At 38.5% G+C, this 72,089-nt stretch overlaps 1 protein-coding gene across 3 annotated transcripts; it reads right to left on the bottom strand.

Annotated features, from left to right (window-relative positions):
• Positions 1-15,788: 15,788 nt before the first annotated feature.
• On the bottom strand, positions 15,789-39,125 carry TMEM33 (transmembrane protein 33). Of its 3 annotated transcripts, none has more exons than XM_057727531.1 (8): positions 39,028-39,125; positions 38,796-38,867; positions 35,730-35,824; positions 34,998-35,185; positions 31,775-31,842; positions 30,689-30,822; positions 26,388-26,471; positions 15,789-21,261 (listed from the first exon to the last, which is right to left on the bottom strand). In XM_057727531.1, the coding sequence occupies exons 2-8, from the start codon at positions 38,838-38,840 to the stop codon at positions 21,132-21,134; spliced, it is 744 nt and encodes a 247-aa protein (XP_057583514.1). In that variant the 5' UTR covers positions 38,841-38,867; positions 39,028-39,125; the 3' UTR covers positions 15,789-21,131. The 3 variants fall into 3 exon arrangements, with proteins under 3 accessions (XP_057583514.1, XP_057583515.1, XP_057583516.1); XM_057727532.1 differs by adding an exon at positions 27,441-27,546 and having other exon boundaries at positions 21,208-21,261; positions 38,796-39,117; XM_057727533.1 differs by lacking the exon at positions 15,789-21,261 and adding an exon at positions 24,185-25,391 and having other exon boundaries at positions 38,796-39,117.
• Positions 39,126-72,089: the final 32,964 nt, after the last annotated feature.

Here is a 72,089-nt window from a genome sequence, read left to right as displayed (position 1 = left end):
TGTGCCCATTAACTCTGAAGCCCCTCTTGCATGGTTCCTGCATAAATCTGTTGCTATGTCACTCCTGCCTAACTCTGTAACTTAGCAACGGCCCAGAGGCCATAGAAGGGAAGTACCCAATCAGTTTATATGCTCCTTTGCTTGTTACCTTATTTGGGAGACAAAAAATTCCAATGTATAGGAGTGTAACAAAAGTATATAAGGGGGAGCCCCGCTGTGTTTGGGGCTCACCCTTTGGATATGAATCCACTGAGCCTGTGCCAGTACAATAAACATTGCTTCCTGCTTATAGCCTCAGTGTCCTGTCTGTCGCTGCCAATTCCTACTACAGTCTGACCCCCAGATAAAATATCTAATGCAACTAGAGCTTTCCTCGTTGCACTGATACTTCTCCTAATTCACTGCCTTAGGTAACATTTTAAAAACACTCTTCTATAGAAGAAAAAAAAATGATGAATTTTATTTGGGAAAATAAACTAACAAAACAAAACCCTAACCATTCTATTAAGGTAGCCTTTAGAATTCAACATTCTAGAAAATGGAAGGAAGTGGTCGGGAAGAAAACCCTGTCCTGTCATACATACATTAGTGATCTGGATCCTCTCTACTCTTCAAAAGAAGAACGTATGTGAAGAGTGGTTAAGTGGATTAGCCAAGGTCCCAGAGCTGTAGGACGTAGTATGGACACCTGGGTTCTGAGCTTTATTCTATTCCCGTATGATTATATCACAATATCATGTAATCTCCAAAATTTAAACTTTCTTTGACAATTCAAAATTTTACAGTACCTGGGTAGGTGAGAAAATGGGAGGTGGTCACTGTTACAAACATCAGTTATTACTAAACAGTACCTGGAAAATAATTATAGTTATTTTCTGACTGTTTGGGATATAAATAAGTGGGAAATCATGTTAACAACTACTCAATTTACTCAATGTAGCACTCCACAGAACTGCCCTAAATTACAGACGATGACAATGATAACAGCCAGAATGTCTTGAGCCCATTATGTGAAGCACTGTGCTAAGCACTCTATATTCTTGAGCTCATTTTATTATTTCATGGTGGGCAGGGTATTATCATCCCCATTTTACAGCAGAAACAGAGATCACACAGCTAAGAAGTGACTGAAACCAGGTCTGTCTGACCTCAGAGCCTGGCTGTGCTCTACTGCTTTCCAATGATCTTATCTCTGCCATTTCTTATATGTCTCAGGTCATATACATATCTAAAGAAGATAGAATTGTGTGGTGACCCAAATGGGAAGGAAATCCAAAAAAGAGGGGATATATGTATACGTGTAGCTGATTCACTTTGCTGTACAACAGAAACTAACACAACATTGTAAAGCAACTATATTCCAATAAAACTTTAAAAAAAAAAAAAGAATTGTAATTCTGGGCATCATTCTCTGCACATTATAGATAAATTTAGTTTTGAGCATTTCTTTGACTATTTTTGAATCCTTCTTATGAATTCATTTGGGGTAGTTTAGAAAGAGCATGTTTTGGAGAGGATGTTCAATCATTTACTGATTTTGAAGAAGTACTTCTGGAGAGAGCTCTTACAATTACAGAGGCTGATCTGATTTTGCCAAGTAACAGCACTTTTGCTTTATGTCCCTTTTATGTCCCTAGAATTGTAAGAGTTAAAAAAAAAAATCCACCTGCCAACATAACGCTTCGTACTTTAATAAGGGAAAAAGAACAGCTTTCTCTTAAAGGGTCCAAACTTTCTTTTTTGCTCTGAAAGGTGCTGACTTAAAACATGGTAACATAAGTTTTTGGTTTTTTAAACTTTTGGCTGCATTGGGTCTTTGCTGCACATGGGCTTTCTCTAATTGTGGAGAGCAGGGGCTACTCTTCGTTGCAGTGTGTGGGCTCCTCATTGTCGTGGCTTCTGTTGTTGCAGAGCATGGGCTCTATGCACATGGGCTTCAGTAGTTGCAGCACACGGGCTCAGTAGTTATGGCACATGGGCTTAGTTGCTCCGTGGCATGTGGGATCTTCCTGGACCAGGAATTGAACCTCCTTCCCCTGCATTGGCAGGCAGATTCTTAACCACTGTACCACCAGGGAAGTCCCTGTGGACTTTTTGACATTACTCCTGATGTTTTATGTATTTGTAACTCCTTGATCATGTTTCAACATATCAGCTAGTATGTCAGCTGAATCCATAACCAAAAAGAAAACCAGAGACATCCTGAATAAAAAAGAGCCCAGACTATGTGGCAAAACATTTATTTACTTTTCCCATGGAGTCTTTTATCTTATTATATCACAGATTCTACCTCTCCACTATCTCCTTTCCTATTTATTCATCCCTTCTCCCGAATCTTTCCCTATCTCCTGCCTCCCATTATCTTGAACTGGCAATAAAGGACCCTTTAGTGCCCATCTATCTGGGGGGGAGGCTTTCGGTCCTTCAGATTTTTTCAAAATGAAACACCACCAAGCGAACCTTTCTCTTGTTAATGCTGACTAGTTCTCAAATCAACCTAAAAAATATCATTTTAAACAGGAAAAAAAAAAATCCCCCCCCCACACACCTTAAAAGCACCCCCCAAATGGCAAAATATAAGGAATTTTCAGGGACTTCCTTAGTGGCACAATGGTTAAGAATCTGCCTGCCAATGCAGGGGGACAAGTGTTTGATCCTTGGTCCAGGAAGGTCCCACATGCCGCAGAGCAACAAAGCCCGTGTGCCACAACTCCTAAGCCTGTGCTCTAGAGCCCGCAAGCCACAACTATTGAGGCCATATGCCACAGCTACTGAAGCCTGTGTGCCTAGAGCCTGTGCTCCACCATAAGAGAAGCCAGCACCCTGAGAAGCCCATACATCGCAATGAATAGTAGCCCCTGTTTGCTGCAACTAGAGAAAGCCCATGTGCAGCAACAAAGACCCAACACAGCCAAAAAGTAAGTAAGAAAGAAAGAAAGAAAGAAAGAAAGAAAGAAAGAAAGAAAGAAAGAAGGAAGGAAGGAAGGAAGGAAGGAAGGAAGGAAGGAAAGAAAGAAAGAAAGAAAGAAAGAGAAAGAAAGAAAGAAAGAAAGAAAGAAAGAAAGAAAGAAAGAAAGAAAGAAAGAAAGAAAGAAAGAAAAAAAAAGAAGAAAGAATTTTCAGAATGAATAAATACACACAGGTAATCTATTCTAGCTCCTGGTAAACTTAGGGTAAGGGGTGGAAGCCAGAACAGAATACTGAAGGCAGGAGATAAAGAAGCCCCACCCAAGGAGGGGAATCTAACAGGAGAAGTGTGCATAACAAAACACTGCATTTGAAGTCTAAAGAGAAACAGCTCAGAAAGTTGCCTAGCTTGGTGCCAGGTGGAGGGAAGAAAAATCTCCCCTAAGAATTCATAACTACAAGCCAGTATTCATATTTGTGCCCTAAATTTACACTTCCTATGTGGGGGAAAAAATCTAGAGCTAAGAACTGAGTTTAAAGTGATACCTCCCTGTCGACTTAAAAAATATTCACAACCTAAAAGTTGAGAGTTATGTTTTATTCTGTGGGAATTTTTAGGACTTCAAGCCCAGGAGGCAGCATCTCAAGTAACCCTGAGAGAACTGCTCCAAGGAGGGGAGGGGAGGGGCAGGAGTAGGGGGTGGGGTGAGCCAGGCTACATAGAAGTTTTGTAACAAAGGGCAGGTAGTCAGTCAGGAACATCAAAAGATTACTGTAAATTAAAGACAACCAGATATCCCAAGTTAAGGAATTTAGCGCTTCTCTATGTATGGGAAGGTGTGAGAGTCTGGCTCACTGAAATCATTCCTTTGATATGCATCTCAGCTATCGATGGCCAGTATCTTGCTGTATTTTCACACCCTGAGTTTCCTCAGGGCTCACCATAGGGAGTGGCTGTAGTCTGATGGCTGCTAGATAGCAGGTATTCTTTCCTTCCTGAGTTCCCTCAGGGCTCACCAGCTCACATTGGAGGGCTGCAAGTGCTAATGACTATGACATCCTTTGTGTACTGATATGGCAGGAAATATTCCATTTCTCATCCCAGTTTGGTAGTGCCCCAAGGCACCTGGCAGAAGCAAATTTAAATCCTTGTAACCCCAAACTCTGTTAAGCATGTTCGAATTTCTAAAGTTTAATGGGGAAAAAAAAGGCAGCAATCGTGTATAAATTCCAAAATGGTAGAGTGGCAAAAATGGGTTGGAAAAAAAAATCCAATGGAAAAAAACACATAGACAACAAAAGACACAAGCAAGAAAGGAGGAAAAAAGAAACAGAAATGGCAGTGATGAGGAAAATTTGGAGTTCATAGCTTTATGCCTGCTCGCCTTTGTTTGAAAACCCTTTGCATGTAACCCCTAGCAACTCCTGTACTCTGTAATCACCTGTAACCTATGGAAATTGAGTAGCCAATCAAATAATCCAATCAATTAATGCCAACTGTAGCCAATCAATTAATGCCAATTGTAGCTATGTGTTTTAACCTATATAAGGAGAGAATTCACCTAGAACAGGGCCCAGAATTTTGGAGCATTAGCTCATCTGGGTCCGCCGGCTCAATAAACCTGAGTTCTCCAGTCCTCCAAGTGTGGTGCTTGGTTTCTTGTAGGATCGATTTCTGCAACATTTTTGGAGGCCCCAGCAAAATTCCAACCACGCCGGCCCCTTGAGCCACTGGACTGGTGGCTTGGCTGGGTCAGGGCGAAGGAGCTCCGAGATGAAAGAGGAGGCATGCCACCTGATGGTTTTCCGGGTTCTCTTTTGGACCGGTGCTCCAACTCTCCTGACGGCCAGGCCCCAACCAGACTCATTGGAGGGATGGACCAACTCACCAGGAGCGGTCACAGGATAAGGTAAGGCCCCGGGGCACTGAACCCAGTCAGGTCCCGTCTCCAGACGGAAGAGGAGCTTGATCACCTCCTAAGGTCTTCAGTAAGAAGACCACCAGTTAGAGACCTTCCCAGAGGGGGGAGGCACCCACCAGTTAGGGACCTGCCCAGAAGGGGGAGGCACCCACCAGTTAGAGACTTGCCCAGAGTGGGGAAGTGCTGTGACAAGTTCTGGTCTGAATGTGTGTGTGAGTGAGCACCCTGGTTCATCCTCACTCCAGGATGATTGTGTGGCTCCACAGCCTTCGTGGCCACGGAGTCCAAGTGGGCCCAAACCTGCAGTTCCGTGGTGCCCTCATACAGCTTAGGGCGGTATCTGCCTCTGGGGGACCCAGTCCCTCCCTGCGAGTCACATTCAAGTTGGGATCCTATACTACCCGCCAAAGCTAAAAGGCACCTAAATTCCCCACGGGGACATGGCCAGGTGGGCACCTAAGTGGTCTCCTCTTCGGAGGGGGCACCCATCCTTGTTTGTCTTTATGCCATCAACACAGGGTGGGATACACAGAGAGGAAAAGAATAATTGCCCTTTGCTTTAGAGGCCCTACAACTTTGGATTTTCCTCCCCTTTCCTCAGCTAACCTTCAGAGCCAGTATATTGGGTTTTTCCTTCTCCCTCCTGTTTAAGGAAGCAGGTTGCACTTGTTAAGAAGGGAGGAAATTCCTCAAAGTCAACTGTTAAAAACTTGTTTTTCCGGAGACTGTGGGGTTAAGATGACCGCAGGAAAGCTCCGCACGCTGTGTGAGCTGGAGTGGCCCACCTTCAGGGTAGGATAGCCTACGGAGGGTACCCTGGATCTCCCTACAGTTAGAGCAGTGTACCGAGTGGTGACAGGGACCCCTGGCACCCAGACCAGTTTCCATACATAGATTTCTGGTTACAAATTGCTGTTCAGCTGCCTCCTGGGTTTGGTTCTGCACCAATAAACAGGGACAGCGTAGGCTCTTTGTAGCCCAACTGGCTCCGAGAAAAAGTAAAGAAAAACCAGACAAGGTTATCCACCAAGAGGACCCTGAAGAAGAGCCCCCTTTGCCTCCGCCCTGTATACCAACAGCTCCACCAGCTCCCATTCAGCCTCTTCATCCTCTACCAGACAGCCCTCTGCCTTCTGTATCTCCATTGCCTCCAAATCCAGAGCCCCCTCCAAGCCCGCGGTGGCTTTGCTCGGCCAGCCAACCAGCACAGCAACCCACAGCCCTGCAGATGCCTTTGCAAGAGGCCTGAGGCCCTCCTCAGGTCAATGAGGATGGCTCCATCCAGCCAGGATGCCCAGTCCTTTATTATCAGCCTTTCAGTACTACCAAACTCCTCAACTGGAAACAACATACCCCATCCTATTCGGAGAAGCCACAAGCAATGATTGACCTCCTTGAGTCCATTTTTCACACCCACCAACCTACCTGGGATGACTGTTGCCATCTCCTCCTGACTCTCTTCAACACCGAGGAATGCTGCCAGATTTTATCAGAGGCTCAGAGATGGCTCCAAGAACAGGCACCAGCTGGTACAATAGATCCAGCAGCCTGGGCCCTGGGGGCCGCACCAGATGTCTGACCCAACTGGGACTTCAACACTTCAACACCCCGGATAGGAAGAACTCTCTTGACAAGTACCAACAAGCCCTGCTGCTGGGGTTGAGAGCAGGGGCTAGGAAACCAATCAACATGTCCAAGACAATGGAAGTGCATCAAAAGCCAGATAAATCGCCTATGGAGTTCTACGAGAGATTATGTGAAGCATTCTGGGTATATACCCCTTTGGACCCTGAGGCGCAAGAGAATCACTGCATGGTTAATGCAGCATTCATGTCCCAGTCTTATGCTGACATCAGCTGTAAGCTTCAGAAACTTGAGGGCTTCGCTGGGATGAATGCCACTCAACTGCTGGAAGTTGCGAACAAGGTATTTGTGAATTGCGACCGTGAAGTCCAAAAGATGGCTGACAAGTGCATGAAGCAAAAAGTGTCCCTGTTGGCTGCCACAATGGGGAACCCAGGTCCAGTGAAGCAGGCTGCTCCCCCGCGGAAAGGGGAAGCCAAGAAAAGACCACCGCTACGTTGTGACCAGTGCACCATTGCAAAGAAACTGGGCACTGGAAAAATGAATGCCCCCACCGCAGAGAGGCAACTGAAGGGTCAAAGAAGTTCAATCAACCCAGCAGAACTAGCTTGAGTCAGTCGTCCAAGACCTTATTGGCCTGGCTGGAACAGAGTTAGAACAGGGGAGACCAGGCTCGCTGACCTTGGGCCCCTGGGAGCCAACGGTTGTGATGAAAATTGGGGGCCAATCAATGACTTTCATGGTGGACACTGGAGCTGAACACTCTGTGATGACCACATCTGTGGCTCCCCTTACAGGTTGGACAGCGATTATCTTTAGGGACACAGGAGACAAGACTGCTTGCTCAATCTGTAAAGCCTGCTCGTGTCAACTTGGGGGCCACTTGGTGACACACGAATTCTTGTATTTAAGCAGTTTCGTCCAGGAAGTACAAGGCAAAGCAGGCTATGCCATAACAACAACAGATGAAATAATAAAAGCTGAACCCTTGTCCCAGGGGTGGTCAGCACAACGGGCTGAACTATGGGCACTCATCCAGGCATTAAGGCATGCCAGAGGGAAGCGAGTTAACATCTATACACACTCAAGATATGCCTTTGCTACTTTACATGTACATGGAGCCATCTACAAAGAAAGGGGACTACTAACAGCAGGGGGAAAAGAAATCAAAAACAAAGAAGAACTCCTTCAGTTGTTAGAGGCAATTTGGAAGCCCTCCCAGGTGGCAGTCATCCATTGCAAAGGCCACCAAAGAGGAACTGACCCAGTCAGCAGAGGGAATCAGGTGGCTGGCCAGGCGGCCAAGGAGGCAGCAACCCAACCGAATCCTACAGTGAGCCTTGAACCAAACTCTGAAATCCTCTTGGTGCCAGAATTGCCTTCGTCTCCGAGGTATACCATAGAAGAAGACCAGTGGGCTTTAAATGAGGGAGGAACTAAGGGGAAGGAAGGCTGGTGGAAGCTTCCAGACCAAAGGCTCTTTGTTCCTAGTACTATAGCCGTTCAGCTAGTAAAGCAACACCACGAACCTTGCCAGGGCTATAGGTATTTGCTCGTGATAGTCTGCACCTACTCGGGATGGGCTGAGGCCTATCCCACACACACTGAGCAAGTATGAGAGGGTCCGCAGATATGGGCTACCTCTCTCCATAGGGTCTGACAACGGGCCAGCCTTTGTGTCTGAAATAGTCCAGACCTTGTCCAAGGCCCTGGGAATCAAATGGAAGCTTCATGCTGCTTACAGGCCACAAAGCTCAGGGAAAGTTGAGCGTATGAATCAGACCCTTAAGACTATGTTAGCTAAACTCTTTCAGGAGACCCAATTACCCTGGATAGACATGCTGCCCCTAACCTTGCTCTAAGCCCGGTACACCACAAGGTCCTCAGGCTATTCTCCCTTTGAAATCTTATACGGGAGACCCTCCCAGTGGTAGGGAGATTCAAGGGAGACCCCCAACAGCTAGCTGACCTGGAGATGTCTCGACACCTCCAGGCCCTGGGAAGGGTCTTTCGCCATATTACCTGAGAAGCCCTAGAAAGGACTCCCATTCCTTTGGGCAATTGGGTTCATCCCTATCAGCCAGGAGATGAGGTATGGATAAAAGATTGGAGAAAGAAACCATTTCAGCCAGTTTGGACGGGCCCTCATAGGGTTGTCCTGGCAACCCCTACTGCTGTTAAAGTTACAGGGATTACACCGTGGATCCACCACACCCAGGTGAAGAAAGCAGCACCTCTAGAAGAGCGAGAGACCTGGACTGCAAAAACTCATCCAAACCAGCTACTTTGGGTCTTCCTACGGAGACAACCAAGTCCAGCCTAAGAGCTTCAGCCCTGCTCCAGTAACTCCAGGGCTGACTGGTCTATGGACGGCAGAAGCTTGAGGAATTTGACAAGGGACATCTGAAAATTAGGGTGATGATGACATCCTGCCTCGTACAGACTGGTTACACCTTCTAGCCCTGAGAGGTTATCAACCCATGGGTCTAAATGATCAAGAAGTTGACGCCTTATAAAGATTTTTAGGGGCGTCAAGAGGGGGTAATGATGAGGAAAATTTGGAGTCCAAAGCTTTGTGCCTGCTCGCCTTTGTTTGAAAACCCTTTGCACATAACCCCTAGCAACTCCCATGCTCTGTAATCACCTGTAACCCATGGAAATTGAGTAGCCAATCAAATAATCCAATCAATTAATGCCAACTGTAGCCAATCAATTAATGCCAATTGTAGCTATGTGTTTTAACCTATATAAGGAGAGAATTCACCTAGAACGGGGCCCAGAATTTTGGAGCATTAGCTCATCTGGGTCCGCCGGCTCAATAAACCTGAGTTCTCCAACCCTCTGAGTGTGGTGCTTGGTTTCTCATGGGATTGATTTCTGCAACAGCAGAACAAATAGTACAAATGAAGACACTAGAAATAAACCCACATGTATCAGTAATAACAATAAGTGGGCTAAACTATGCAGTTAAAAAACAAAGTTATCAAACCATTTTAAAAAATTAGGCTATGTATTATTGCTAGTCAAGTTTCAGTCAAGGAAGCAGAACTTTGTGTTATGAGACAAGGAATTTATATTGAAAGTAGATTTTATACAATTGTGGGAGGAGGTGGAGACCTGAACATCCGGAAAGGGGAGGTAGATAATCAAAGAGGCTGACTAGTCTCCTAAGCACTGCCATGAGTGTTGAAGACAAATGAGAAACAAAGCATATCCTAATCCATTTGTGAAGTGGAAATGGAATAGGAATTTGTGGAGAGTTCTAGGGGAAGGTATTGCCTGTGAGTCTACCATCTCTGTGGATCCACAGCCAAGCAATGGAGGCCGATCTGGAGCAGCCTTCAGGAGGAAGAGTTGTAAGAAGCACAAAGAGGAAAACATGTTGGACCCTGCTGGGCATCTATTGCAGTTATTCATCACCCTGTCTACAAACCTTCAAAGTAAAGGCCACGCCTTCACATCTACCTGTCAATTCTCACATAAATTCCTTTTCGGACCCAACTCTAACCCAGCAAGGGAAATTCTGGGAAAATCCCAGCTTGATTGAGCTGATAACAGAACAATCCAGAATAACTGTTTATAAGAGACACATCTAAAGCATAAAGGACAAGAGTGGGAAAAGACACATTAAGCAAAAGAAACCTGGTGTACTTGATTAAAATCAAACAAAGCAGATTTTAAAGCAAAAGCTGTTTTCTAGAGTTAGTGTAGCAGGAATTGGCAGCGGCAGACAGGACACCGAGGCTATAAGCAGGAAGCAATGTTTATTGTACTGGCACAGGCTCAGCGGATTCATATCCAAAGGCTGAGCCCCGAAAACAGCGAGATACCCCCTTATGTACTTTTGTTACACTCCTATACGTTGGAATTTTTTTGTCTCCCAAATAAGGTAACAAGCAAAGGAAGTGTATAACCTGATTGGGTACTTCCCCTTCTATGGCCTCTGGGCCGTTGCTAAGTTACAGAGTTAGGCAGGAGTGACATAGCAACAGATTTATGCAGGAACCATGCGAGAGGGGCTTCAGAGTTAATGGGCACATAAAGATAACGGCAGGATCCAACTGCATTCCTGAGTTATGGCCTCTGGACCCTAGTGTTACTTTGTTCTGGGGGAGCTCCCACCACATTAGAGGGCCATTATATAAAATATTCAACTGGAAGATAAAATTCAAAAGTTGCCTACACCTAATAATACAGCCTTAAAATACATAAGGCAAAAATTGAGAGGATTACCAGGAGAAATTGACAAATCTGTTATTACAGTGAGAGACTCTGACATACCTTTCTGAGTACTTAATAAACTAGATGAGAAATAAGAAAAGATATACGAGATTTGAACCACACTAAGAAAAAGTGTAAAGGAAAAATAGCATGCTGTGAAAGAGAAGCTAGGGAGCTATCAGTTATTACTCTATATTAGGGGTTGAGGTTTTGCCAGGTGAATGCAGCAGGACCATGAGGCAAGTGTTGAGGACACTGCCAAAAGACAGGTTCAAATGATGTCGAGGTACTAGAGAAAAAGGAAAAAAAGACAAGCATAATGTGAGGAAGAGGGAAAAAGTAGGAGTGTCTGTGGAATGATGGTTCACCCACTGGCCTTCCAAGTGTGCTGGTGAGCTTTTCGCTTATGCTGAGCTCCAGGCTTAGGGAGAAGTTCTTCTGGATTTGACTTTCTGTACCTCAGAGTAGAGGGGAAAGGTGTCATGGAGTCACTCAACTAAGCCTTAGGCCACAGGGGCCTGAGAATCTCTTCTTAAGAGGTGCCCACTCTCCCTTCCCCTCCCCTCCTCTCTGGTCAGAACTGAGGATTACTGGCAAGAGAGTATGAATAAGATTGAAGTTTTATTATAGGGCTCAAACTTAGGTATTTTCTCCCCCAAAAAGGCATCTGAGTCAGGACAACACCTGCGACAAGGAGGGAGCACAGAGGAAAGAGACAGAGATCTTTAAGCCTGTTTTTATCAGCAAAAGGAATGGATTCTTGTGGTTAACATAATCCGACCCAACTCACCAGGACAAGGAGTCAGAAGGGTCTAGGACAGAACTCGTCACTATTAACAGTGTGTGCTGGCCCAGGAAGGGATCACAATCTGGTGGCCCATAGCTAAACGGGGTCCACAGTGTGAGACCGGCAGTGTTCAAAACATTTTCTTAACTTGAATTTGAATGTTCCCTAAGGGAACCATGTTCTTTGACTCAGTCCAGTCTTCCCATTGCTCCTGACAGTCCTGTCACTGGCCAATTCACCTATTCTTGTTAGGAAACCTAAACACATTGGTGTTTGTGGCATTATCCTTTCAATTTATTCTCCTTGGGTAACAGTAAATACCGAGATGAAAATCTGGGATCTTGGCCATCTGTTTCTTTTTAAGAGCCCTGATCAACATCAAAAGCAACAATAAAAACCAAAACTAAACAAAAAATCCTCAAAATATTCTGTGACTTTGCACTGTGATTTACAACCAGATTTAAATGGTGAATTACAACCCAAATTAATTTTGCATTTTTCAAAGGGCTTTTGCATATTCCACTTAATGGTAAGAATAAACTGAAAATATAGGGGATGGGCCACACAGTCTATAACTAAAAGATTATACAGAAATGACACTAAAATAATTAACCAGTGTTGAGTTCTACTGATATCTGTGGGTGACAATATATTATTTCAGGGTTAAAAAAAATGAATATTTGGTGTAAATAATATGCAGTACTTTTTTTTCTTGGCATGGTAGTTAGGAGATCCATTTATAAGAGAATCCTATGACAACCAAAAAAGGTCACTTACAGGAGCAGAGTGCCTATCTTCTCTCATCCTTGCTCAAAACTTTGAAGACACGTAAGAGTCTCCAAGATGACCTCCTCAAGCTAGACAAACAGCACATGTATGGAGGTATCTCCTAAGTACTGACTCACTTATTCTACAAATTTTTATTTATTTAAAAATATTTATTTATTTTGGCTGCACCGGGTCTAAGTTGCAGCATGTGGGATCTACTTCCCTGACCAGAGATGGAACCCAGGCCCCCTCCATTGGGAGTGCAGAATCTTACCCAATGGACCACCAGGGAAGTCCCTATTCCAGAAATTTTTGAAAAAGAACTAATTTTACGAATTCCCAAATTATGATGGTATCCCAAAGAACATCCATGGACTGCTGTCATAAGACTATTAGACTATAAAAATGTGCACTCACTCAGTGAACGTGGGCTGAATGAGGGCTGTACGCTAATGATTTCCTTCACAAATTATCAGTCAGGATTCCCGCTGACCTGTCTGTGGAAATTTGGTTTCTCAGTCTTAGAATAGAGATAAAAAGTCTACTTGTTTCATAAATATAATGGAAAAATTCATTAGCTCACAGGCACCTTGAAAACTAATAGTAATTATTAACCAATGAAAATGGTCTAAAAAGTCTTTTTAACATTAAAAGGTTGAAATCATTAGTAAGAAGGCCTTTATATCCTTGATCAGGTGTTTAATGTAAAAACCAACTGGAAATAAAATCAAGAGTCAAGCTATATTTCTTTCCCTCCACCCCCTGCCCGTGGCTTTTTATTACAAGCAAATCAGAGCCAATAGAATTATTTTTCCAAACACTTGCCACCAAGGGGTGCTTTGCTTGTACTGTAATTAAAATAAGATCCTAACATTTTAAAATTTGAGAATCTGATAACTACCAGTATACAGAAAATAGACTAGGAATGATTTTATAAACTAACTTCAAAGTTACTTTTGCATTTTGTTATCAAAAGATTAAAAGATACTGATGTTATTAAAAGCATATCAGGGACTTCCCTAGTGGTCCAGTGGTTAAGACTCCATGCTCCCAATGCAGGGGGCCCAGGTTCGATCCCTGGTCAGGAAACTAGATCCCACATGCCACAACTAAGAGCCTGCATGCTGCAACAAAGATCTTGCACACCACAACTAAGACCCAGTGCAGCCAAATAAATAAATAAATATTTTTAAAAAGCGTATCAGTACTATATAAATATGTATAGTTAATTATGGCTGCCACAAAACCATTTTAGAGCAAGTATAATGAACATAAAAAGCTCAAATTAAGTTGTAATAAACCTTATAAATTCTTTGATTTTTACCACAATATGTTAATATTCTTTCCATTAAGGAAGAAAAGGAAAAAAGTCCTTTGGTAGGTTCTAATTATAAGGGTAAATATTTAATTACTCACTTTGAAAGAATATTTTATTACCAGCAATATATCCATATAACTAAAAATATCAGAGCCCAAATTAAAATATTTTTCCAGAAATTGTTCCAATATTTTTGTCAGAAATGTTTTATTTTGAAATTGAGGATTATCACCAGGAAAGGAAAATATAAAGTTCATATTAAAAACTTCAGTTCAAACTAAGCCCAGTCATACAGTAGGCCCTAAAAGGAAGCTGAGCATTTCAAAGGGGTAAAAAGGTAATTTCTAAACACCTCAAAAGATGAACTATATACTCTGGATATTACTAAATGGAACTGTAAAACATGAACCTGATAATTCATAGTATCAAAATTTCAGATCAGAAAAACCTGCATACAACTGTATTTTTTATAAGTTAATGACAAAAAAAGATATCCATTTTATCCTGAATCAACGCAGGTTTCATTTGTCTTGAGGGTTTGTGCTTTGTTACTTAAATGAAGTGGCCTATTACTCTTGGAAGTCTAGGCATAAAAAATTGTAGAGCTCCAAATTTAAATAATTTAATTAAAAAATACTATAAACCGGTTTTTTTTAAAGGCTGTAATTTTTTTTAAATTGGGAATAAATTGATCTAAATTCCACAGTTTAATTATTTGGAAATGTCTATAGTTGTTCGATTTTTTTTTTTTTTTTGGTCTATAGTTTTAAAGGCAATTTAATGAGAACATTGGGTTTTAATGTTATTTGCCTCCATCGTTGGTTAACAAAATTCCCTTCCTTTGAAGCACTGACCTAACCCCTCTTTGTTTCTGATAAGACAGCCTAAGTCCACACTCTCCATGTTTTCAAGGAAAAGAATCTTTGGATACACTATCTCCTTTAGGAGGGAGAAAGTGAAGTGGGAAGGCAAAATCTTCTTTATCACTTCCCCTAAAGGGTGGTGGTCTCTGAGGGCAGCAACACAGCAGAAAAAGCCTTCTTTTTATTGAAAAACACTAGAATTTTCCCTTCCCTTCATGTTATACTTAGTGTTATAAAATCGTCTTTAAGCCTTTTTCATGTTAGAGCGTTACTTACTGTTAGTCAGTCACCTCTAGTCACCCAGTTTAAAAGATCTATGTTAATTATTGCTAATTTTTAGGATCCTTATCTTTTAGAAACTTCAAGTGGTATAGAATAATGTGAATTATTTAAACTAGGAGAAGTAGTAGTAAATAGAGATGAAAATAGACAGGGGTGGCCACAGTGGAGGATTTAATGAGGGCTGGGGGATAATAATACAGAGGTTCATCACATTTTCTATTTTTATGTCTGTTCAAAACTCACCACAAGAAGTTAAAAAAAAAAAAAACCTTTGTTGACAAATCGCCTGTTTAAACTGATAACTCTCAAGGATCTTGGCTGACCACTTTTTTGAGAGGTCTCTCCATTCAACCAGGCTTGGGGAATGAGATGACCTTTCCCTTCCCAAAGCTCAGAATTATTTCCTAAACAGCTTCAAATATTCCCATATGCTCAGGGAAAGAGCATTATGAATTAACAATGTATATGTTCCTATGACCCTATACCACTGAATCTTTAGGAAATCAATTCTCCTAATACTCATAATTTATTGAGCTACCAAACACTTTTCCCCTTACACAATTCATTTACTAATTCAATATTTATTCACCTATCAAAACTGCCTTTATACAACTGATTTCCATATTGCCTCTTAGACTACAGTCTCTAAGTGGACAAAGATTTAATTCGCTTGTACAGTGTTTTACTTAGTGCCAGTTATTGAAATTGCCACACAAAAATATTTCCCAACTCTAAACATCCTTCTGGAAGGGAAATATATTCCTCTATGTTATTATGTATTGATTTATCACTCTGAATATACTGTATATTGTAAATCATTTTAGGGTTACAAATAACTCATCCACTAGGCTGTAAATTTCACTAGACAAAAAAGTACAGGAGAGCAAGCAAGCAAACAGCTGAGAGATGCACTATAATTTTTCTTTTTTTTTTCTTCCGGTTTTACCTTAGACCACGTTTTTTTCCAGTTTCACACTAGGTCACAAAATAACACCAGTTCTATTATTTGTGATGAACTGAAGACAACAGAAGATTTCAAATTCACCTTATTCTAACAAGGCAATGAAGAGCAATGGAAAGCTAAATTCTAATTGTAAATGTTTTTTTGCAACATAACATTTTCAAAGCAGCTTAAATCCAGAGAGATTTTTTTATTACACAATTTGATTTTTACATCAATAAAATCTTAGGTATAACAATCAGATGAAGGAACAACAATTTAATTTGTATTGAAATAAATATTAAATATACAAAGCACATATAGTGAAAAAGGGTCACAATAAATTACAAATGGAGACATTATTTTGCTCAATCACCAAAGAAAGCCCTTGACACTTTCAATTTCACACCATCAAATTTATCATTCTTGCTGATTTAAGCAGAACACAAAACAAATATGGATCCCAGGGCTTACTTTCACAGGTACCAGCATAGATAATTTATTACAGTGATCCAATTTGGAAATCAGTAGGGACCAGTAAATCGCTGCATAAAAGAAAGAGTGAATGAGGTCCTTTTTCCTTAGTGTCAGCAGCCTAGGATTATTATGTTTATTAGATTTTCCTGAAAGGACTTCACATTTTCTCAAATATTCAGGAGCAATATTATGTCCCTCTGAGCCCTACATTAGCATATATGTGCTTTGGTCTTGAATACAGGGGAATGATGAATTTTTCAATTTATTTCATAAATTTATACAGTCTGGATAGTATTGGCCTGAAGAGTATATAACTCGCCAATCTGTATAATATTAGATATTAAAAATGGATTCAAAAGAAGTTACTAAGAAATGCTGACATACTGTGTATACAAATTTTTTAGTTCAATATATCCCATTATAGAGCACCAGAAGTAATGCATTTATATATCAAGCAGTTTTTTATGACTCTCTAATCTTTGTGACCCTTTTACATTTGTTCCAATATATACACATCACAAATGTTACCTGCTCAAGACTTTGCCCATTTGGTCTCAACTTACAAATACATATGTAAGCAAAAATTCATATCAAAAGTATTTGTCTTATTTTTAAGTTACAAAAGAAAATAGTCCAAGTTTGGAATTAAACTGTCATAAACCAAGAAAAAAAAAAAAAAGGTTAGTTTAAAAGTACTGAGCATATAAAAAAAGTAGCTTCAGAAAACTATGATGGAAAAAGTAAAATGATTCTTGGGCCTTTCCTTCTTCTGGAATATGAACTAATTTTTAGATCCCAGCAAAGATACCCAACAATAATTTTTTTCTATCATTCTCTAAAAAAAAGAATCTGTTTTAGACTAAAACAATATTGTACTTTATCTCATCACATCAACTCAAATTTGATACAGATCAGTTTTCCTATTTGCACTGCACAAGAGGAGAAAGACTACCCTAGAGTTAATCCCTCACACAGGAATGTGTTCCTTCTAAGAACTCTCCTGAATATCACCTCTGAAGACAAACATGTCATAGAATAATTTCGACCAGGAAACCTCCCAAACTTTTAGCAGCTCCTTTCTTATCCTTAATACCAGACCCAATCACAACTTTCCACCCAGAATATTATATGAGGACTGCTCATTAAAACAATCTCTGGAAACAACTCCTGGATATATAAAACATATATGCCTTTGGTATATTATCTGCTGAGCTATACTATCATGTAGCCTCTGTAGGATTCTCTTAACTCTACAGAAATTCCAATGAGGTGAATGTTTCTCTAGAGTTAAGTGAAACTATCAATAGTTGTCCCTGCAACTCAAACTGAATTTACAAATCTAGGCACCATTCCTAATATCCAAAAACTTCAACATGCTTTTGTGTTATTGTGAAAAGTCTAAATTTTAAGAGATGGAACTGGCTATACCTTGTACACTTACAAAATGACCACGAAAAAACGTTAAGTACCATTTTTCTACATACCTGAAAATGAAGGAGAAAGAACAATTTTATAATTTATGTGTTTAGGTAATTTAGGCACTTATGAAAACAAAAACAGCAGAGAGACCATGATCTGAATACTACTACTAATTGTGGCCTATTCTACTATTTACCTAGAAAGCTGATACTTCTTTCAGCTTTTGAACATTTCAATATTTTAAAAATGTACTTATAGCAGATGCTTACTAAGTACTGAATATTGAATGACTACATATTAAACAGAGTCATGGAAATCAGGTCCTTAGTTTTATGCTAACTCAGGATTTAGTGGCATTTAACCTTCCAACATGGCATGTAAAACAGCTGAGGACTACTTGAGGAAAGAGTGCCACCTACTGCTCATAAACATAACTGTGGTTACTTTCTCCCTTGAGGTTTTCATTACAGAATAAAAATCAGTCTCAATTTGGGTGACAGCATTGAGGCTAGCAGATCAAAAGGGGATTTGGGTCGGTGGGTGGATGGGAGCTTCAGAACTATATTAATTAAAACATTCCTTAGCATTAGATAAGGATCTTTACCACAATCCCTCAAAATTAATTTCATTCATTCTGATCTCAAACTTAAAAAAAAACAAAACCCAAAAAACAATCAGTTCTGCTCGTGGCATTATATATACTTATTTTCCTTTTTAGGATGAATAATATTCATGTCCTTAACTTACAAACCTAATCTGAATTTTTGATGCTGATTTTTAGGAAGAAAGGAAGTATTCTGATAGCTTTACAATTCTTAGTTATGCAACAGACCATAGATCTTTCACAACTTCTGGTTTAATATTAGCATGCCTTGATTTTCCCTGTAAGGGAGGTTCCTAAATAAATTTTATTTTCTTAAAAAGGCTAGCTTTTTTTCTTGCTTACTTCTTCCAGGAGCATCTACCTTCGTGAATTTTACTCCAAGAGAATTTAAATACAAATTGTTATTTAAGAAATTTCTCTTTAGACTGATTTAAATAGAGTTAAAATTCATGAGAAATCAAGTATACAAAAGGAATACAGAATCTTTGTAGAAATAAAGTAGATTTTGTATGAGGCCTCCACCTGTCCAAGAACGTTTCATATCTTAAAGTGCTAGAAGAGCAGCACTATACCACGTCCTAAAGAATTAGATATTCTGGATGTTAAATCAACTTTTTTTTAAATCTGTAAGTAAAAATAAATTCAGCTATGCAGCTATATCTACTCCTAGTACATTCATTCTATATACTCTATTATATTTCCTTAATTTTAATTTGATAGATATACAAGTTACACTATAATTTCAGATGTCAAAATTAGCTGGTTGTACAATATTCATAGTGCAAAACTCCTAACTACAGGTTCATGCAAACTAAACATCTAGTGATGCTCAAATTGTAAGACTTATTTTTTCATGAATTTAGGAGTATTTTGTTTATAAATCAAGCCTTCCTTTAAAGACCATTAGCATATCAGAAATATAACTCCATTATGTGATAAAAGCCTTGACTTTTGAAGCACAGAGGGTTTTAAATTGTAATAGTATTAATGTTAAATTCTTTTTGTTAAAACCAACATGAATTATTTCCTTTAAGAAAATCCTTTTGACCAATAGTAATTTTCAAAATAAAGAGGAAAAACTAAAAACAGAGGCAAACTTATAGATTATTAAAAGAAACAATCATGGTAAAAACAGAGCACACAAAAAGAAAATTAGTAAATGGAAAAACTGGTGAAATGTGAATAAGTTCTGTACCTTAATAGTTAATAGTATTAGTTTTGATAAATGTTGTATAATTACGGAAGCTGTTAACACAAGGGGAAGCTGAGTAAAGGGTATACAGGAACTCTATACTGTTTTTTACAACTCTTCTACAAATCTAAAATTATCTCAAGATAAAAAAAAAACTGCAGAAAACAAAACAAAAAACCCCTAGTAACTTAAAAATAAATATGCCTTCAGCTGCCAAAATTTCTTGATACAATTCAAATTTTTAAAATCATTAGAAATCAATAATATATTGTTTACTTAACATTATAGTTACTTTATTGCTCTAGAAAATTTAGTTTTTAAAACCATCAGATTATATACATAGTGATAATGAGACTGCCCCACCCCCTGCCACAATCAATGTATATTATGAAGCTTCTCTAACTTAGTAAATATTACAAAATTACAAAAATAGCTGCTTACAGTTGAGCTATCAAGTAGGTATCACATTTCTATATATCTGAAAAGTTGAATAAAAAGAAAACTGATGTTACTGATAAGTCACTGACTATATGTGAGAAATCTAAGTTACATGCACATAGAAGAAAACTGGTTACAAAAATCATTAGATTACTCTGTATTAACGTTCTGCAATGTTTTAAACATTTCCAATCATGCAACAATAGAGAGCAGAATGAATTTTAAAAAGGAGTTAATGGAAGTTCAACAAACATATTTAACATATTATACAACTCAAATCACAGTTGCATAATACATCCAATTCCCCCAATTGTATCCCTGCATTACAACAATGAAATGCATACTATTTCCCCCACAACTCCTCCTCTGGCCCCATTCCTGATCAATAACCTTACCTATAAACCTTTCTATGTAATCTTTTAAATCAGATTTGATGGGTAAGTACATACAATCTTCATTATTATTTCAGAACAGATACAAAGTTTAGTCATACGCTCAATCTTCAGTTACATTCCTTTCAAAAGGCATCTGAACTGCTGTAACTATCTGTGAAAATTCAAGCTTAAGAAACAGAGAAAACTGGCAGTTGACAATTTAAGCAATTGTGTAAACTACAATAATACTAAAACCTATGTGTCCACATTTCTAAAAGAAGAATTTCCTATTTGAGAAATGTTACTCAATGGGTCTCAGAAAGGAAAACTGTCTGACTACTGTACTGCTCTCTGATGTAAAATGCTTAGGTGACTACAAATATTTACCCAATTAGTTAACAAGCTTTCAGTTGGGCCTTTAAAAAAAAAAAAAATAAAGCCACAGAAGTAATTATGAAAATAAAATTTTGGAAGGTCATAGTGTAAGACACATACAGAATTCCTATTATAATGGTACATCCAAAATAAATCTATCCTAACAAAGCAGCACAAAATCAATTTAAAATTAAATACAGTGGGAAGTGTTTTTATTAAAATCATCAACCAAAATTACTGAATGGCAAAAGAATACTGTCTCAAAATACACTGAATTTACATGTTAATATTACCATAAGGAACTCATGCCAGAAGGTTATCAATTAGATGAAAGCAAATTTTAGAGCTATTCTTAACAGAGAAATAAATGTACTTCATGATAAAGGCACAGCAGCATCTAAAGAATTTCTGATACATTTATCACAAGATTCAAACTTCCCTAACTATTAACAACATATTACAATAAGGTTTCTCACAAAGTGTTTAAAAGGCTTGATTTAACATGCCAGGAAAATGATTATTTTTCTTTTGAGATGCATTTATGTAAATTATGTAAATTGCATTGAGGTCAGTTTTACACCTGGAATTACCATCTCTAGCAGAAGTACCAGCAGCTAATAATGCTCATTTATATTATATATAACTTAGCTGAATGTTAAACTATGCAACTGTTGGTGCCAGTCTGCTTATAAAGGCAATGCTCTGGAGACAAAGTCTTCTCACGAACAGTGGGCAAGCAGGTTTCATTATTAGATGTTCAACAACAATCCTCAGTTCATTAAACAAGGTCCTGCAACATAAAATAATTTTCTTTCAGAAACCCAATGAAAAAGCAATGTAATGCAAGTGCAAATGCTGATGAAGGACTTTCCTACAGCCATGAAAGAATCTGAAGAAGTAAAAGCAATAACCAGGGTGCACTATAGAGAACATACAAAATAAAATTCCCAAAATCAACACCTGTGTCCTTTTTGGGGGGAAAATTTATTTAACAAAAGCATTTAATAAATGGCTCTGAGGGCTGAGATTCGGGATGATTTATATCTTCTTTACAGTTGAGTCACATAGTTTTCATATTTGACTTAGACAAATTCAACTAGTTCTAAAAAAGAGAGCAAGAAAGTGAAAATTATGTAATATGAGCAATCCCACCTATTTCCTTAAAAAGAACATACTGCCCCTTAGTGCTTTCCTTATCTGAAAAATGGGGCTATGTACTTATTGGAGTCATAGTGAAGTTTAAATGAGACAACACAGAAGATGCTCAGTAAGTGTTACCTCCCAACTGGATCATTCCACTTGTTGCAATACAAACAGAAGTGATTTTTCTTTTTCCTCTTGAAAGCAAGGAAAACAAACAGAATGTCGACAGGCTAGAGGAGAAAGATAACCTGGCCTGAAAGAGTTAATCATTCCTTGTTTTACTTTAGCCTTCACTAATCTGTAGTTACTAGATTTTTACTTCACAAAGCTAACTCCCTGATACTTAACTCTGTGTGAGTTACATCCTGCTTCTCATTTGTTAACCTTATTTACAACTTGGGAGCTGCACGCCATATGACCACTGTAACAAAATCATTCCTATAGTTTGTTTTGCCTTTCAGAAAGGAGGTCCCCAGCCAACAAACCACAGACAAACAATCAACAAACCGCCAGACCCGTCACCTGAGTGACCTGACGCCAGCTATGACCGTTTTGAAATAATGCAAGGGAAAAAGAAGAATAATGCAAAGGAAAAAGAAGAATAATGCAAAGGAAAAAGAATGCAAGCCCTCCACCAACTTGATCCTTATCATATACCCCAGACTGCAAGCCCCCACGTATAAAATCTTCCCCGACTCCCAAGGACAGGGGGTGGGGGGAGTGGGACACATTTCTTGAGGCACTAGTCTGCTGTGTCTTCCCTTTGCTGGGCAAAGAGAAATAAAGTCATCTCTCTCCTCCTCCAAAATCTCTGTCTCTGTATTTCTATTAGGCCTCAGTATACAGAGGAGCCGATATGACAGAAACACACTGATCAAATAAGCTCTTGTTTGCCTTCAGACTAAATCCCACCTCCTCAACATCCCATGCCCTCCACAATCTAGTCTCAATCAAATTTCCTGCTTCATCTCCTACCACTCTCTGCCATGATACTCATGTTATGCTGCATGCTTGAGCCCAAGCTGGTTGTGGACTGTGACTTTGCCTTAACTGTGCTACTTGCCTACAAAGCGCTCTTTATTACATACTGTAATCACACACACATCACACATATCGTACAGGCTAGTAGACACAAAATCATGTATACTGTACTGTAATTTACAAGTGCTTTAAAGAATCATCAAGGGTAATATCTGGCTGTTCATAACTTATGTGCTGACTCATCCTACAGAAAGACACAACTTCTACCTTTTTGTATGCTCTGTGTTATTTTTACAGTTAGGAGAAGGCAATAATCTGTTTTTGTAAAAGGAGGTAATACATTGTAATACATCACACAAAAACAGGAAGGAAATTTGGAAAGATGCACATTTATCTAAATACCTGCCCTTCCTCTTGTATCACCTATCTTGGTGACAGCCCCATTACTCATGACTTTCCAAGGTTGCAGGCCAGAAACAGGGAGGTCTTTATCTTAATCTTCTTCCTCCTAAATATCTTTCAAATTTATCCCTTTTTTACCACTGAGTTAGTTCAGCTCAGGATTACTCTAACAGTTTCCAAATTAATCTTTTTCCCCTTTTGTTGAGCCTGAAATCCATCTTCTGGAATAGTATTTCTAAATCAGATCTTATCGTATCCTCAACTCCTCCCCATTACAAACTTCAAATGTTCTTCCTACCTTAGAATAAAATCCAAACCCTTTCACACGGTCTAGTTCCTGTCTCCCTTTCTGGGCACAGATCTTTACTACTTCCATATATATTTCCTCAACTCAAGTGACACGTAACTACTGGTATGCCAAGTGCATTCAGGCACCCACGTGCCATAACTCAGACTTCAAGAGATTTGCCTTTTATTACCACCTCCTCAGTGAATTCTCATGTCTCCCTCTGTTCTCTGTGCCTTCACATCACCTTCATCGTCATACTGACTTCTGCAGCTGTCTAACTGACCCAGCTCTAAGTCCCTAGAAAGCAGTATTTCAGGGCTTCCTAGGTGGCGCAGAAGTTAAGAATCGACCTGCCAATGCAGGGGACACGGGTTCGATGCCTGCTCCAGGAGGATCCCACGTGCCGCGGAGCAACTAAGCCCGTGTGCCACAACTATTGAGGCTGCGCTTTAGAGCCCGTGAGCCCCAACTACTGAGCCCACGTACTGCAACTACTGAAGCCCACGCACCTAGAACCTGTGCTCTGCAGCAAGATAAGCCACGGCAACGAGGAGCCCACGCACCACAATGAAGAGTAGCCCCTGCTCACTGCAACTGGAGAAAGCCCGTGTGCAGCAATGAAGACCGAACACAGCCAATAAATAAATAATAAATAAATGTATTTTAAAAAAAAAGAAAAAGAAAGCAGTATTTCAATCCCACATAAATTTGTTATCATCAACGCGCAATCACTGTCTTAAGAATAAATGAGGCTAGGGGCTTCCTAGGTGGCGCAGTGGTTAAGAATCCGCCTGCCAATGCAGAGGTCACGGGTTCGATCCCAGCTCCAGGAGGATCCCACATGCCGCGGAGCAACTAAGCCCGTGTGCCAAAAAAAAAAAAAAGAATAAATGAGGCTAATGAATGAAGTTAGAAGGCGCCTTGAAAACACTCGAGGGTAAACCCCTTCGGGTTACTTACTGATGAGGCCTGATGAAGTCAATGGCTTATATAAAGTCATAGGCCTCGTTCTCTTATTCCTGGCTCTATCCCTGGCATAAACAACAGAACTTTCAGTGGTTATGAAAACGTCTATCTGTGTGTCTAATGCAGCAGCCATCAGCCACACATGCTTCTGAGCACTTACAGTATGGTTAGTGTTGACTCAGGAAATGAGTTTTACATTTTATAAATTGTAATTAATTTAAATGGTCAAATGTGGCTAGTGGCTGCTCTATTAGCACAGCTCTGCACAATCTACACTAGACATGAACAAAGGAATAATACCACTAACTTGAGAAAAAATATCGTGATAAGTGAACACAGTACAAACTGGCTATACAGACTATTTCATAACCCTTAATAAAAAGTACAGTGTAGAAAATATAGTTTTATAGCCTGCTTATCAGTATTTATAAGCCCAAATATTTTCCATTACCTTTCCATTGTTTTGATTGAAACGTGTGCTAATGTGAGATGTTTATTAGCACATATTTGTGTTATCTTGATCCACTGCTATCCTTTCTTTTGTATTCCACTGAACATTTCTACATTTTTATAGATGCTGATATGATTTAAGGATGTTTGGAGAAAATAGGAGTAGAGAAGAAGAGGATATAAAGAAGCAGAGAAAAACAAATCTGCTGGTGAAAACTGGATGCCAGGGTAGAGAACCTGAATATAATGTTTAAAATGAATACATGAACCAGAAAGAAAAAGGGAAAAACTCATGGAATCAAGTAAAATTAAAGGTTTATTTCTGACTAGGGACTCATTAAGAACCTATGTCTAAAGAAAGTAAGCTCTATTTTAGCAAGTATTGTGAAAAAGACACCATCTGTGAGAGCATAAAAACCCCTTCAAAAGAGGAGAATCAGAATCATAAGAAAAGGAAAATATTTATTAAGAACCTGATAGAATCTAAGCACTTTTAAAAACAGTACTTCATTTCACCTCCAGAAGGAGGTTTTTCTGTCAGTGAAGAAATTAAAATTTGAATAACTTGCCTTAAGTCACACACCTGGCAAACGATGGAGCATCATTCAAATTCAGTTCTTTTTACTTTGCTTGTGAAAATATGATAGAGATCATGCTAATAAACTCACTGGACTTCTGGCTGAATTCTACTACATGATGAATTTATTTTAAACATGAAAACAAAAACTATGTTAACATTAGTATTTGAGTATTTAAGAAGCTAGTAAAAACAGCTATTCATTTTTCTTTTCTTCTAACTTTTGAGATCAGAAGGTATAATTTATTGTACATTTATTTAAGCCTCCATTCCTGAATATTATGGTAATTTACTAAAATATTTCTCTGCTTCTTCACTCTTCCACTCCAAACAACTCTGCACAAGGCTATCAGAAAAATATTACGATTATGTCAAAACCCTCATTCCTATACATCTAAAAAGTAAGTTCCAAACTTCTTACACTGAAACTCAAGAAGTTTTATGATATGGCTCCAATATACCTTTTAAATCTTTGCTCTAACCACTCACCATTCAGAATTTCCCATATAATCAAATAGATCTACTCAATGCTCCTTAAACTGTTTTTATCTTCTTGCCTCTGAACTTGTGCTCCTACTGTTTTCCTACCTAAAATGCTTTTCCCTTATTCTGTCTATTCAAAGGCTTTAATCCTTCCAGAACAAATTAAAATCTTTATTTTGTGAAACTTTCCTGGGCTCTTCTCTTTTCTGGCTCAATGATCTCTCCCCTCTTGTGCACTACAGTATTGATATAATAAACATGACAATTCATCACAGATTGGTATGTGAATACCATATCCTAAACTTTCTTATTATTTGACATGTGTTTTTGCTTCTTCAACTAGGAAAGTGCCATGAGAAGTTAGACTTATGTCCTACATATTTTTAAATTCCTTAAGCTTTAGCATTATTTTAGACATGGTCAAGAAAACTCTAGTCTTAGCATCTGAAAAGAAGTACAACCACCTCCTTATCAATCCTAGGTAGTTCTAGGCCTAGAACTTAAATTCACAAAAACACTGCCTGCTTCTCAATTCTAACATAAAAGTTAAACTCTTAAAAATTACAAATACTGTATTTCACAATACTCTTAAATAAAAACAGGTTTAAACTAATCACCAGCTTACCGACAATATGGATTTCTTCGAGAGGAGTATCGAAGAGTAAGGAATCTATAGTATATAAAAGGCTGGAACAAACTTCCTTGACCACTGAAATAAACAAATACAAGGGCAATAAATATACAACATGAATTCATATGTATACTCTCAAAATTTAAAGACAATTTAATTGGAGACTGTGTCTTCATTCATCAAATGGTCATAGAAATCTCTATCATATTTAAATCCAAATTATTTGTGTATTCATGTAGGTATTACTGTTTAAATTTTTAAAAGCTACTAAATAAATCAGAAAATGTTAAATGCTTCAACAATTACCACTAATAGATAATCAAGTTTTAAAACTTTATAAAATATTTAAAATGAAAAGTAGTTTATTTTATATAAACAAATAAGAAAACTAAATAAAACCATACAGGCTCACTAGTAAATTTACATAGCCTATACTATTTATTTTTCTTGGTTAAAAGCACAATTTCAACACCCCAAGAGTCATATATATGTTTATCGAATTCTAGTCTGGAATTCTTTCCTAGGAAAAACTATTTTGATTAAGATATACACTAAAATAACTACAAATAAAATCCGGCACCAAACTAAAATGGACAGTTAAGTAGCAGGGCTAAGTAAATTTTATGTTTATTTGATGAACTTGCTATGCAACTACTTAAAATCTTGACTATGAAAACTACACAGAAACTTTGAAGAAAACAATATAAAGCTATACATATTACTACAACTATATTTTAACTTTTGGGGGGAATAAATGCATTAAGATGCTAAATATGGTTTGTTTCTTGGGTTCAATTTTTTTAGCCCTCCCCCCACCATGAGGCTTGCAGGATCTTAGTCCCCCAACTGGGACCCCTGCAGTGGAAGTGCAGAGTCCCAACCACTGGATCACCAGGGAATCCCTTTTAGCCTTTTTTTTCTAAATTGTGTGATATTACTTTCATAATAAAAATTTATAAGATTACAAACTTACAACTAAATGTTATATCTACTTTCCCCAATAAATCACATAAAACATTAACTCTTTAAATTGAAAAATGCACCTACTAGAGAAAACGTAAGTAGAAAAGAATATTCAATGGAAAACAAATTTTCCATTATCCAAGTTCCTCCCTCAAAGTCATAGCAGTCTCTAGGACATCGTTCCAGAAATCTACATAAACAAGTGTATATAATAACTAACACACAGTGCTCACTTTGTAAAGCACTGAATCCACTTAAGTCTAGGAGTGAAGTGGTATTATCATTCTGATTTTAAAGATGAAGAAACTGAGGCAGAAAGAAATATATATGCCTTTAAACACACACACACCCAAAATATAAACGGGGAATACCCCACACAGTTCTCAAGCAATTTTAAACCTATTAAATCTTGGAGATCATCCCCTATAACAACACATAAATTATCTCATTCTTCTTACAGCTTCAAATATTTCATCTTATGCATGTACTATTATGTTACAGGTTCTCTACTAATAAATAAAGCTACAACGATCACCCTTTTATCTTTCTGTGCATATGTGCCTGTATACGTAAGGTAAACTCATAGACTACATGTATAAGAAAACTCATAGACTTCACTTTTAAATACAGAGCTTTACCCATTACTGCTACAAGTTTAACTTAATAAAGCCTTCTAATATTACACTGTGCTGCTTCTACCTTGAAAGGTAGCATTTAAAGGAATAATGACTTAAAATCGTTTTTAATTTTATTATCTGTGTTATAGTCAAGTGACATACTTGAAGCATTAATAGCTTTTCTTATTAGGGACTGAATAAAACTTTATTACTTAATTAATTTTTTAGAATAACACAGTGATTCCTCTGTTTAAATATTTTTGGTAAATTCTCATTTCCTTTACAATAATCTTAAAAATTAAAATCAATTTGTACATAATTAAGTGTTTAAAGAAAATATTAAGTAGCACAATCGACTTAATATATCAATATAGTCAAAACTTGGTACTTCAACAAAAAATTCACTACAGTTCCAAAAATGAGGTTTTCGTTTAAGTGTGCCTGGCATCTCAGCATTTCATTATAATTCTCCTAAGCTTACTTACAAGGAGAACAAATTATTTTGCTTATTAACCAGAATCTGGAGGTTTCAGATACAGACACCAATTATCTCCACATAAAGAGTTTTGGCAGCCACATTTTAACTTTTACCCAGGTATCTGAAACAAATCACAGAACCTCGTGTAACTAAAACCAGATGACCCAAGAAACAGAAAAATGAGCACGAAAGTAAGAGGGCAAAAAGTTTCTTTTACCAATTAAAATGTTTAAGTATATGCTGAGGATCAGGAAAAAGAGATGAACTAACTTTTAGGGTGAAAATTTCAGAGTGGAATAATCAACAAAAATAGCTGCCTTGAATTCTATACTCACCATTTATGGAATGTTACAACTGGGAGGATTTTTGGCAACTATTTATTTCAACTACTACTAATTTTTTTAAGTGTAGAAAATCAAGGCCCAGAAGGCTAGGTTTATGGTAAAATCAACCAGAATCCAGATCCCTAACACCCAATAAGAAGTCTTCCCACTGTGTCATTCCAAGACCCTATTTAGATTACATTATCTAGTTTGGAACCCCACAACTTAAGCAACACGTGGTGATCCTGGAGTTTCCAGAGGAAAATATTATTTATAAGAATGGTACAGATGCATATATGAGGAAATTTAGAAAACTCTATTATCAGATTAAAGAAAGACTACTAAAGAAAGGAGTAACTGTCAGGTATAGAAAAAGCTTACTAGTTAACCAAGGCAATGAACATTAAAATGAAATATTTCATAGACAAAAATAAGCTTGTTACAAATTTATGAGATTATGGAAAATAGGTAATACAGACCTATTAGAGGACAATCTGGTATGTCTGTCAAATATAAAATGCATCTAGCTTCGATTCAGCAAAAGTACAGACTTACACAAAAATATAAGCAGACAGGTAAAAAAAAATGTTTACTGCATCAACATTTGGAAAAGTAAAAATCTGGAAACAAATGGCCATCAACAGGGGAATGGGTAATAAAATATAGCATATATGATGGAACACTATACATCCATTAAATGAAACAAACCAGAACTATGAATGTCAATATAAATAGGCCATGAAAACATACTGTATGAGTGAAAAAAGGAAGATGTAGACAATTGATGCTTTTGATGTAAAGTAAAAACTAAACAAAGCCCCACACCCAAAAAATAATGTGTATTTTCTACCCATCTGTGTAAGCACTTTAAAAGAACTACATACATGTACACATATCAAACTCCTTAGCTCTAGGAAGGAGAGGACAGAATTGTAACTAGAATTCATAGTCAAATGGTATTTTAGCTTTTATTTGTAATGTGCTATTACTTGAGAAACTGAAAATTGAAAAAGCAATAATCTGGGACTGCAGAAATGTAGTTTTAAAACTTGAATGTAAGAATATAGATATAGAGGTCAATATTATCCTAATGTTCTATTTTTAAAATGAAGGCAGGGGACTTCCTAGGTGGCACAGTGGTTAAGAATCTGCCTGCCAATGCAGGGAACACGGGTTCGATCCCTGCTCCAGGAAGATCCCACATGCCATGGAGCAACTAAGCCCGTGCACCACAACTACTGAGCCTGCGCTCTAGAGCCCGTGAGCCACAACTGTTGAGCCCATGTGCCGCAACTACTGAAGCCCGCACACCTAGAGCCTGTGCTCCACAACAAGAGAAGCCACCGAAATGAGACCTGCGCACGACAATGAAGAGTAGCCCCGGCTCTCCGCAAACAGAGAAAGCCGTGTGCAGCAACAAAGACCCAACACAGCCAATAAATAAATTTATAAAAACATTAAAAAAAATAAAAGGCTTTCTTCATTCATTCCTTCTATAACTAAGATACAGACAAAATATGGAGGTGGCAGTAAGCAACTATTAATACCAGATCTTAACTTTTCAGATTTTTCTCTAGTATAGGAAAAACCATCTCAATAATGTTAGGATGGACTAAACTAGCCTTCCTAAGATTCTTTCAAAAGTATTTTGAAATTAATTTTCAAAATATTAAATGATAAATCACAAGGAATAATACAGAAAACAAATTCCTAGGTTTACTATAGTAAACTATAGTAGTTTACGATAGTCTCAGGTTCTCTACTATCATGTGAAAAGATGATTGCTAAGATCCATCTAGCTCTGCATATCAGTATCTACTCCAATAGACGTAAGCAGGATAAAATTTGAGTTAATGCATTTATTATGTTCACTTAGACACCAGCCTCCTAAAACAAATGTATTTTTATTCTTACCTAAAAAGCATAAAAACTGTAGCAGGCATCAAGAATATTTCATTACAAGCAATGAATTTCAAAATATTCTGTTGATTAGAGCTTAATTTATCCAAGAGAGATCTCAGCAGAGGTAAACTATTTGAACCCTTTGCCTAAAACATAAAAAAACAAACATTAGAAATAACAAAAGCATTTTTAATCACTCAATTATTTTCTTCCTTTAGATAAACACATATCCAATATACAATACAACCAAAAGACAATTATTTGAAAATGATAATATAAAAATTTACAAACTATTTAGGGAAAAAAGTTAATGTATTTCCCTGCTTTATTATATTTTCTATATTTGAAGAGTTAGAGAAACAGTTTTAATAAAAGTCTTTTTCATTCATAGATACTTTATTTTCCTTAAGAAACACTAGATTATTTCACTAAAAGTGGTGGTTATTTCTCTCCAACCATAACAAAACCTGGCTACCCAGAAATACAGTTAAAGTATCTGTGACTCCTTAGTTAATTAAAGGTAGGAACAACAGAGTCCCATGACTGCTGTGGTCCAAGAACTATAGGGATAAAGAAAAAAGCCAATACAAGGCAAAATTTCGGATATTTTAATTCAAATTTCAGGGCCTATGCAGTCAATCTGCATGGCACACTGAAGTTGTTAGGCTTAATGTTCCAACCCAGTAATAAGAAAAAATTTTAGGAAAGCAACAGCTCTGAAGATCAGTATAAAAGAAATTTGCTACACTCTACTCACCTGGTATGTTAAAATTACTGACAGAACAAGACATCTCTGAAAACATATCAAATCCAAGATATGATTTGTTTTTTAATAAAAAGATCTATTTCAAACTTGAAAAATTCCTCCAGGAACTGGGAGATAATTTTAAATACAACCCCTTATCTACAAAAGGTACTATTTTACTGAAACAATAAAAAATTCAAAAACTTTCAAATCACTAATTTAGAGCAAGTTTGTAAGGAATACAGGAACTTTTTGTGACAAACACCCAAATGTCTTAGAACTGAAATTTGTGTCAACTATCTGTAAATCCAGGAGTCAAAAACAAAAAACTAAGCCAGCATTGTTCTACTTACATCAAGGACCTTTTTCGTGTACGTGGCAGCATGAAGCAAAGAAAATAACAAGACTGGGAAAATACTCACTGAAGAAAATAATTAAGGAAAACATTAAAAATTCATCAAGCATTTTGTAAAACAGGCTTTGTAATATGTTCAAATATACAGATCTGAAATGGCACCTGCTAAAATGAGTTCAGTGACAGCTTTTATTTTACTGATACACTTTATAAAGTGAAGTTTTTTTTAATCTGCAAAGAAAGTCAACTTTCAGTTTTTAAACCTCACAGTTCTTTATATGAAGAAAATAGCGAAAAAGTTTTTTCACCCATTCCTATTGGATAAAATATAGTGAACATCTGCTAAATCAAGGTGAAATCTAGGCCATCTCAAAGCATTAAGTATTACAGCTTTTAACCCCACAACGGCCATCCTGGACAGAATAGCTTAGCCTTCAACTACCAAGATAGTCTTTAGTACTGCTTTCATCAACTCAATTGCTTAGGAAAGAGTATAGGGTAATGGTTTAAAGAGTAGTTCCCAAATTTTCCTCAACTAAAGATCTTTAATTCTCTCTTTCCTACAAGGACCCCATTACTTTGAGATACTGTTCCAATCAAGCTTTTACAGTTAGTGTGCTCTCAATTTATACAAACAAAAAAGACAGTATATATTTGATTTTGTATATAGTCAATTGAGTATCTCGTCAGTTTAACTGTAGACATGAGCAAAGAATCCTTATATTTGAGTTTCACTGTTTGGCTTTATGTCACAGATAAAATATACACTTGTCATTCAGCTTTTTGAAAAACGGAAATTGCTTAAAAGACTCCACTCCAATCCCTGCTAGGTTGACTAAAAAGAAAAACAAAAACCCACTTGTCCAAGTTATTTCCATGAAATGATATAGACAGCCATGAATGGTAAAAACGCTTGTCCTAAAAATAGTAGTAATTTCTAAGAGATAAACCATTATATTTTTCTAAACCAGCTGAAAGCTTGATGCAAGGGAAATGATGACCACTACAACACAATCTAAATATCAAATTTGTTTATAACCATAACTCATCATTTAGGACCCAAAGTTTCCTAAGTTCCAACGGGCTAGTAAACACTGACCTACAGCCAAGTATTAGAAGAATTCTAACTCTTCAATTTATATTCTGACCAATTCTTCTGTGCCACTCATAAGAATTAAGTAAAATCCCTGGGTCTCACCCTTGGCTCTGACACTAACTTCATTTCCCTAGGCCACGTTCCATCTTCTGTCATATGAATTTGCAGCGATCAAACCTAGGGATTTCTAATGAGTCTTACATCTGTAACATTCTGTAGTTCACAAATCCTTGCTAAGAGATTCATAATCTTAGCATTCACTGTTACTTTTAGACTATTTAGAAAATACAAGGGGTGAAGAGTGTACAACAGAAAAAGGACAATATATCACCTTTCTAAAAGCAAAGATCAGAACATGACTTTGGGCTCACCTTTATTAACATAATACCCAATTACTTTAGGAATCAGGTTAGTATTTCTTGTGAATTAATAGTTTATGTTATTCTCACTGCATACTCCCACCTCCCCTCCCTGTAAGAATTTAAAGAACATTAAATCCTTAATCTTCAACATTCCCCAGAGATGGCCTAGAAAATAACTAATTGGATAGAAAAAGCAGAGGTCTTCACTGTCATGAGTCATCTGGCACAGTCTCAAGATTCACTCAATAAAACTGTGCCAGAGGTCGCTACTGATGTATTCAATTTGCTCTACATTAATTATTTAGAAAACACAGCTTCTACCATTTCTATTCTTCTCTTTAAAGAAATTTTAAACTACCAAGGGCAGAAACAAGAACCTCTATATAATTTCCTATTATATCTCAGAAAATCAAGAATTTTAATACTGGTGATTGTAAAGGACCTCAATGACTGTGGCTGACAAAAGCAGGTCAATCCAACAATATGTCAAACAAACGTGCTTATCATTTAGTTGTAGTACAACAATTATCTAGCGAGTTCTACCTAAGTTACTACTCACTTGCCAATGTGATGTTAGGCAAGTTACTTTAAACTCTTTGAGCCTCAGTATCCTTATCAGTAATATAATGCTCATTATAATTCTTTTCAGAGTGCTGCAAGGATTAAGTATGTCAAGTCTGTATATACTGGTAAAATACATGCTCAAAAAAATTTCACTTTCCTCCTATTCTCTTCTCCTTAAAACGTATAAAAAATTTACTTAAAATATACTTCATGAACATAGAAAATATTATCTAAATAGGTAGTATTTAGTGTTAGAGATATACTTTATTGTACTTTTCATTAGGTACAGTTGTATCATAAATATTCAAGGACACTTTAAAGCAGTACTTCTGAAAGCACGGGATACTTTCCTGAGGGATGATTTATGGGGGGTGGGGGTAGGGGGTGGACAACTGATTAAACCGATTAAGTTTAGGAAAACACTGGTAACTCGCGGTCTCACAACGCACACTACCACATCAAAGGGCCTACAGTAAAGAAATCTATTTAATAACGTTTAACTTATTGCTTCCCAAACATACCAAACTGCAGAATCCTTTCCCCTGCTTTTTACGAATACCTACTATTATCCCACGACATATTTTTGAAACATGTAAACATACAAATTCCAAATGAGTTATTTAATTCTCATTAGCTCCAGAGAGTATCCATGTGTCCTTATTTTCTACTCTATCCATAGCAAATAATTTCTCTTTATTCTATTGATTTATTAATTATCCCATTCTCAGCTTAAGTAAGTTATTTCTTGATTAATTTCCATTTGTTTCTAGCTTACTGGGAGTTGAAAGAAAGAGCTGAGGATTTCTCTTTCCTTAAAGCAAGACACCTGGGCATTTTCCCAAAGAATGTGTGAATTAAATGGAAGAAATATATTAAAATAAATCCTCCATAGGCTTGTGCTTTGAATCTGAAATTTAAAATATCCATTGCTAATAGAGAAGCTTACAAGAGGAAAGATCAAAGGTACAAAGTTTAAAATTCCCAATCAGCTCTTCAAACTTTGGACTTCACGTTTCAGAGTCAGAAATTCTTACACTTAAAATATCTTCATTCAAATGAAGTGCCAACAAACCAACCAACCAGCCCAGGCTTCATGAACACCCTCATTGCTGACTCCTTCCTACAGCAAAAAATAGTAACAAGAGATTTCCTATACACTCAATAGGCAATTTCACTGTCAAAAAGGTACAAAAGGATACTTGTAACAGGGTAGGAATTGACAAAGATGAGTGAATACAACAGGTAGTGGCAGCTGTCCTCTAACAAAGCCTGGGCCAGGAATGCTCTACTTAACTGGAAGTGTGGTAATCTTTGGTGCAGCCTCAGAGCACTAGTCAGAGCATTTGCCAGCAAAGCACGTTGATAAAAGCTTGCCGCTTCATGCAACCTGCAAATTACCAGGGGAGAAGTTATCATGAGACATAAACAACTACCATGTCTCTTCCTCCTTTGTGAATTGCATCATAATTGCACAACACCTAAATCTATTACTTGTCAATAGAAAAAAAAATTACTTGACCATACTGTACCTTTTTAGAAGCATCACTTTCTTTTATACATACCCAACTGAATTTTTATTTATTTATTTATTTGTATTGAAGTATAGTTGATGTACAATACCCAACTGAATTTTATACAGCATTCTTCCTTTTACATTAAACAGTCAAAAATGCAAAAAAAAATGAACACATCTCATCCCCACATTCATTTTCTCTCAGATTTTCAATGTGATATTACTTTCCATAAAGCACATGATATAAAATATACCTCCAGCTGGTAACATTAACTAGAATATTAGTGCCTTAAAGATGAGATCTGTGTTTTATTTGTCCCTGAACCCCTTACAGTTTAACAAGTGTGACACCTAAAAGGTATTCCAGAGAAAGTGAACAAGTGAATATACCAAAGGCAGAAACATGTATAATACATACCCAAGAAGAGGCAGAACAAACAAAGCAGAGCAGTAAACTGTGAACAAGCGAGAGAGCCACATTGCCGTGTCCAGTTTATTGGCCATCATGAATTGCTGAATTTAAAAAGAAAAATACTGTAGTAAATTAAGCTTGCAAATTATGTTTTTAAGGATGAATACTATGTCGTTTTATTCCTATTCAAAATGTCTCAATGCCCCTGCAGCAATTGTTTTTTTAAGATCATTAAGTGTAAACTCTTAGGGCAATTGTTTCATATATATGTTCAGTAACAAGGCCAAATTCCTTATAGTTTTGATATGGAAAGCATAGGAAGTACTTAAATAGAAAAATACCAGCTGACATTAAAAAAAAATAGACTATTTAGGCAAGAAAAATTTTGAACAGAAATTTAACTACAATTGTATTCCTTCAACACTTGTAATACTGGCTTCTTCTACTTTAAAAGAACATTAAATAAGAACTAATTGCTCTCAAGAGAACCACAATGCCTATTCTTAGAAAAATCTCAAATTCAAACAGGCAAGTCTCAGAGCTGAGCAAAAAGGCATCACACAAAGCCAGTTTGGACTCAACCAACCTTACAAAGGAGAAATGTAAAACCTTGGTAATAGTCACTCACTACTGCACTCCTTAGCCTCTGGATGATTTGCCAACATACACACAAGGGCCTGGCATACTGTAAGGGCTGTCAGGTGTTAATGGCACCTGACTCCGATTTTATGACTTTCTTCATCCTCTTGAAGCTCCCTGACAAGTCTTACTCTGGTTTCTGTGGCCCTGAATTAAACTTCCATGTATCACTTTCTTCTCCATTTTTTCCTCCTATCTTTCCTTTTGCTTCATTTTGCCAACAGATGTGTCCATCATCACTAATGCAATAACTTAAAATCGATTTTCTCATTCAAACTGTATCTTGTATTCAAATTCTAAAGTGGCTTTTACATTTTTTGATGGAATCTACATAAACAATTTTCACATCATGACCCAATACACGAGTATATAAAATAAACAAATATTTCACAAAAACAGCATTTATCTTGACTTTGTGTGATAAATTTTGGCCTTTTGTATTCTGTTTGATGTTTTAGAAACAGTGTTTCCATGAAAAGGATTTCAAATTTCACTAATAGCTCTTAACCTGGAGTCTAAAACACTGCTCAAAGCAATCTAAATTATCTTTTGAAAGAAGATATAAAAAATACTTTGGAGGAAAAAATGCAAGTATATTTTAAAATTCAAGGATTTTATTTAATTTTATTGCATGCTTTCCAACTGTATGCAGGTAATTTCAGACATATGCCTCCAATTTATTCTACCCAAACCTACTGCACTGTTACTCTTCTAAATTTAAATGATCACCAGTAGTCAAGTGGAAGGATGAATCCAGCTTACAGTGCTCAGTTTCTCTACAAATATGCAAACTCTACATGACAGTTTAAAATTTAATTTTAGAACATTTTCTTTAAAACCTATTTGCTGACTTAGAGGGCCAGGATAGAGAGGGTGGGAGGGAGCTGCAGGAGGGAGGGGATATGGGGATATATGTATAAATACAGCTGATTCACTATGGTGTACCTCAAAAACTGGCACAACAATGTAAAGCAATTATATTCCAATAAAGAGCTTTAAAAAAAAAACTGTTTAGGGTGTTCATTTTGTGATAAATCATTGAACTCTGCATTTCGTCTTATACACTTCTATGCATGTTCATTTTACTACACAATTTAAAAAAGGCTTAAAAAAGTGTATTGGTTTACATTTTAAGAGTGAACTGACTGACCATGTTACAAGCAATTCAAGCAAAAAATATAATGGATCTTTGGGTGAAAAAACTATCGAGGTGAAAAATTATTCACACAATCTTAAAGTACCATGACAGAATATTTTTAATTTACAAAGGGAAACAAGTTATCTTTACAATAGAGAATCTGATGGACACCACCCTAACCAAATGATCACACTAGATATCTCCAATGATGGAATAAATCAACATAAAATGCTTCCTGATATATATACAAAGCCCTGAGAAGAACAGAATAGCACTGATTTAATATTCCTACCAAAATGTTAAAGCCGAATCTAGTCATGGGGGGGAGGGGGCGGTAATTAGACAACTCCAATTTGAGAAGCACTCTGCAAAACAACAGGTCGAGACTCTTAAAGACAAAACTGAGAGGAGCACGACAAGGGAACTGTTCCAGACTAAAAGGGAGCAAAGGCCAGGAAACGCAATGCACACTTTTTGACTGAGTCTGGATAAGGAGGAAAGGACAACTGAGAAAATTTGAATATGAATTGTACATTAGGTGATAACATGTAGCAACGTTAAATTTCCCAAATTTAACTGCAAAAATTGCTGTGATAACTGCATTGTGGTCCTGAAGAAGAATACTGAAGTACCTATGGGTTAATCATCATGATGTACGCAACTCTCAAGTGGTTCAGCAAAATTAAAGAAAGAAAAAACGAAAGTGTGCGTATAAAGAGATGTTGCAAATGTTTAAGAAGAAAAAAGGGACTCATTCCATTCACGCACTTAAGGTTCAAAATTCGAGGACAGTTATGCTTCTGGTAAAAAAAGTAGTAAGCAGCAGATCTGCATCTTTAAGAATAAAAAACTTTACGAAAGCGTAATAACATGTCTCTTCGTAAAATGACGAGAAAAAAAAAGACCAATTTTTGCTTAAAAACGGGCAAAACTGTCCTCTGCCAAACGCGTGTGCGGAATCAGGCGTGTGTCACGGCACAATCTCAGGTGGCATCTTCAACCTTGGGACCTAGGACAGAGACCGAGGGGTGAGAAGAGGCAAGAAGGCCCAATTTCCTCGGCATACAGGTGAGGGCCACCTGCTCCAGACTGGCTTGTTATCTCTTCCGAAACAGAAACTGGCAGCTTCCTCTAATGTCTTCGCTCAAGATCGCCCCTCTCCCCACCCCCACCCCAAGCCCTAATCCCAGTCCTGACAGCAGTGAGCCTCTGGAACGCCTCGAACCCGACTTCCGACGCTTCCTGCTCCTTCCTAACTTGCAAATCAAGCCACACGACCCTGCGCGCTCACTTACCACTGCGCCCGCCGCTTGGGGGCTGTTTGGGGCCGTATCCGCCATGGGGGGCTCACACACGCGTCTAGGACGCTGCAATCGAGAAGGAAAAAGGGAAAAGGAAGGTCAGCGCCAGGCCGCCACTCTGGGAACTGGCTTCCCTGTGGGAGCTTCCGAGTCTCCACAGAGCAAAGGTCTCGCTGCTTCAGTGCCGCGGACTGTCCCGCGGGCACCTGCAGCGCCCGGGAAATACCTCTCCCGCACGGCGAAGAGTAACGCCGGTTTTCCAGAAGGACCGGAGCGAAGGCGGAGCTTCAGGACAAGGCCGACCTAAAGCCGCCGGCTCCAGGTTACTGCCGAACCCGGAAGTGCTCCTTTCACTTCCGTGGGGAAGAGGCGGTGACGTAGAGGGGAAACCCGCGGCAATGCCCTGAGGCATGATGGGAAGTGTCGTTTTTCTGGCTCCGGCTACCGGTACCGTGCACGCCCATTTCTGTGTAAGCCAAGAAGCGGGGCTGGCGAAGTAGCTTTTCTCTCATCATCAGGTCAAAGATGGCCGTGCCTACGCATGGGGAAGCCACGAAGGCTCTCTACTCCCTGATATAGAAGCCTCAGAAATGTTTTCTTTGCCGTTTTCTTCCAGGGGCTCACGAGACGCTGTGGTGCTACTTCTAAAATAAGTTTTTTCAGCGAGCACTTAATGAGGCCTGCTGGGTGCCAGGCCCCGCACTTGGCAAGGAAGATGAAAAGATAGTTATGACACAGACTGCGGGAGAGATAGGCAAGCTGAAATCACAGCACAGTACTTGTGTAATATGAGCAGAGCCCGACAATCACAGGAGGCACATAGAGGGGAACCTAAATCAGAGGGGTCTGGGAAGGCTTCCTGGAAAATCTATTTCTGGCCCTACGTTTTGAAGTAGTACAAGGAGAAATTGGCTGCATGGGGGCGGAGATTCCAGACTGCAACAGAAAGTGCGTGAAGCAGCAGGACAGAGAACTAGTTCAGTATAACCACAATGAATATGCAGGGGGGTGGGGTTGGGGGCTAGGGGGTGTGGATTGTGCAAGATTTGGGTTAGAGAGGCTAGCAGGTGTGCTAAAGAGAGGATCTGAACTTGACCGTTAATCTACAGAACCATGGTACAATTTTTTTTTAAGTAATTTATTTTATTTTATTGGCTGTGTTGGGTCTTTTTTGCTGTGCGCAGGCTTTCTTTAGTTGCGGTGAGGGGGGGCCACTCTTCGTTGTGGTGCAGGGGCTCCTCATTGCTGTGGCTTCTCTTGTTGCGGAGCACAGGCTCTAGATGCGTGGGCTTCAGTAGTTGCAGCACATGGGCTCAGTAGTTCTGGCTCATGGGCTCTAAAGCGCAGGCTCAATAGTTGTGGCACATGGGCTTAGTTGCTCTGCGGCATGTGGGATCTTCCTGGAGCAGGGATCAAACCCATGTCCCCTGTGTTGGCAGGTGGATTCTTAACCACTGCACCACTTAGGAAGCCCCATAGTACAATTCTAAGTGTGACATTGTAAGACTTAGAAATATAACTCTGGAAACAGGAAGAGAGGATGATCAGAGGCAAATCAAAAGCCTGGGGCTTAATAGGGAGGCCATTATACATATATGTGTATATACACATATATATATAAAGTGTTGGGATTCTGAACCAAGTCAATATTGTGGGAGAAGAGAAAATATGACTTGGAGAGGCCATCCAAGATTTGGTGACTGATTCGCTATGGGTGTACTATAGAAGGAAGGCCATCTTTTGAGACCTAGAGAAGAGCTGTAGAGAAGACTTAGAAGAGCCAGAGATTGAGAATAAAATCTGAGGGGTTTGAGGGAGGAAGCTGAGTAGAGATGTACAGGCAGCTGGTACCCCACTTGAAAACCATGGCTCTATAATACTCTGACCTCTCTCAAATATGTAGTTTTCCACCAGTAGCCGAGTGGTTTAAGTGCTATTCAGCTGTAGCTGACAAGTCAAATGGTGCCCTCTTGAAACCACAGTAAACTTTTGTTTTTCTAAGGCCACTTCCCAAGTTCAGGTCCTCAGGATCTTCAGCCTGGATTACCTATCTATGGTAAAATGCCTCATCTTCTGCACTCCTCACATATCATTTACTCCATATTTTTATAGCACTTATTGAAACCATTCACCTCAGATTGGGACTTGAACCCACAGGCTGGGACTTGAATCCAGCCAAAACCTACAGTGGAACTTGAACCCAGCCCAAACCCAGAATGGGACTTGAACCCACCAGCTTTTAATTAGAATCACTCACCTGGTGTTGGGACTTACTGAGGATCAGATTCTTTGTGGCTCAGTGCAGAAGGAATTCAGTGAGAGGCAGAGTGATAGGCAAGAAGTAGGTTTATTAATATAGGACGCTTATGAAAGATGCAAGCAGGCATGCGAGGGGGCTCTGCTCCAAAGATTGTGGGCTACTTTTTTTTTGGGGGGGGGCTACATTTTTATATAATCAAAAGGAAGTGGGGAGGGGGAAAAGACCACCTTCTTCCTCATTCTTTGAGTCGACATCAGGCTTACATCACTAGCTCCTCCTTCATATTGAGCAGGAGAGTGTCTGACCCTGTGAGGTCAACCTAGGACTGTCATAGCGCTTATTCAAATCAGCAGAAGGGTGGTAACATTTTTCTTTCACTTAATGACCTGGGGCACATTTCCTGCTTTATAGTTAAGCAAGCCTGCTTCGTTCCATGATATTTTTTGAGTAATCATTAACTTACAGTGGTCTCCCAAAGTTCCTTAGGTTTCCCAGTCAATTCAATATAATCTCCTACTGAGACTTATACAATTACCTGTATAACTCGTATTCTGTCTCTATCATTATCACTCTCAAACATTTCTTATAATTATTTGTGTACCTACCAGGAGTGTGTGTGTATGTATGTTTGTATATGTGTTGTGTGTCTCTAAGCTCGAGCTACCGTAACAAATTATCAGACTGGGTGGCTTAAACAACAGAAATTTATTTCTCATAGTTCTGGAAGCTGGTAAGTCTGAGATCAAGGTGCTGGCAGGTAGATTTCTTAGGCCTCTTCTCTTAACTGGTAAGTGCCTGCCATTTCACTATGTGCTCACATGGCCTTTCCCAGGTGGGTACATGTGTGAGGAGAGGGAGGGAGGGGGAGAGAGGGAGACCTCTTCCTTTTTTAATAAGGCCATCCTGTCCCATCTAACTACGGATCCACCCTTATTACCTCACTTACCCTTAATTACCTCCTAAAAATCCTATCTCCGAATATAGTCACATTATGGGTTAGGGCTTCAACATATGAATTTTGGCGGGACACAGTTCAGACCATAGCAATATGTATATACATTTTACTGATGTGAAGGATCCTCTTATTACAAAAATACTAAAATATAAGCATCTTCCATTGTAAATTCCATATAACCAATTGATTCTCATGGAATACTGTTGATTTTTGCTCAAATCTTGTATACATAGCAACACATGGTTGCAATTGATGAACCAGTGCAGTTCCATGAATGTTGCTTGATATTTTTGTTAAGCAGTAAGATGAAAGTGACATATATTGAAACTTTACTCTTTCAACAATGATGTGATCAGCTTCTTTGCTGAATTGAATAACAGTTTCTGAATATTGGAAGACTGTTTACTCGGTTTTTTAATGCTATTCACAATGTAACAGCTACAGACATAACACTTTTAAGTTTAATCTATATTATTAACATTCTCTTCATCACTTTTAAGCCTAGACTATCAACAAGACAATAAATCAAGCCCTGATTTGTGGCATTTGCTGATATTTCCATGGTGTGAATGCTCCCACCGTGATCTATTTGAAACTGTCAACATGATGTCTCTGAACATGGAATTAGGAATAGATGAGCATTGCAACCTATTATATAATATTTCCATTGTATAGATACCATAGAAATGAATAAAATATTTCACATTGATAATGGTATACAATGTGATGTAAGAAAAATAATTAGGAATTAATGAGTTTTGAGTAGTATCTATTTTTAATATAACATTGTAAATTTATTCAATTAAAAATTTTAATAACAGCTGTGCATAACAACCAGCTCATAAATTCTTAAGAACTTGACAATCAGTTCTTGCAAGCCAATATGAGCTGGGTCCTGCATACCACTATGTGTTTTTGTTCATGACATTTCCTCAGTCCTTTCCCTCCATTTCCTTTAGGTATTGGAATTTTCCTTAAACTTTAATGCCCATTCAATCTTACTGCCCAGTGACGCTATTGCTAATTTCTCCTTTTCCTATCAAAAAAATCCCCCATTGAAATCCCTAAATATATTCCTATTCTATTAGAGAATTTATGTAATTCTCTCATAAACTAAGTTTATATTCTTCTCAGAGGTCTTAAGTTTCAGAAAGGAAATATGAGAAACTAATGGGAAGTAGAAGCGGGTGAAAGACTTTGGGTGGATAGTCTTACACACTGTATTTATAATTTAAAAAGTTATTCAATTAAAAAGTAAATACGTTAAAAACTGGCCATAAAGTAATACTAATAACAGAAAGACTCAATAGTGGATGCTAAAACCATTGAGTGATAAATGCCCATTAACAGATGAATGGATAAAGAAGATGTGGTACATATGTACAATGGAATATTACTCAGCTGTAAAAAGGAACAAAATTGGGACATTTGTAGAGACATGGATGGACCTAGAGACTGTCATACAGAGTGAAGTGAGTCAGAAAGAGAAAAATATTGTACATTAAAACCATTGAGTGAAATGTTGATGGGGGCACAATATTAACACAGTTCCAAAGTGTCACTCCAGAGACTTTAATTAGTTTAAAAAAATATATTAATCATTTCCATGGAGCAACATGGCAGTTAAACCTTAATCAAGAGATCAAATTTAGCACCATGAATGTAGTGGGTTATCTTGGCACTGTCTCCTGACGTGACATAATATTTACAACATTCTGTAAAGAAAGTCTTGGCAGGTTATTTACTCCAAATCTAATCCAGCCCATATAGACCTAACTTTCAGTTTACAGAAAATGTAAAGAGAGTAACAAGTTAACAACACCATGAGACAAAAATTAAAGTGTAGTACCTTCTACAGAATAACTGGCCTGGATCCTTCAAAAAGTAAGTGTCAGGAAGCAAGCTAAATGTCCATCAACAGAGGAATGAATAAAGAAGATGTGGAACATATATACAATAGAATACTACTCAGCCATTAAAAAGAACAAAATAATGCCATCTGCAGCAGTATGGATAGACCTCAAGATTGTCATACCAAATGAAGTAAGTCAGACAAAGACATCATGTGATATCGCTTATATGTGGAATCTAAAAAAATGATACAAATGAACTTTACAAAACAGAAATAGAGTCACAAATGTAACAGTAATCAGAGGGGAAAGGAGGAGGGATAAATTGGGAGACTGGGATTGACATATACACACTACTGTAAATAAAATAGATAACTAGTAAGGACCTACTGTATAGCACAGGAAACTCTACTCAATATTCTATAATGGCCTATATGGGAAAAGAATCTTAAAAAGAGTAGATATATGTGTATATATAACTGAGTCACTTTGCTGTACAGCAGAAACTAACACTGTAAGTCAACTATACTCCAATAATTTTTGAAAAAGCATGTATCATTATGAAAGAAGGGAGAGTTATTCCAAATTAAAAGCATGTACAAGGTCATAATAGCCAAGTGCATGGTTTGATTGTCTAGATTCTAGACTGGGAACTAGCAGTAAAACAAATTTGGGGACAATTATAGACATTTGATTATGGATTGGATATTAGTTGAGATTATATGATCATTGTTAATTGTATTTTGAGGGGTATGTGACTTAGAGGTAAAGTTTCAGGATGTCTGCAACTTATATTCAAAAGTTTCAGCCAAAAAACAAAAAAAAATCTAGGTAGATGGATGGACAGAACAAAAGCAAATGTAGCAAAATGTTAGCTGTTCAATCAAGGTAGAAGATATGAGTATTCATTCTTCTTCTCTGATTTCATCTCTGTGTTCATATTTTCCATATTAGAAAGTTTAGAAGAGAATAGAAGAAATTTCGTTATAGCAATGTAATGCCTTCTGAGTTTTAATATGCCAAAAACATACAATTTTTGATACCTATAATTTATGAGGTATTATATACAACAATTAATCAACTGACAACTCAATTTGGTCCTCCAGTGGTATTGAAAGCAAATAATTGAAAGTAAGGGACTTCCCTGGTGGGCCAGTGGGTAGAACTCCGTGCTCCCAATGCAGGGTGCCGGGGTTCAATCCCTGGTCAGGGAACTAGATCCCACATGCATGCCACAACTAAGAGTTAGCATGCCACAACTAAGAGTCCACATGCCGCAACTAAGATCCCACATGCTGCAACTAGGACCCAGTGCAGCCAAAATAAATAAAAATATTAAAAAAGAAATAGAAAGTGAACAGCAGCAGAATATGCCACTTTGCTCTAAGGGTTATTTTAAGCTGAAGGCAATTGATAAGCAGCAGATACATGCTCTCTGCCCTCTCCCCCATTTGCCTAAAACAGAACATAAATTTGTAAATTTCTTCCCCCTCCTCTTTCTACCAGGAAGGACAAAAGTTACCCATATCAGCCCAGACATGGCACCAAAGCAATCTACATAACAAACTTTACAAACTAGCCCTTACTAGCTCCTGTGTACATCTGCCATCCCACAATTTGCCACCATAGAAACTCAAAACTCCTTTTCCTTTGTTTTGTTACTTCTCTTTTGTTAAGATGCTACATAAGCCCAAGCTCTGACCACCCCTTTGAGTTACTCCCATGTATATGAATCATGTTAATAAACTTTGGTTTGTTTTTCTCTTGTTACTCTTTTTTGTCAGTCTAATTTATAGGACCCTAGCCAATGAAACTAAGAAGGGTAGAGGGAAAAGATTTTTTTCTTTCCATACAAGTTACCCAGGTTACAAAATGATTTGTTTACATGGTTATTAACAGTCAAATTTTTTCTCAGCATCTAACCTGATATTTTAAATTGTCCCTTTGTTCAGTGCTCTAGAAAATTCGACAGCTGCTGAGACTCAGAAGATTAAGATGCCTTTCAAAATGTGAAAAGGAGGTCGGAAAGAACCAGTGTGACAAGTTCTCGCAAAGATAACTTTTAGGAAGTTATGGTTTGGTCCACTCCATTAAAAATATCAGGGCCAGTATATCTTTTAGAAAACCTTTTTGTACTCTCAGGGGTACATGTGTCACAGAAGTTCATCATTTGCCATATTTTTATATTTTTTCTTTTTTATGAAGTAATACGTATACAGTTGAAACCCATCCCCATTCCATTATCCTAACTATCCAGAGCCACCTCTTCACTGGAGTTACTATATTCTGTCTGTTCATGTTTTTATAGTTTTTTATTACATATTTATTACCTGGGTACATGGAGAATAAACAATGTACAGTACAGTTTTGTATCCTTTTACACTTTTTAAAAATGTTTTAAGATTATTTTTTGGCTGTATTGGGTCTTTGTTCCGTGCATGAGCTTTCTCTAGTTGTGGTGAGCAGGGGCTACTCTTCCTTGCGGTGCACGGGCTTCTCATTGCGGTGGCTTCTCTTGTTGCAGAGCTTGCAGAGCACGGGCACTAGGTGGAGCGGACTTCAGTAGTTGCAGCATGTGGGCTCAGTAGTTGTGACACACAGGCTTAGTAGTTGTAGTACGCAGGCTTAGTTGCTCCTCGGCATGTGGGATCTTCCCAGAGCAGAGATCCAACCCGTGTCCCCTGCATTGGCAGGCGGATTCTTAACCACTGCACCACCAGGGAAGTCCCCTTTTATACTTGTGATAGATGGTACCATACTTCATGTATCCTCTTGGAACCTACTTTTTCAGTCAACATTGTGTTTAAGATGTATCCAAGTTAGTACACCTAAGCTTAGTTTATTTATTCTAGTGATAATTACTATATTCTGAAGTATTTATGAATTACCAAAATTAATCTTAATGATGAACATTTAGTTTTTCACCTTTAAAATCAACTCGGCAGTGAACAGCTTTGCATGAGCATTTATCTAGAGTAAATATTTGGAGTGGAATGGGTAAACCATAGGGTTTCTTCAACCTTGCATATAAAATAATTGCAAATTTACTCCACTGAGTGGTTGTTCCTAGGGTATGAGAATATCCCTAATCCCTGCCAACACTTGTTATTTTTAGTTCTCGCTAATCTTATGTGTATGAAACGGCACATCATTGTTTTAACTGGCATTTTCCTAAGTAGCAATGAGGTTGCGCATCTTTTCACAACTTTATTGGCCATTCAGATTTTCTCTTTTGCCTCTTTTTCTATTGTTTGTTTTTTATTATTATTATCCATTATTATTTGTTAAAATTTGTGTTTAAACGTTAAAGTTATGTTTTGATACTAGTCCTTTGTTACGAGTTGAAAAATTTCCTTTCCCTTTCAAAGCTGAATCAAAATACTAAGTGAATATATGGGGGACGGAGGGAGGAACAATCGGTCCTGCAAACTTAGACCCCAAGCTGAACTAGAAACTGCCAGGCCTGGCTCCATGAAGCTGCTAAATTAAGATAAATGAAATGGGAGCACAGACCAGGTTGCTTTCCAAATCTTGCTGATTTATTAAAGATGGTATTCTCCATCAAAACTCTTTTTAATAGGTTGACTTTGTTTTCCTGACTGAATCAACTTAATCATATTATTCTAACAATTGAGTTATTTTGATTTCATTCTCTTTGCTTCTTCTGCATTCTCAGATGTGCTGAAAATAGACTAAAAAGGACCACAGATATAATATAGGCCTACAATGGAAGTTCTAGAAAGATTTCAAAGAAGAAATAATCTGTTTTGAATGGATAAAAATAAGGGGATAACTACCATTCTTACAAATGGTGCTCACTTTTAGTGACAGTAGATTTTCTCTTTCTATTGTCTTTCCCTAGAGCATAAGCCTCCCAAAGACAGATCATATTTTCTCCATCTCTGTTTCATTCCCCCAGACTTCAAACAAAACTATAGATGCTGATATGGATCCCAGGACAATGTTTCAGGAAATTTAGGGACAGCATAAAATATACTGAGGTCATAGTGGAAGAAGTTAAAGCCACTTTGCCAAAACATTTGGTTCTGTAAGAGCTTTCATGGTTAATGTTAACTATTGAATGCCATGACATCTATCCTTTTTCTTCTGTGGGAAGTATTGTGAATAGTTTTGTGATTTATGTTAAGTTTAATGTATGAATGATATTTAACCCTCTTCTTTGTTTTTGTTTTTTAACAATTGGAATCTGTCTTTTTTTTTCCCCTAGGGTATTTCTTTACCTTCTTCTTTGATCCATCTGTTTGGTAGTGTTAAGTTAATTAAATGAGACCATTAGACCAAAGTGGTTCTAATACCTTATTAGCCTACTAAGCAAAGCAAAACCTTAGCCTGTTAATACTTCAAGGTTAAGAAATCAAAACCTAAGGACAACCAATTGCAAACAGCCAACTAGGCTTTTCCAAATAAAGCAAACATTTATGCTATAGCCAATCAAATAGTTTCCTTGCTTTGCTTCTGCCCTTTTTCTGTAAGTCTTTCCCCTAGCTCCTGTCAGTGGAGCTTCTAACTACCTCTGGTGTGGCAGTGCCAGATTAAAATTGATTTTTGCTCACATAAACTCTTAAGATTTTTAATATACCTCAGTTTATCTTTTAACTGTAGTGAGATAACCCCAAATCTACATGGTCATCTTAGTCAGAACTCTCTTGATTGCAAGTAACAGAAATTAAGCCCAAACAGACTTAAGGGGAAAAGGGACAAAATATTGATAATTGGCTACTTTGAAGAGACCAAAGGTAAATGATCTTGTGATGGGCATGACTGGACTTAACAGTACAAATGACATCAAAGGAATCTGTATTCTGGCTTCTGCTTCCCTCTGAGTTGACTTCACTGTCAAGCTGATTTTCCCTTAACTCCAATTCATATTCCACCAGGTTAGCAAGACCAGCCCATAGAAAGTGCTTCTTGCCTGGTACTTTCAAATAATGGTCCAAGCTTGATTCTCAGTAGGTCAAGTCTGGTCCCATAAATTCTTAAACCAATAAGTGAGACAGAAGGGCCAGGCTTGGGTCATTCACCCACATTTGTTTAAATGGAGTAGTAAGAGGAATATGTGTGGGATCAGCCTCATCTGATTGTTATGAAAAGAATGAGGTATGGATGCCAGGCGAGCAAAAACAACATAATTCCACTTCAATCATCATTTCTTGGCTGATGCTTTTTATATTTTTGCTTTTTTTTTTCAGTGCCTATCAATTTCTACTTGATAAGAGCTTCCATAGGATGAGGGTCAAGTTCTAAGTGTTACTCAGCTTATTTTAATTGAAAGAAAGAAAATTCTGCTGTAACATAAACCCTGTAGATGAAGCAGTTGGCTATGAAGAGGCCATTACTCCTTTTGGCTAGAAATTGGCTGATGGAGCAGGAATTGATTCCAGAGTTATTGATGATTTGGCTCTCCTCAGTTTTCAAGGGGGCTTCCACTGAAGCATCAAGTCATCAATTTGCTCATCTCTGCTTCCATCAGTGATTAATGATCCTGTGGTTGGATACAGCATTTTTGCAATTGCTAAGTGCTGAGTCACTCATCTCATTAGGAATACATTCCTACTTTTATTTGCTGCCCCAGATTAAGCCCCATAAGCTCTGCAGTATAGTGTGAGTATGAGGTCTTAATTTGTGTGTGTGTGTGTGTGTGTGTGTGTGTGTATGCATGCACCTGCCTTTGTCTTTGACTAAGCTATTTTTAAACTCTGTAAATTGTAGATAGCTGATAGCAATGCAATCAGCAATGTTTATTTTAGTTTTCTATTACTGCTTGAAGAAATTACCACTAATTTGGTGCCTTAAAACAGAGCAAATTTACGATCTTACAGTTCTGGAGGTCAGAAATTCCACATAGGTCTCCCTTGGCTAAAATCAAGGTATCTGCTGGACTCTATTTCTGTTTGGAGGCTATAGGGGGAAGTTCATTTCCTTGCCTTTTCCAGCTTTTAGAAGCCACTCCATTCCTGGCTTTTTGAACCCCTTTTTCCATCTTCAAAGCCAACAGTGTTGCATCTTTTTGACCATCCTTCAGTGGTTAACAGCACCCTCTGGCTGTTTTGCTTATCCTCTTCCATTTTCAAGGACCCTTGTGGTCACACTAAGCTCACCTGGATAATCCAGGATACTCTCTCTATGCTAAGGTCAGCCGATCAGCAATCTTAATTCTATCTGCAAACTTAATTCCCCTTCACTATGTAACCTAGCATATTTACATGTTCTAAGGATTAGAATGTGAACATCTTGGAAGTAGGGGAAGGGAAGCACTATTCTGCCTTTCACATCCTCAGACATGTAATAAATTCTGCTTGGGTGCAGGTGGAATTGACTTCTCTACCCACTCACTCTCCTAGGAAAATCCAGTTTTGCTTCCATTTGTAAATTCATTTCAACATTTCTTTACTCCATGTAAATTTGACTACTCCTTTGAACCACTTTTAACAAATTTCCCAGTTCTCTCATCATTTAATGAGCTACGTAAAATCTTTGACATGTTTATTTTATACATAATTTCTTATTTTATAAATATTACACATTTATCATATATGTCATAGTTTTACCTTTTTTGAAAATATATCAGACACTTAGCTACTAGAGATAGAAAAAAAATGTATGTATACTGCTGGGCTGCACCCTGCAGGCTTGCAAGCCCTGTACTTCAAGACCAAAGAAAGAGCCTGGAATCAGCAACAGATACATCAGTGGTTTAATGGATAGGGGGATTTTACATGTCTGAAGCAAGGTCCTGGAGCGACATCCCCACCGTGGACAACGGGCAGGAAGGCAGGAAGTGGCAGCAGTCTTTGCTCCTGGGAGGTGGGGTGGGGGGAGTGAAGAGGAGTGAGGGTTACCTGTTATAGGGGGAGTTGACATCAGATTGCCTCATCGGTTACCAGGGAAACCAGCAGGGGGCACGCCCCTCACCACCCCTTTGATATGCTATCTTGGTAGCTAAAGTTAGAACAGTCTTTAGCTGGGGCCTGGGGCAAGTACCTAGGAAGGTCAGTCAGGCGGGTAGGGTACGGGTGAAGCAGGCACTGGTCGACCACAGGATGTACAGAGAACAAGAGAACAGCCATCTTGGGTGGCCTGATCATACATATACACACTAGAGATGTGTTCTAAGGCTTCAGAAAATGATGTCCACAACCTCTTCTATCTTCTTATAAATTTCAACATGGGCAGGGGATGGACCTGGCTGGAACTGTATTGTCAAAATCATACTTCCCCTGACACGTGAAACTCACCTATATCACAATCAATTCAGGGGAATTGTTTCAAATTATCTGTTCATCATCCTAGCTGGATCCCAGAAGTTTTACAATCTACATCTTAAAAAGAAAGTTGACAATTAGCTACCACCCTACCTCTAGTCATTAACCAACATATAGTGTTTTTGCAAGAATGAATGAAAATTTTAAACATTTCTGCATAAAATTGTAAAGTATCCAGTTACTCTTCATAAGGATGTTGGAGAATTCTCTGTTTACGTTACCGAGTCCAGGCTCTCTCTGCTTGCTGCATGACAGGCCAATAAATCAGAGACAAGGTGTTGAGGCAAGGAATATGACTTTATTTGGAAAGCTGGCAGACCAAGAAGATGGCAGACTAAAGTCTCAAAACTAACCATCTTATCAGGGTTTGGATGCCAATTTCTTTTATAGAACGGGGGTGGGGAGGAGATGAAGTAAAGTAAAAAAGCCATAAGATCTGCAAATATCCACTGGAATGGCCAGCCTCGGGGAGGGGATATGTTAATTTCTTCCTCCTTGCAGCCATACACAGGTGGACAGGGTCAGGATATTTCCCTGAACAAAGGCACTTTGGTTTAATATTCAGGCAGAGGAGCGGGGTTCCCTAAGGCAGGCCACTGTGTAAAGACAGTATCCTTTTAGTGAACAAAAGCAATGGGAAGCAAAGGTTAAAGTAAAAGAAACAGGTCCAACATGTAGTCTGATTTAGCTCTTCCCTGTTACATTCTGATGAGCAGCAATTACCCTAGCACTAATTTCTTTCATCTCAAGTACCTAAACTCACCCTGACAGAGTAACTTATTTCATCCCACCTATTGAAACACGACAAACCCAATAGATCAAAATTTCCAGTAGTCTAGAAGAAACAAGGAAAATACGAGACAATAAACTTGACATATTCTTATTACTGTGAAAATTAATAAAGGGAAACCTCACTAAAATGAAGTCAGGAGGCCAGAAGGGGGAGCTCTCATGCACATACCACTTAACACCAATACTGATCCCAATAGGAAGAGATGTACTTTGCATCTCCAACAGAAAGTGACACTACTTTACCACCATCAACCAGAGGAAGAAAGATACTCTCCTTGCCTGGTAAGAACTCATCCAGCGAGGGACTGTCACAACTCAGCCAGTGAAAGACCACTATACCTTGAACTCCCAATTTCCTGCAGTAGACTTTTTGTTTATAACAGCCCCTCCCAACTTCCCCTTCTCTTCTATGAGTTTCCCCTCCTTTGTTTTAAAGGGCTTGCATGTGGTTCACCACAGTTGCAGTTCCTGAATAACAATTCTTTGCTACTCCTGCATAAACTCATTTTGCTGGTCAAATAACTGGCTGTTTTATTGTTTTAGGCTAACATTACCAATCCAAATCCTTTTCATTTGCTACTTTATCACAGAGGAACTGGCCAGTAACTCTGTAGATTAAAATTGTACTGTTCATCTGTGCTCTGATTACAACAAAATTTCAGTAAAATAAAAATGAGTAATAAATATATGATAATAATAATAGTATCACATAATGGAATTTGTGGGCTTGTTAGAAACCTGAAAAAGTCAGTGTGGGTTAAATGGTATTTAAGTGTATCCTTTTGATCAGTGTCCAAAGGAATAATTTTTATACTTATTTCTTTATAATCTAGATATCTTCTCTCCATTAGTGAAGACAATAATTTGTATTTTAGATGACAGACTTACTATACTTTAATATTTTTTCCTTATGAAAATAATTTACGCTTATATTAGAGAATTTGGGAAAAAAATTTAAAATAAGAGGAAAAGTTATTCACAGTACAACCATCCAGATAAACACTGGCTTTTATTAATGCCTAAGTTTTTGCTGGACTTTTTTCTCACATTGTACTATTCATCCATATAAAAAAACTTTTTTATTACTTTTTTCACATAGTACAATAAGCAATTCTATGTCATTGTTACTTAAATTTTATTGGCTACATAGTATTTCACCAACTAGGTATTCCATAGTTTAATTCCTATTGCTATACTTGTTATCTTTATGGCTATAGTAAAATTTTGACTGTTATGGTAGCTTAAAAGATATTTATTCATTTATTATTCATTATTAAAAGATATTTATTCATTTTTATTACTTGATAAATAATTCATATGTTTATGAAGAACAAAATTCAGTAGTTAACATTTTCAAAATGCAAAATTCAGAATTTTTATTTAAAAAATTCTTCAATATAACCTTAAAAAAAAAACCCAACAAACCTTTAAAACTCAATGCAAATCACTAGACTATTTGTCTGTGAATTCATCTACAGGTTTAAAAACAATAAGAAATTCTCCTTCTTGGCATCGGTGTCGTTACCCACATTGTATAACAATAGACATATATTGACCACCCACCATAAGCTTAGTAAGAACAGCTTGTAGAAGTAGGCAATGAGCATATAATACAAAAATAAAATGAAAGTCAGTTTTAAGCACTAGTCCCTTCCATTTTATTCAGAGCTGTTTTCATTCATTTATTCATTAAATATTGCAAGATCACTAACTAGGTACTAGACATTGGAGAGAGGATAGATGAGGGCCCTGTCCTCTTATAGCTTTCATTCTAGGGCTGCCTGGGTCATCATCAAACTATTTATCATGATCTAATCAATGCCCTCTGGGATCTGGCTGCTAAGATGAAGAATCAGAACTTTGTATGGAATTACTCAAAAGGTACTGTCCCTCTCTTGGCACTCATGCCCTCTGTGGTAGCTAGTCAATATGAACATGACCGCTTCTACTCCTAGACTTGGTGTTGTAAAGGGAGGGAAAGTTTATGGAAGCTCAGGAAAAACAGACAAACTCTGTTCCTACCTCCCTCTGATCTTCTAACAGGGATCCACATTGCCCAAATCTAAATTGAAGCTAGAGAGCAAGGATGATCATTGATGCAGCTCATTTAATCAGATTACCAGGGCAGAGAAAGGTAGAGAGTGGATCTGGAGGGACACACAGAAGATAATAAGCACAAACCCTATGAAATGGGTAGTATTATCGTGACCATTTTACAGATGTGGGAACTGAGGTACCCATAGTAACGTGCCCATTAGATAATGGGTGGGGGGGAACTGGCATTTAAATCCAGAGTCTGTGTATTTAGTGTCTATACTGCCATTTTTTTCTCCATGACATCTCCCAAATAGTGCCATACACAGGAGAGGTTCTCAGTAAATACTTTTTGAAAGGAAGGAAAAGCAAAGGTGAAATAAAGGAAACTGTGAAGAATTTAAGTTAGGTCTCGAGAGGAATATCCTGGGTTAACAACGGCAGCAGATGATCGTCTGGCAAATTTTCATGAACCAGATAAATCCTGGTTTTTAAGGATTGCTCAAGTGTACTCCCCCTGAAGGTGAGGGGTGTGAATCAGAGAGGCTGTATCCAAGGCTCTGTCTCCATGATTCTCTCTAATCAAAAAAAAAAAAAAAAGAAAATTATTGTGGTAAAGTATACATGACATAAAATGTACCATTTTTAAGTGTACATTTCAGTGGCATTAAATACTTTCACATTGTTGTGTAACCATTACCACCATCCATCTCCAGAAATTCTTCACCTTCCCAAACTGAAACTTTGTACGCCTTAAACAGTAACTCCCTATTCCTCCTCCTCAGCTGCTGGCAACCATCACTCTTCTTTCTGTCTCTGTGATTTTGATTATTCTAGGTACCTTATATAAAAAGAATCCTTCGGACGCTCGGCCTGTGGACGCCGAGGGCCTCGCTCGGCCTAGTCCGGGAAATCTTCAGAGAAAGGCAAGGGCCTCTACTCTGGGGCCTAGGAGCAGAGTGGAGGAGGAGACTGGGCTGTGCAGTCCTGAAACATCCCAGATCAGCAGTGGTGGCCACAATGGATCATGATCACTGCATCCCATGGGGTTTCTGCAAGAGGAAACATCATTGGGTGGCAAGAGTCAGGGTTCAGATTATTCTGGGTTCCTGCTCCCCTTAATATCAACTTAATAACAACAATAGCCACAATAAACAAGTGACTTTTAGGGAACATCTCCAGGATCCATGCTAAAAAAAAAAAAAGACTCCTATTGGTATAGCCACTATGGGGAAAACAGCATGGCAGTTCCTAAAAAAAGCTAAAAATAGAGATACCATGTGATCTGGCAATCCCACTCCTGGGTGTATATCTGGAGAAAACCATAATTCAAAAAGACACATGCTCCCCAGTGTTCATTGCAGCACTATTTACAATAGCCTGGCCATGTAAGCAACTTAAATATCCATCAACAGAGGAATGAATAAAGAATATGCGGTACATATACATAATGGAATATTACTCAGCTGTAAAAAAGGAATGAAATAATGCCATTTGCAGCAACATGGATGGACCTAGAGGTTGTCATACAGAGTGAAGTAAGTCAGAGAAACGACAAATATCAAATAATATCGCTTATATATGGAATCTAGAAAAATGATATAGATGAACTTATTTGCAAAGCAGAAATAGAATAACAGATGTAAAAACCAAACTTATGGTTACCAAGGGGGTGGGGGGGGGATGGGTTGACTTGGGAGATTTGGACTGACATATATACACTATTATATATAACTAATGAGAACCTACTATATAGCACGGGGAACTCTACTCAGTGCTGTATGGTGACCTAAATGGGAAAGGAATCTAAAAAAGAGTGGATACATGTATATATAAAACTGATTCACTTTGCTGTACAGCAGAGACTAACACAACATTGTAAAGCAACTATATTCCAAAAAATATATATTAAAAAGTGTAAAAGGAATCATATAGTATTTGTCCTTTTGTGTCTGGTTTATTTCATTTAACATAACGCTTCAGAATTTACCCATGTTGCAGCATGTTTCACAATTTCATTCCTTTTTAAGGCTATATATTGCATTGTATGTATATACCACATTTTATCTATTCACCCATTGATGGACATTTGGGCTGTGTCAATCTTTTAGCTATGGTGACAAATATCTGTTTGAGTCACTGCTTTTAATTCTTTCAGATATATACCCAGAAATGAAATTGGTGGATTATATGGTAATTCTATGTTTAATTTTTTTGAGGAACCATCATACCATTTTGCATAATGGCTGCACCATTTTACATTCCCACCAGTAATGCACATGGGTTCCAGTTTCTCCCTATCCTTGCCAATGCTTATTGTTTTCTGTTTTGTTTTGTTTTGTTTTTGATAATAACCATCCTATGAATGTGAAGTTGTATCTCATTTTGGCTTTGATTTACCTTTTCTTAATGATTAGTGATGTCAAGCATCTTTTCATGTGCCTATTGGCCAGTTATGTATCTTCTTTGGAAAAGTGTCTAGTCAAGTCTCTTATGGCCTGAATTGTGTCCTCCCCTCTTCCCTACCACCCACCCCACCAAAAAAAAAATTTCATATGTCGAAACCCTAATCCTCAATTCCTTAGAATGTGACTGTAAATAGAGACTTTAAAAAGGTAATTAAGTTAAAATGAAGCCATTAGAATGGGTCCTAATCCAATCTGACTAGTATCCTTATAAGAAGAGGAGATCTGGGGACTTCCCTGGCAGTCCAGTGATTAAGACTCTGTACTTCCACCACTGGGGGCACGGGTTTGAACCCTGGATGGGGAGCTAAGATCCTGCATACCACGCAGCCTAGCAAAAAAAAAAAAAAAAAAAAAAAGAGGAGATTTGAAGACACCAGATAGATACCAGGGATGTTTGTGCACAGAGAAAAGACGATGTGAGGACATAGCGGGAAAGCGCCATTTGCAAACGAAGAGAGAGCCTTTGGGAGAAAACAAAACTGCTCCTGACACCTTGACCATGGACTTCCAGCCTCCAGAACTGTGAGAAAATATATTTCTGTTGTTTAAGCCACCTAGTCTGTGGTATTTGTTATGGCATCTCTGGCAAATTAATATATATAAATCCCTTGCCCATTTTTAAAAAAATATTAAATGGAATTTAATGTAAAAATACAAAAAGCTCATTGATAAGGTTTCAGGTTCCACAGGGCAACAAATTTTTTGGTATAATATGAAAAAGGAATATCCACAGTTACCTGCAAAAGACAAAAATACTCCTTCCTTCACAAGATACAAATTTCTGTGAGCCTCTGCCCATTGTTTAATTGGGTTGTTCGATTCTTTGTTTTTGAGTTGTCAATTTTTTATATATCCTGCATATTAATCTCTTATTAGATGTATGATTTGCAAATATTTTCTCCCATTTAGTGGGTTGCCTTTTCACTCTGTTCATAGTGTTCTTTCATGCACAAAAGTTTTTAATTATAATGAAGTCCAATTTATCTAGTTTTTCTTTTGTAACCTGTGCTTTTGGTGTCATGTCTAAGAAATCATTACCAATTCCAATGTCATGAAGATTTGCCCTATGTTTTCTTCCAAGAGTTTTATAATTTTAGCTCCTACACTTATGTATCTGAGCCTCAAAAATTATTTATAGTGCACATAATTTATTTACAGTATAAGGTATTGAGGGGCTGACAAAAAATGCTAAACTTTTGTTTTCAGTAGGCAATGTGTGGCACAGAAGCTAATGCAAATAAGAAAAGAACACATGCTATAAAAAATTACCATTCAAGTGCTTTTGGAAGTTTTAAAGGAATGACAGCTAAGGGAGGATTTCATGGATGGTATTTGAGCAAGTACTTGAGAGATATTTAGATTTAAACTTATGGAGATTGGGTAGGTGGGCGTTCCAGGTTGAGGGCATATTGTGAGCATGCTGGGGAACTAGTGATAGTTCCTTAGCTACTGTGTGGCATATGTGTAAAAGAAGAGCAAGAATTAAAGCTGAAAAGAAAGGCCTAATGCATGCATGGAAGAGAGAACAAACCACATAAAGCTTAATTAAATCCAAGACATCCCTGCTGCTAGGGTTCCAAGTTACCTTTCTGGGCTGTTAACCAAACCAGGGAAATCTATGGTTCTGCACAGCTTGTAGACTAATAAGAGCATCCCTTCCTGCAAAATGAGATTTTATTAAGGAAAAAGGAAACAACTATTAGGTGTTATGCCATGGATTAATTCCTGTGATCCATGGTCTCATTTTGTCCCATAGTAGGCTAGGGAAAGCTCAGTCATATCGGCTTACTCTGGCCCCGAGTTGGTTTAGTAGTACCTCTTGAGTCTAATAATGCACTTGTATTCTGGTTGAACTGCCTCAGGAGGCTGAAACCACCTGACAGCATTGCTTTAACAAGGCCTAAATGGTTTCCCACAGCAAATGAGGTGCAGATTCTAGGTCTTTGGTCTGGATCTTCCCGCGCACTGCTTTTTCTGGGCACATCTCCCAGTGCAGCTTTCCACAGTGCTCCACAGCTTTCCATGGGCACTACCTAATATTTTGGGGGAAACCCATGCATTTCTTTTTAGATGTACAACAATTAGCATGTTTTTGAAAGTGACCTACAAAAGGGATACATTTTGTTTGTAAAAAACAAACAGCAGAGTAGATAAGCAATAATAATAATTATTAAAGGCTACCATGGGGAGCTCCCTGGTGGCCTAGTGGTTAGGATTCTGGGCTTTCAATGCCATGGCCTGGGTTTGGTGGGTTCAGTCCCTGGTCAAGGAACTGAGACGTTGCAAGCTGCCTGGCGTGGCTGGGGGTGGGGTGGGGGAAGGGCTACTGTGATCTATGTAGAGATAACCCGTTTACAGATTTTTCCAGAATTTTATTCTATGCTTATGTATCACACGCATCCTAAAACTCTTGCTTTTAATATGCTCACCAGTTCTGCCAAGAAGTCCTCCAAGGGTGCCTCACGTATGCTTGGGAAACCTTTTTATGCATTTTATTTACTTATTTATTTAGGCTGCACTGCAGGGCTTGTAGGCTATTAATTCCCCAACCAGGGATTGAACCTTGGCCCTGGCAGAGAAAGGGCTGAGTCCAACCACCAGGGAATTCCCAAAAAACCTTTTTAGAACTGAGTTTCCTTGTCTGCAAAGTGGGGGAAAGTAAAACAAACACTCAGTAAGGCCTATTATCATTAGCATCGTTATTAAACCCGTCTATCAGCCTCAGTCATCACAGGGCTGAATTTTTGACTTACAGCAGCTGCCCAAATCCAAATCCTCTGTCTGCAAGCCCCTCTGGCAAAGTTTTGCCCTGGGCACTGTCCCTAATGCAAACTTCAACGTCCACGCCAAAGGGCATTGTCCAGCTAAGCCTCCAGTCCTTCCCAACCTTCCAGGGTTCACATGCCAGTACTCTGTTGTGAACAGAGGTGGGGGAAAGGGCCCACTTTGAATCACATGTGGTCATTGAGCTTTGCAAAGCAGCTCTGTCTTCATCAGAAATGGATATACTGTGGAATTAAAGAAGCTTATGCTTCAGTTTCCTTTACTTATGTGGGCTCTTTCCAAGACCCTGTGTTGTGTTTATAATTAAGACTACTATCTCTTTTTACTCTAGCTTCTTATCTCCCTTGTGTCAAAGGGCCCTAGTGGCTGTAGGAATTTTGAGAATCCAGCAAAAGGAAAGTTGATTTGCAAGTACACTTAGTTTAGGTTTAGTGGGATATGGTTAGGTGGTCCGTAGTCACTTTGATGTATAGGTCTTTAGTTATATTAAGACATTTAGGCTTATGAATGGCTTCCAAGAATATTTGTACCACTGTGTGGACTTACTAGTGTCGTGATATGAAGATGTAAGAGTAGAGGTGATTTGAATGTGACGTACAGCATCTTGCAGTAAAAGAAAGGCTAAAATAAGTGGAACTATTCTCTGTTGTTCTATGGAAAATTCTTCCAATCATCTGACATGTACAATTGTAAGTGAATGATTGGGTTTTCATCAAGACTTAGTCAAAATGAAATTTCTCTCCTGTCAGCACTCAATAATGCAGCTAATGCAATTAAAAATGTGCCACCAAGGATTACTTGATCAGCTAATTAATGAAGAGAAGTAAATCATATGGATACTTTGGAAAAATAGCCACAGGACATGACAAAAACTGCTTAAAATCAAGTAGGTCCAAGATGGCAGATGAGTGGACTTCCAGTAGACCTCGAGCCTCATTATATGCTCATCGTAACACATTAGCATGCTAAATGACACACCCACCAGTGCCAGGACAGTTCTGAGGCTGACCATTAAAGATCAAAGCGCGGGCAGCAGCCCAATTCCTGGAAACCTCCACCCCTTCCCCAAAATAGTTGGAATAATCCTCCCGCTCATTAGCCTGTGAAATTACCCAGCCCATAAAAAATAACCACCCCATATTTTAGGGCCTCTTGCCTTCTGAGATGGCCTACACTCTGTCTGTGGAGTGTGTTTCTCTCTAAATAAATCCACTTCTTACCTATCACTTTGTCTCTCACTGAATTCTTTCTGCGATGAGACATCAAGAACCTAAGCTTATTAAGTCCTGAGACCAGGTGTGTGATCTCAATTAAGACACCATGGGTTCAAGTCCCAATCCGATTTGCACTATTTCAATCATCTCCCACTACCATGAGTTTCATCAATTCAAGGAGCATGGATTCACTACATAAGAACACTTATTTGAAAGGCCTTTCATACATGAGAGAAACTTGATTGCAATTTTCTCAGATTTGGCCACAATTCTAAAAATTTAATTATCAGTAATGTCATTCAATCTGAAAGGAAATTTCCTAAATTATCAGTAACTTTTTTTCAATCAATCATGCTAAAGGAAAGACTGAATGGTCTTTCTGATGTCTCTATAGAGAATGAGATTGCAAAACTGCTGTCTTGTGAAGAGAAGATCAGAGATTTTACAGTCAGAACGTGTGGAAAAAATTATTAGAAACGTGTATAAGGCAATTAATTTAAAAAATTGCTATGTTATTTCCCTAGATTTTTATACTTGTAGTATTTGTTAGTCCTAAAATCTTGATATTTTGAGTTATTTTTTACATTCTAAGTAAATTTTCACTTGTGTAACCTAACTTTATTATTATTTTTTAAAATATTTACTTATTTATTTGGCTGCATTGGGTCTTAGTTGTGGCATGTGGGATCTTTCGTGGCAGTGCATGGGCTCTCTAGCTGTGGCGAGCAGGCCCAGCTGCCCAACAGCATGTGGGGTCCTGGTTCTCCAACAAGGGATCAAACCCTCATCCCCTGCATTGGAAGGCAGACTCCCAACCACTGGACCACCAGGGAAGTCCCTGTGTAAACTAACTTTATATTAGTAATGTGGGGTTTTTTTTTTTTTTTTAAAGAATGTCTCCAAAATATGTATATGCTTCAGGTCTCTCAAAACCTGATCTTCATTCATTTATTTAACAAATATTTGTAGAACACCTACTACATGTCAGGCACTGTTTGGTGCAGAGAACACAAGCAGTGAGGAAATCAGACAAAGGCCGCCTCATAGAATTTCTACCTAGAGTTTCACAGCATCTCTCCTGAAGGGCTGCATCAACTTCTGGGCCTAATCTGCCAAATTGGAGGAGATTAAACCTGTTTCTGGGGCAGGAGGGAAATCCATCTCTAATTTTTGGCCGCCTTCTGGGGGAAAATTTTCTTCTCATTCAGGTTACATGTCCCTCAAGGGTCAGCTGTGGCTCTGCTCTGTGTTGTCATCATTCTGACACCCAGGCTGCAGGAGCAGGTGATCTTGTAGCACAGGGAAAAGAGAATTGATAGCTCATGGGATGGCTTTTAAAGCACCTGCTCAGAGAGGTATATGTCATTGCCACTCACATTTCATTGGCCAAGGTAAGTCACATGATCAAGCCTGAAGCTAATCGGGTGGGAAGTAAAGTTCTCCAATAGGGAAGGACCCCAAATATCACTGTATATATTTGACACAATAACACAGTCTACCTCATAAGCTCTCGGGGTTTGATTAGAGATAAAGATATTTGAAATGTTTGTAAGATACATCTCTAGAATGTTGGCTTTCAAATATCCTTTTGTAGGGTGGGATTAAAACAAATAAACACATATATGTAATCATGTTGTCTTTTCTGAAGTATTTTAAGGTAGGTTATAGATAAGAACTGCCCAACAGAAATATAATGTAAGCCATGTATATAATTTAAAGTATTCTACTAAAGTAAAAAGTGACACGTGAAATTAGTTTTAATATATTTTATTTAACCACTATATCCAAAATATTATCATCTTATCATGTAATCAGTATAACAAGATACTAATGAGATATCTCACATTCCCTTTTCACATAAGTCTTCAAAATCGGGTGTGTATTAGAGCACATCTTAGTTTAGACTAGTCACATTTCAAGTGCTCAGTAGCCACATACAACTAGTGACTACCATTCCAGACAGTGCATGTCTGGACAGTACGATCTCTGTGTATTTTCATAGAAAGAGACCGATTAGTGACTAGATAGACCTTTGAAGCTAGAGGTCAACATCCTTCTTTGTAAAATGCAGGGGGTTTTTTCGGTTGCGCTATGTGGCTTGTGGGATCTTAGCTCCCCTACCAGGAATTGAACCTGGCCACGGCAGTGAAAGCGCCAAGTCTTAACCACTGGACTGCCAGGGAATTCCCCTAAAATGCAGGTTTAATACCTTTCAGAAAAAGCAAGCAGATTTTAGGTATAATTATTTTACTATTTAGTGCTTAGCTATATCCTCTTTCACCTCATGAATAAATATATCAAAGCAAATTAAAACTGTTTCCTAACTTTTACTGACCTTTCATCAGCCTTTGATTTGGTGACCAGGAGCCAGCTGGACCAAGAATGTGTGAACTTGACATGGATTTCTTTATTAATATTCCTGCCAAGTCTACCTTTTAATATCATCTACAGAACTAGGGTGGACAGGAATGGCCTCTTGACAGACCACATTATTTTTAAATACATATATTTTTGAAGTATAGTTGACTTGCAATATTTCAGGTGTCCAGCAAAGTAATTCAGTTACGCATACACACACACACATATACTTTTTCATATTCTTTTCCACTGTAGGTTATTATAAGATATTGAATATAATTCCCTGTGCTATACAGTTAGTCCTTGTTGTTTATTTTATATACAGCACTCACTGTGTATCTGTTAATCCCAAATTTCTAATTTATCCATCCACCCCCCCACCCTTTGGTAACTGTAAATTTGTTTTCCACATCTGTGAGTCTATTTTTGTTTTGTAAATAAGTTCATTTGTATCTTTTTTTAGATTCCACATATAAACGATATCATATATTTGTCTTTCTCTGTCCAGCTTATTTCACTTAGTATGATAATCTCTAGGTCCATTTGTGATGCTGCAAATGGCATTATTTCATTCTTTTTTATAGCTGAGTAATATTCCATTATATATATACACCATATCTTCTTTTTTGTGTGTGTGTGTTTTGTTCACTTTTCTTTCTTTTTTTTTAAGAACTTTTATTGAGATACAGTTAACAGACAATAAACTGCATATATTTTGAGTGTACAATTTGGTATCCCAATCTCCCAATTCATTTCCCCCCAACCCTCCCCACTTTTCCCACTTGGTGTCCATATGTTTGTTCTCTACATCTGTGTCTCTATTTCTGCCTTGAAAACTACACCATATCTTCTTTATCTGTTCCTCTGTTGATGGACATTTAGATTGTTTCCATGTCTTGGATATTGTACATAGTGCTGCCATGAACATTGGGATGTATAGTCTTTTCAAATTATGGTTTTCTCCAGATATATACCCAGGAGTGGGATTGCTGGATCATATGGTAACTCTATTTTCAGTTTTTTAAGGAACCTCCATACGGTTCTCCATAGTGGCTGCACCAATTTACATTCCTATCAAAAGTGTAGAAGGGTTCCCTTTTCTCTACACCCTCTCCAGTATTTATTTTTTGTAGACTTTTTGATGATGGCCATTCTGACCTGTGTGAAGTGATACCTCATTGTAGTTTTGATTTGCATTTCTCTAATAATTAGTGATGTTGAGCATCTCTTCATGCACCTGTTGGCCATCTGTATCACACCACATTATTTAATTGTGGTTATAAAGTGTGTCTTAGCACCACTTCCTTTAATGTATATGTTAATACTTTGGTATCACTTTTTAAAAAATTATTTATTTATTTATTTGACTGCGTCAGGTCTTAGTTGCAGCATGCGGGATCTTTTGTTGAGGAGTGTGGGCTTCTCTCTCTAGTTGTGGCAAGCGGGCTCAGTAGTTGTGATGCTCAGGCTTAGTTGCCCCATGGCATGTGGGGTCTTAGTTCCCGACCAGGGATCGAACCCATGTCTCCTGCATTGGAAGGCGGTTTCTTAACAGCTAGACAACCAAGGAAGTCCCCTGGTATCACTTTTGGATGAAAGAAGAGAACCATTTACCTTCTCTCTTGAAATAGAAGTGTCCTTGTAGACATTGGTGAAATTCTGTCACAAATCAGTATCAGACAGATGAAGGGATCATCATTCATTACCTGTGGGAAAAAGAATTTTAAGAAATTGAAACTAGTAGTTCTCTAATTTTTAAGTGTTTAGTATTAAAAGAGGCTACATAGAGGATCAATGTGTTCACTTAACCCGCAGGAGTGCTTTGCAGTTCATTCATGTTGGTAGGACCCTACTTCAGATATGCTTATATCCTTAATACCTACCACTGGGCAGGGCATACAATGTGCAGTCCATAAATACTTGGTGAATTGTACTGAAATTAACCTTCTGGAAGCCTGTGGTGTGTGTATCAGAGGGAGAAGGCAGAGGAGTTGGGATTGGGTAAAGAAATTCTTAACTGAATGGCAAGAATCCTGAAGGCATTCATACTGAATGAAAAGATGACTTTAAGGATCTCTTGGGAACCCTAAACTTCAATATAGATACAACCTGTTAATAATAAAACAATTCATAGACATTATAGTGAGTTTAAAAATCTTAAATATTAAAATACTGTGTGTCTCATTTTGTAGATTCAAAGGAAATTTCTCTCAGTCTGATCTTTAGCTAGGTTTTACTACTACCTCTTTCAGATGCCTAAGGTCTTCAGAAGCACCCCAATGATGTGAAAGAGTTTATGTAAGTCCCCAAAACGGACACAAATTACTCCATCAGCTGCATTCCCCCATGTCAGGAAAAAGAGAGTCCAATATATTCCAATATATTTCTTGTCTAATAAAAAATCTCAGAAGGTTGAAACACACTAACACAGAAAAGAGAATGCAGTCAGGATTCCACCACTTGCTCTCATAAAAAGCATCAATAATTAATAATGCTTAAAGTTCATGGGACATTAGAGATAAAAGCGCCTTCGAATATCGTCTGGCACAATCCCTTACCTTTTCCAAGTGGGAAAACTGTGGCCAAGAGAAGCACGGTGGGTCAAACCTTCAGTCTCATGATGTGACCAGACAGCGATCATACAGCTCAGTGTTAAGAAATCCGTGCCAACCAAGAGTGCTCCCTGACTGCATGAGGGGGACACCTTCTTAAACGATAACTGCAACATCTAGGTATTACCAAATGCTCGTGTTCTTCACTCACCAGTTATCTGGGACTCTGTTAATTACATTATAGTCCAAAGAGTTCAGGAACTTGTGTGCACAATTCAGGCTCTTCAAAGAGGGACACAAATGATCACAGCATGCGTGTATATGAATCTGTGTGTATACACATGCATACACATGTACATGTATATGCTTATAAATATACACATATTTACACATATATGTAAATACATCAGCTGATACATAGACATCATCAATAGTTAAACAGTGTTAATAGCACACCTATACACTACAATAAAACCATCGTGAAATGTACTGAGAAAGAGACATAAAGGCGAATTTTCTACTTAATATTTCAAAGCGTTTATGAAAATTTTAACACTCCAAGCTTCTGTTAGCCTCAGTTGTCAGTTCTTAGACTTTATACCATCCAATGATAAGCCTTCAGTCGATTACACCAACAAAATGTGAACCACCCTAAGATGTGGGCTTACTGTGAATAACCCAAAACTGTTTGTAAAAGCATCAACTTTTACAGCTGTCATATTTGTCAAGTGTTAGTGACATAGGTCTAACTTAATTATTCTTCTAACCTCCACCTTCAGAAAAAGTTAAGTGAGTGTGTTCTTACCTTGCACAACACATCAAAGTCTAAACAATAATGTAAGGAAGCTATAAGGAAATTAATTACACATGAATTGGATCTGCTTCAGAGTATTGTTTGAATTATGATGATTCTGTTTATAAGTAGTAGAATTTTTTGCCTTTGGGAGGCAACAAAGCTGTTCCTCAGTAATGCGGTTCTTTTTGGTAATAGTATAAATATTCTGGTATGAATAGCTAAAACATTGCATATATTTGTATCATTCCCAAAAAGAACCGCATTACTGAGGAAAGCATTACTGCTTAGAGATTAGTGGTTTGATTCTTGGTTATGGAAGTGTACTACAGGACAGCATAGCTAGGAGATTAGGAGGTCTTAGGACCTCATCTAAACCTAATTACCTCCCCAAAGCCCCTTCTCCAAATACTACCACATGGGGAGGGGGTTAAGCCTTCAACTTGTGAATTTTGAGTGGGACACAATTCAGTCCACAGCAATCAGGAAACCCACATGTACCAGATTTTTCTTTCTTCCAAATATTCGTAGATGATGATGTGGTCATGAATAGACAGGAGAAAAATGACCCGCCTGCTGCCTAAACCTCAGCTCTTCTTGCTATGTGTTGACTGACATGATACTGCCTCTTGGGGTGTTGCTGAACCACATTCAAAGTCTCAAACCGCTAGACCAAAATTTTCTCGTAAGGAATGCTTTTAATAATATAATTGGCATTAGCTGCAGTATACAAATACATGTCAATTTTTAAGAGCAAAATATTGTTTTGGCCAAAAGGTTCGTTTGGGTTTTTCCTGTAACATCGTATGGAAAACCTGAACGAACTTTTTGGCCAACCCAGTAGCTATAGGTTGAATTGTGTGGTCCACCCAACCTCCCCAAAAAGGTATGTTGAAGTCCCAAACCCTAGTCTATCCGAATGGAAATAGGGTTGGTGCAGGTGTAACTAGTTAAGTGAAGTCACACTTCAGTTAATTAAGGTCATGCTAATCCAATATGACTGGAGTCCTTTAAGAAGATGGCCACGTGAAGACAGAAGATCTGAGTGATGCATCTAGAACACCAATGATCTGACAAACCACCAGACGCTAGGAAGAGGCAAAGAAAGCTTCTCCTACAGGTTTCAGAGGGAGCACGGCCCTGCCTTAGTTTCAGACTGCTAGCTTCCAGAACGAGAAGACAATAAATTTCTATTGTTTTAAGCCACCTTGTTCATAATACTTTGTTACAGCAGCCCTATAAAACAAACACAGTTGTCTATCTTCTGGAACTGGATTGTAATAGACTAGTTAGAGGCACTTTATATTCTTATTTTAAGTTGTGTTTATCTTTTTGTTTTCTTCATCTTTTTTTTTTCTGTTTTCAAATATGGTGAGAAAAAAGTGGTGATCAGAAATTTACTCTCTATTTTTAAAATTCGGAGCTGGCAAAATGAGTCACAATAAGTAAAAACCAAACAAAGATGAAGGTAGTTATATTGTGTTGTTTCATCCAAGAATATAAAGCATTTGCTGCTAGAGTGGCTTATTGCCAGAGAAGTTGTTGGGAAAAGAGTTATAAGTACATTGAAAATGATGTTTACAGAATCAACTATCAAATTATTTGTGGGATACATTAAAAATAAAATTTGCATCTCTAACTCTAATATCAAAGAACATTATTAATATTGTTTACAATATTAATTATGCAAAGTAGGTGGAGGATTGCAGACTCACAAATAAATTGCCAATTTAGATGGAAGCTATTCACTGAAAGTCTAAGAGGTGTCTCTGAAGTACTGCTTGCTTCAATTACAGGGAGAATCTCAGAGATTCATAGTGGTTTCTAGGACCTTACGCTTTATTCAAATCATTTTTGAAGTTAAAACATTTCTTTACATCCTGTCACATCATGAAACAGAACATACCCTCTATTGACTTTTATGGAAAAAAATCCAAGAATGCCTAGGTGAACTGCTTTTGGGTATAGATAACCTCTCTGTTCAATGTGGAATAAAGGGAGAACCCTAAAGGGAGAAGTGACGTGCAGAAAGAGCAAGACCTAAAGGAGGTATGACTTGCTGGTGATCACTCACTTACCTGAAAACGAACAGGAATGGTAACTATACAGTAACATTTTTACCTCCTAAAAATACTCACTGATAGGAGTATGCTGCAAAGAGGTGGTCAGGATAATCAACTATGTATAATACACGCATACACTCTCTCTTCTTCACAAACTCCAAAGGAGGGTTGTCTTTTCTGCTAAACAAGTTTGATCCAGGACCTACTATGTGCTGCGGACACGTGCAATTGAAGACCTTCTTTTCATGGAGCTACCATTTTAGTAGAGGAGACCAAAAAAAATGTGTATTGTTCTATGATATGTTCTACCAAGTTACTTGAAAACTTAACCTTTGCAGCTGAAGTTATGTATTGCATCATATGAGGAAGTAAATTTGATGGTTTCATCAAATTTGTAAATTAGGGCCACATTAAAATCCACCTCTTCTGGGATCATTGTGGCAATAACGGGGTGGTATTTACCGCTAGTGCAGTTCTGTTGATAGCTTAACTTAAAAGAAACAGCTACGGCTGTTCTTGAGAATTTTTGTCACACAGAAGTTCTTTCCACCGGCAGCAAATGTAAACACTGCTTTTTGTTTTGGGCTTCTCTTGTTTACACCATCCTATACCATTCTACTGATGTAGAGGAGATAAATTTTAGAGTCCAAAAAAGTACTCTATGTATACAGGTTGGACAATCAATTTTCCTGTAACAGAACAAGAGTCTGGGCGCTTTATCTGCCTCTTATATTTCTATGAAAGGCCCACTGGAAGAAAAACATATTGGATCTGAGTCATTTCTTACAAGGATCTCATTTTTCTCACATTTCTTCTCATAGCTGTTCTGATGAGCTCCCAAACTTCAGTCCTAACTCCCTACAACCTACAGAATAAGGTCCAAACATAATTGTCAAATAACTCAAGAAATCACAATAACTGAATTTACAATTATCTATGCAAGACCATTTGGTCTTTATATGCATTTTTAAATTTTTGTCTGCATTGGGTCTTCACTGCTGCACTCGGGCTTTCTCTAGTTGCAGTGAGTGCGGCTACTCTTCATTGCTGTGCTCAGGCTTCTCATTGCAGTGGCTTCTCTTGTTCTTGCGGAGCATGGGCTCTAGGCACGTGGGCTTCAGTAGTTGTGGCACGTGGGCTAAGTAGTTGTGGCACACGGGCTTTGTTGCTCCATGGCATGTGGGATTTTCCTGCACCAGGGATGGAACCCGTATCCCCTGCATTGGCAGGTGGATTCTTAATCACTGTGCCACCAGGGAAGTCCTGGTCTTTATATGAAAGGAAGGGCTCAATTCTGAGATTCTTTTAGGCACACCCTCCATCCTCCAACATACTGAAAGTGTCAAGATTCTTAGTTGCAAGCAAGAGGAATCAAATCTGGCTATTTTAAGAAGAAAAGAAACTTACTAAAAGATATTGATCAGTTCACCTGAAGAACAAAGCTTAGAGACTACACAGCTGGAACAGTGCCCCAGACCATGCTCTGGAATTGGCCCCAAGAAGCCACCCCTGCTGCCACGCTGGGCCCGGATACCACAACCTGAACCACCTCCATGCCCCACTCAGAACACAGAACACCTGTGCTAAAACCACAGGCACTGACAGCTCTTTACAGTGCGTGTATCTGCCACCTCTGCTGCCACTCTTTTCTGCAGGATTCTCCTCAGATGTGCATCTTTCAGCACTTTTTTCCGACAGGGATACCACTGCAGGTCTGGCCTGAGCTGCAAGGGAGGCTGGGAAAGTGAGTAACTGATATTTTCAGATTCCTGGGTAGACTCTGCCTCGAAAGGTAGGAGATGCTTCTGATCCAGGAAGGGGGTTCTGGTGCAATGGTAAATATCTCCCTCACTGGCTAAACTGATAACGGAGTCACCAGGCCCTGATGAACAAGCACGTGAACCAGGAATGGGCTCGAGACTTTGCTCTGTCTAGCATGTAACAGGGCAACACGAGGCAGCTCTGAGGAAAGGGCAGCCCTTTCCACGGCTCCGCTTACTTACCCCTCCAAGCAGCGAAACCCAGCTCATTCCTTCAGAGGGCACTTAGAGTTGTCCTGTCCCATGTCGTGACCCCAGCTGGGAGGCCTTCTGCCCCTTAGCTGCCACCTGCATGACCCACGCGGCCTGATTCCAATGCCACTTCCTCCAGGAAGCCTAGAAATTAAATTTGCAAAGGAGCGTCATTGCAGCCTGATCCCCTCACGGGAATGACGACTCTCGGCTCTCGATGCCCCCGCAGGGCTCTGCTTACCTTCCAGGGCACTTGCCCAGCTTGCAGTGTTGTGGTTTGTAAATGCACCCAAAGTTCAGTAGAAACTCCAGACCCTCCTTTGAGGAAGGATTAGTGCAGGAGACGAGGTCAGGTGCGAGCCTGGAGGCTGGCGCTGTGTCCGCGTCACACTTTACATGAGACCGGGACATTGTCGATTGCATTACGAAGATGGGGTTTTGGGGGAGGCCAGCGTGTCCCCTCTTCCCCAGCTATCTCCCCTCAGCTCTGCTGCCTTTTTCTTGTGTGGGGCTCCACCCAGGCTCTGCGGCCAGCCCTCTGTCCCTTCCTGGTTGTGCCGTGTTTGGCGAGTGACTTCTCACATACCTCACAGGATTGTGCTAATACTTGTGAGGTACCAACAACAGGGCCTGGCAGCCTTTGCCCTGTTAGTTGCTTTTTTTTTGGCCACACCATGTGGCTTGTGTGATCTTAGCTTCTCCACCAGGGATTGAACCCAGGCCTTCCGCAGTGAAAGTGCTGAGTACTAACCACTGCACCACCGCCCTGTTAGTTATTGTCCTCACAGTGGTCTAGAGGGCAGAGGCCTTCTTGATTCTCTTTGTTCAGCCCCTCTCCTAGGGCCTTGCTTATAGGAGAGGCTGGTCAAGCCCGCTGAAGTAAGATTTGGCATCTGGAGGGATTTTGGGGGGAGGTATGCTGTGGTAAAATCCTATTCCAGCAAAAAACAATCCTGAGGTGGTCCACTTCCCAGGGCTGTCTCAGGCTTCAGGGACAAAAAAGCCGGGAGGTGGAGTTCAGACTGACTGTTTGCAATCATGTCAAACAGGTGATCTTGGAAGGGAAAAAAAATGTTCACCTAGTGCACAGAGCTCCTTTGCTCTTATGATGATGAGATATAACCTAGGGCGTGTTTAACTTTGCTGTCAAGAAACCCACACTTTTCCGAAAGTGGCTGTTCATCATATGTATCTTTCACGTGCACAAGGATCACCCAGGATCTTGGTCAAATGCAGACTCTGGTTCAGTGGGTGTGGATGAGGCTGGCGATTCTGCATTGCTAGTAAACGCCCAGCTGATGCTGATGCTGCTGGTCCACAGATCCCACTTTCAGCAGCAAGGATTCACAACATAGATGGCGGGGAGAAGGCATGGACCTTTTCCCTCAATATCCAAAAATAAACAGATGTCCAGGCGAGGCAAGCCCATTCTGACTTCAATTGTTTCAAGAGATCGGTGGCTGTGAAAGAGTTTCTGCACAATGCATTTCCTTAGCCTACCCCCACCAGGTGACCGTGGAGTGGCCGTTTATTACTCTGTAGAAAGAAAATATGAATTATTTATCCGGGGCTTCCCAGGTGGCACAGTGGTTGAGAATCCACCTGCCAATGCAGGGGACACGGTCCGATCCCTGGTTGGGGAAGATCCCACACGCCTTGGAGCAAACTAAGCCCACGTGCCACAACTACTGAGGCTGTGCAGCTAGATTCCCGTGCTCTGCAACAAGAGAAGCCACCACAATGAGAAGCCGCACACCGCAACAAAGAGTAGCCCCCGCATCGAGAGAAAGCCTGTGCAGCAACGAAGACACTACACAGAAAATAAAAAAATAAAAAAATTAATAAATTAAAAAGAATTATTTTTTATAAA

This window comes from Hippopotamus amphibius, chromosome 3 (assembly GCF_030028045.1).
Source record: "Hippopotamus amphibius kiboko isolate mHipAmp2 chromosome 3, mHipAmp2.hap2, whole genome shotgun sequence".
Classification (NCBI taxonomy): domain Eukaryota; kingdom Metazoa; phylum Chordata; class Mammalia; order Artiodactyla; family Hippopotamidae; genus Hippopotamus; species Hippopotamus amphibius.
The sequence above is the reverse complement of the archived record's forward strand: the minus strand, read 5'-3'. Positions and strand labels throughout refer to the sequence as shown.

What these genes read in the sequence shown, in the direction of transcription:
- TMEM33 (XM_057727531.1), bottom strand. Translation starts at nt 38,840, where the DNA reads ATGGCGGATACGGCCCCAAACAGCCCCCAAGCGGCGGGCGCAGTG. An exon ending in TTTGTTCTGCCTCTTCTTGG is followed by an intron (nt 35,186 to 35,729) that starts GTATGTATTATA and finishes GGTAATTTGCAG; the next exon opens with GTTGCATGAAGCGGCAAGCT. An exon ending in CAATTCCTACCCTGTTACAA is followed by an intron (nt 31,843 to 34,997) that starts GTATCCTTTTGT and finishes TATTTTCTTCAG; the next exon opens with TGAGTATTTTCCCAGTCTTG.